Source organism: Opisthocomus hoazin, chromosome 5, assembly GCF_030867145.1.
Source record: "Opisthocomus hoazin isolate bOpiHoa1 chromosome 5, bOpiHoa1.hap1, whole genome shotgun sequence".
Lineage (NCBI taxonomy): Eukaryota > Metazoa > Chordata > Aves > Opisthocomiformes > Opisthocomidae > Opisthocomus > Opisthocomus hoazin.
Window position 1 is genome coordinate 12,544,804 of NC_134418.1, and position 72,089 is coordinate 12,616,892.

Below are 72,089 nucleotides of genomic sequence, written 5' to 3' on the forward strand. Positions count from 1 at the left end.
GGGTTTTTTTTAATGTCTGCTTCAGCTGTAGAAATTGGCCCACTTTCCTCATAGTGGAGATATCTTCTAGACCAAGTACTTTCTTTGCCATATCCACAAGATATCTGGGCAAAAAGAGTAAGCCTTAATTTCCCTAATTGCATGTTTGATGAGAGCATTGCACTCCAACTTAGTTCCTGAAGCATTAAGACTGCTACATTTACTTTTTCCAAAATGGACTATATTCTCAGAAATAGTGAGGATAAGCTGCAATCAACTGATATGATTTTCAGAGTTTTGAGTAAAATTTTGGACTTCATTTGCATGCACAGTTGCCTTGAGTGTGCATTGCACAGGCATGATCATGATTGTGCATTCAGATATGATCACTCAGCTATGGATGCATGTAATTGAGCATTCTTAAACACTAATTAAATGTTGGGGTTGAGTGGTTTTAGTAATTTTTTGTTTACACAACTTTCTTTGATGCTTGTACTAACATTTAAAATTGAAGTAGCTAAAGCCTTGTAGTCAAAAACTTGTTACTTTTGACTGCTAGGAAGCAGTGAGTAAGAAGGGGGGAAAAAGCTGTGCAATACAGAACAAATACTTGAGCTTTTACTTGTTTAAATCCATGTGGCGTTTTGTGCGTGTATTTCACAGGTACAGTGTCATGGTTGCATCTTCAGGGTGCTTTAAAAACACCCACTCCCTCTCCTGCCTCTGTGGTGTGTTTCTCTAGCAGAATTCTTCCCTGTTGGTCTTTGACGTACGCAATCATTCGAAAATGACATTTTCTGTGATTTTTCTTCCTTTTATTCCATGCTTTACTGGCAGCCAACATGTTCCCGCTTACCTTCTGTTTCAGAAAAAAAGAATAGATAAGAGAGGAGCAGGGATAAGAGAGAGGAAGGGTGAAGGAAGAAATAAGTAAGAAGGAAAAAGAAGAAAGAAGAAAGAAAAGGGACAAAAGTAGTTTTATAAATAATTATTAAGAACCAAGTGTAGGTGTATTTTTCTGAACGTAGGTCCACCTGGGATTGAATCTGGCAAGGGATGTCAAGGACAACAAGAAAAGCTTCTTCAAGTACATCACCAGCAAATGGAAGACTAGGGATAATGCGGGGCCGCTGCTGAATGAGGCGGGTGTCCTGGTGACGGAGGATGCAGAGAAGGCAGAGCGACTGAATGCCTTCTTTGCTTCAGCCTTTAGTGCCAAGGCAGGCCCTCAAGAATCTCAGGCCCTGGAGGTAAGAGACGAAGCCTGCAGAAAGGATGACTTTCTCTTGGTCGAGGAGGACTGTGAGAGATCGTTTAGGCAACCTGGACACCCACAGATCCATAGGTCCCGATGGAATGCACTCACAAGTGCTGAGGGAGCTGACCAACGTCATTGCTGAGCCACTCTCTGTCATCTTTGAGAGGTCCTGGAGGACAGGAGAGGTGCCTGAGGACTGGAGAAAGGCCAATGTCACTCCAATCTTCAAAAAGGGCAAGAAGGAGAACCCAGGGAACTACAGGCTGGTCAGACTTACTTCCATCCTGGGAAAGATGATGGAGCAACTCATTCTGGATGTCATCATCAAGCAAGTGGAGGAAAAGAAGGTTATCAGGAGTAGTCAACATGGATTCACCAAGGGGAAATCATGCCTGACCAATCTGATTGATAGCTTTCTACGATGGTGTGACTGGCTGGGTAGACGAGGGGAGAGCCGTGGATGTTGTCTACCTCAACTTCAGCAAGACTTTCAACATAGTTTCCCATAACATTCTCCTAGGGAAGCTCAGGAAGTGTGGGCTAGATGAGTGGTCAGTGAGGTGAATTGAGAACTGGCTGAATGGCAGAGCTCAGAGAGTTGTCATCAGCGGCACTGAGTCTAGTTGGAGGCCTGTAACTAGTGGTGTCCCCCAGGGGTCCCTTCCAACCTCTCCCATTCTGTGATTCTGTGATTCATTTTTTACATGAAGAAAACACGATTCCATAAATGACTCGATGGGACTCCAAGGCATGGAGTTGAATATTGGTGTCTCAATATTTTCTCTTGGAAAATTGACTTGAATAAATTCAGCACAATGCAATATTGCAACATTCATTTTCAATTATCATTCATATTTTCATTTGGCTGAAAATAGAAAATGATTCTGTAAAGCTGAATCCAAATACAAGGCGAATGTATTTATTGTATTCGCTTTACAGATGTATAGGTAAATCACTCTGAATGCCCACGTAACAAAGTGATTTGTTTAAATGGAAAAGTCTTTGTGTTTTTCTGTGAAACGTGATAATATGCCTCTGAACACATGACTATGCTGAAGAGATGTTTGAAGCACGCTAATACACCACATCTCCTGAACAGACGGTGCTCTTTTCTGTACTTACAAACATTGAATATTTCAGAGGTGTATGAAGCCCTAAATCAGGTTCTCTTTTAATAACACTAAAGAAGCTTTTAGCCACCAGTTAAGCCTTACTTGACAAAAGCAGAAAGCAACTATGAACTTTCTTCAGCAGCTAAGCTGTAAGTCTCCAGCTCCCAGAAACTGAAATATCAGTGATCATGAGTTGGTCCTACTGACTCTAACTCACATTGGGCACTACAGCAGAGGAGAGCACTAAGCCCAGCATTCAACCAGCCATCTACAACCTCAGCAGCCACAACCCTGTCAGCAAAGCCCTGTTCAAAGGCAATTGCCTTGTCAAGAAGCAGTATTAATTAGTCCTATGCAAAGTAATTCCAACACAGATCTACTTCTTTCAGGACCCAACTTAATATCTTCAAATGTTAGTTTATTTCAAACTTACTTGGACATCACACTGATCATTGTAGACATATTCTTTGGGCTTTGGAAATCCCAATCAAATAAATAACAGCATTTGCACCAACACTTAGATATCTGAACACCTTTAAAATCTGGCTCTGAGACTTTTGCCAGTTGCTCATGGTAGTTGGATCAGCTTCCATGCTAGCAGCTGTGTTAACCAGCTCCTAGGGGAGTGTGTATCAGCTGCTGTCAGGTCAGTGTGGTCCTGTTCCCAGAAGACACCCAGAGCAGTCTAAACTTTGTGCCAGCCTTCTTTCCCAGGCAAAAATCAATGTGAGTGATAATACGTTTCATTAATAAAGTTAACGCCCAGAGACTTCAAACTCAAATGGATAGAAAGTATATTTATTTCTTTCTGAAAGAGATCAAAAAGTGACTTGAGTTTTATGGTCAGACTTTTTTTTAAGATGCACATTGTTGACACGTTTTTGAGGACTACATTGAGGAACAATATAGCAAGATCAAAATTAACAGCAACAAGTAGTAAGGTTCCTAATGAAGTATATGAGGAAAGGAACAGATATCTTTGCAAAGAAAAGAATGTGAATTGTTTAGTGATTGTTACTTTGAGTATCAAATACAGAGTGAAGTAGGAACCACCGCTCTGAAGAAAAAGACTTTGAATAGTTCAGTTGCACTTCTAAATACCTTTTCTCTTTGAATGTCATGAAAAGACTATTTTGCTAATCCAAGTTAGTCAGGAGGAGTGTGAGATAGTTACTGGATTATGTAGAGGCAAGATGACCAAAAGCTAGTTCATTTTGACAAATACACAGACAGAAACAGGGAATACTGAACATACGTATTCTTCAGAAGACAATAAATGGACCTGGTTCATCACTCAGACTAGAAAGCTAAAAAACAGCTTGCTGGTGTTATCTTCTGTTTTGTTTAGTCTGCTCTGGAGTTTAATAGTCAAATAGCTACAACAATTAATCTTAGCAATAAAATGGAGGGAGCTTAAGCTTAAGTAAGAAAGAAAAGAAAATACCGAAAAAAAGCAGCAGAAAATGTTTAGATAAGTTCGAGTTGGCCCTGTGAGCAGAGATTACAATAGATGACCTCCAGAAGCTATTTGTAACCTAAATCATACTACACTTCTACAAATTGCATTTCCTGGCTCAGGCTGACATGGTGGAACTCACGCTGACATGTATAGGGAACCAAGTGGTGCAATCTCAGGTAGCTCACAAGTGTAGTGTTGAAGAATTATAGGGGGCAGATGAAAAGAGAAACCTTGGAAAGAGCATGTGGCATATCTCTTTTAAAAAAAAGTCTGGAGAGGGAAGGTAGAAGTGTCAGAAGTGTGGCCTAGTCAGCCTAACTCCAACACTCCTTGAAATACTGCAACAAAAATACTAATTTGCAAGCCCCTAAAAAGCCAGTGACAGCAACATCAATGTCTCAAGGCCAACTGATGTTCAATAATGCATTTTATTCTACACCTGATTCAAAACACTTGAAAGAAATGGATGTGATGTGCTGTATTTTTACTTAAAACACCATGAAAACCCTACCAATTCAAGATTTTTTCAAACCAGCAAGAGGAATGTCCTGCAGATCAGGGGTTCCCAGACTTAGTTTCCTAAGCTACTACACTGCCAGTAATGGCAAACAGTCCCTGACTCTCTGCTGGGCAGCATTCAGGTAAAAAGCAGACATTTTGCTCCCTAACAGTAAGGTTTTTAAAGTAGCTTGCATGCTCTACTGGAGGTACTTATATCGTGTTTTCTAAACTTCTGCCCTAGCTGAAATTGTTATAAGCTAACCTGAAAACCTTATGCCAAAAATTATTAAGTGTTCACTGTCAAACTAGCAGGATGTCCTGTGGCTTTCTGCAAAAATCCATCTTGCTTCTGGCATTTCTCAGTATTTCGATTAATGACTCATGCAAGAGTGGGAAGTGCTCTTTAGGAAATCTGTATACAATTTGAAGTCTAATGTGAGTTGCGAGCTTTCTGGATGTAGAATTAAAAGGAAAGAAATATGTTCATTAGTTAGAGTAGCAGGTCAAGTAAATAGGATGTAATTCAGCAAGGATAGGTGAAAAGGTAGGAGTAATCAGCTGCACAAACAGAAGATGGGAAACCACTGGATAAACTTTCAGTTTTAAAGAGGGTCAGACCTGCAAACTGAACGGGTTTAGTGTCACACAGGTGCACTGTACCTACCTCCTTCTGGCATGTACGAGCAGGTGGGTCTTCTGCAAGACGTGGAGCAATCCTCACCTTCCCTCCAGCTCTGACATGGCCTCAGCGGGAATCCTGCCTCTTGTCTGGAATACTGTAATTAGAGAGAGACAGGAGCAATTCAAGTGTCAATAAGAGAGCAACAACGATAATCAGAGCCTGAGGAAACATGGCTTGTCAGGGGCAGTTGAAAGAAATGGAGTTATTTAACTAGGAGAAGACTGAGAGGAAACATAAGAATCTTGGGACACATAAAAGGCTGCTGCAATTACTTTGAGAGCATTTCCTGGTGAGGGATGTATCTTCCAGGACTCTGTAGCACTGTATTTCTGGTAAGCAAAGCAAGTATTCACTTAATATAAGCCTGATTTTAGGTGCTGAGTGGATCCTTTCTCCACAACATAAATGCCTAAGCTGTTGGTACAGCAGTGTTTCTCATTACGGTTCACATCAAAAGTTGATTCTGCAGACTTGCAAAATACCGGTGTACATGCTCAGTTACAAGCGAGTAAGCAAACAGGCTGGCGAAAAGCAAAATTTTTCATTGAACGTAGCTGTGTGCGGAAAACATCTTTGCCTCACAATGTGACCCACTGACTGTAACTAAAAGAGGACACAGTCTACAAAATTCTAAAGGTTGGTTATGTGGCTATATAGTCAACTGATGGTAGTAGCTGTCTTTGCAGGCCTCCAATCCATTTCAGCTATGCACTTATTAAACTATATCAAGTGAAAACTGAGAAGGAGAAGAGGAGCAAAAGGAGAACGAGGAGACACATGGCAAGAATCCATCTAACACGTGAGATGGCACAGGCTGAGACCCATCTGCCTTTTTATGGCAGAGAAGCTCCAGGGCAAATGCTTTCCCTCAATACGTATGCCTGGTCAGCTGCATATCCCTCTTGCCTCCATAAACTTTGACAGGCTTTGAAACACTTAGTATGTAGAGACACATCCACATGTCAATGATTTAGCTGGGGGCCTGAAACCTACCCTGAGTGCTTGCAAGCACCTTCATGGTCCATCCGTACCTGTTCTTGACCTTCTCTTATTCTTACCTTCCCAGTATTTTCTCCTGCTCCTTTTGCTTCTCTCCTCCTTTCATGAAGACTAACTTTCATACAAACAGCCAAAAACCATCACACAGATACTCCTTGCTGGTGCTATGTGAGATGCTGGAGTAGAGACCCTCAATAAGCTCCAGAACGAGCGGAATTACTTAAAAAATGAACCCAATTACAAGTGGACTTCCTCTGTTGAAGGACTTGTGTATGTGTATATTTTAATGACAAGTTTTCTAGTGCTGGGGATGAAGGTAGTGAGGATGAAGAGCACTCCTGACAGCTGCATCTTTCTCGCTTTCCACTGCTGTGAAGTGGGAACTTCTCGTAACAATTGCATAGTGAAGAGAGTCCTTTCCCCATCCTGAGTTGTCTGCACTCTACTAAGATGTGTCCTGCCCCCCCTTTCAAATAATTCTGTGTAACTGAGCATCATTTGTTTGCGCTTCCTCTTGCCCAAGCATCAGAAAAAATAGCTTTGTCTCCCATCTCCTGCAAAGAAACCACTTGTGGTTTTATAGATGCTGTAGGCTTCTGGGGAGGAGAATAACATTTCCCAGCAAAACAAAGAACCTGGTCGCTGATTGAAGCATTTAAATTACAAGCGTTGTGAGAGGGAACAAAGTGTAAGCAGAAAAGAAAGTGGTCTTGCATTCAGCGTGCATTTTTCTGCAAATGCTCCTCTTAACCCCAGACTTGAATGGCAGCTGAGTAGCAGCCCTGTTTGCAGCTGAGAAGCAGCAGTGTTTATTTCCACAGGGAAAAGCTCTTGCTGTAGCTGAGGTCTCGTTTTAACTTCTGCAGAAACACTGTCAGTCAGTATGAAGACATTAACAACAGGATCAAAGAATCTGCAAAACCGTAAATATTGCTGTACTGGCTGAAAAACAAACGAAAAAGGCCTAACTACTTCTTTGAAGTTCTTGGAAAGTGAACCCAAGAGCTGTGAACCCGCCCAACGAGCTGTTCCCCTGAATGTCTGTATGCAGGCAGTTTGTTTCACTGGTGGTGCAGTATTATTCATCATGAAAGCTGATTACATTGCAGGCAGTACGGGACACACTATCACAAAACTGCACACACACGCAAAGTTTGGTATTTTCCCTCCACTTATTAGATCGCTTCCTACAAAACCCCACAAGCAGAAAGGCTCTTGTCTGGCAATCTTTCAAGCTGAAGTGGGAGTCTGTCCTTATAGAGACCTGCTACAAGAAAACACAAACAGAAATAATCTTGTAGAATGACATGAATGAATTTTGCATCTGTACTGTGACCCAGCAAATCCATGCCAAAGCAACTCTCAAACTATCTGAGTGGTATTTGATAAACACGTGGTGGGAGGGTAGTTTCTAAAAGGCCAGTCAGCAATTTTAACTGGACTTTTTTTCCCCCTACAGGAATAAGCCAGTTCAATAGTTTGCATATTTAGCAGGGACACACTGGTTTAATTTAGGCTTTCAAGGGAAACGTGCCTGCCCTTCCATCACTTTTCCTGCACTGCCAGTGGCAGAGCCTAGAAGATGCATTTCACAAGGCTGACAGACTCCCCGCAGTGCAGACAGATGTCTAACAATTCTAGAAGTCTGAGCTTGACTGGTAGCTGCAGAAACTACAGCTTCCATCAGTTCGCCTTGCAAGTACTTTGAGCTCAAATTCACTGGGGAACCTTCTTCATTTTGCTTTCTAAGTCAGAGAATATGCTTGACATGAAGTAAGAGCACTGGTCTTCATCCCATAAACTTTCAGAAATGAATATTCCAGTGCAAACAAAAACCATCTTCATTGCAACAGAAAAACCAAGTAGGTGACCCTAGGTTTAGACCTAGCCAACTTCTAAGTGCTGTTACATATCTATAGGCAACTGAGGACAAGTACATACCAGAACAGTTTGCTTCAGGAGGTAGCAGAATCTCTCCCTCAGGAAATTTTTTAAGAGCAGGGTAGACTCACATTTGTCAGTAATGGTCTAGGAAGAGTTGAGCTTGCTACAAGGCAGGGCATGGGCTACCTGACCCCTGCAAGCTCCTCTGAGCCCCATTGCTTTTATTCCAGGTGACTGGACAGAGCAGCATCTCATTCCGTTTTGGGTTTCTGGACACTGTTTATATCCTATGCATTTGAAGCTCTTGAGATCCAGGCAGCTTTTAAGCACATTAGTTCCAAAGCAAACCTTCAGAAAAGGGTGGACGGGTCGAGTGAGCAGTTTGCAGAGGAACAGCTGTGTGCAACTCTTCAGCAAATTCTTGCATTAGCAGTGGGACCACCCCTTGCTCTCTTGTTCAGTGGAATAAATCTGCTCTGCTTGCCAGAAATCTAGAAATAAGAAAAATGCAAGCAATTTAAATGGAGAGGTGGAATTGAGAAGTGAGAGGGGCTGCAGGGTCAGCTGTCTCAAAAAATGTATAAAAATCTGCCCTGCCAGCTATTAATAAGAGCAGGTCTGAGGAGGCTAAAGTATTTCGGTCTTTCACTCCCAGATATTAGTGACTGAGAAAGAGCTCGGTGGTATGTACCATGTTTAAATGATAAGCTAAAAAGCGTATGACTCCTTCTGAGGATGCAGCCTGCAGCATACTGACACTGAAGTCAGAGAGTCAGAACTGATCAAACAGGCTAAATATCAAAGCTGCTGCCTACAGCCACATGAACAGCTCCTCACACTCAGCATCACTTGAACCCTCTTTTTCTGGGGACCCTCAGATGCAAATTGAGAATAGGACATGGGCTGGATAAAGTCATCTAGCTGCCCATTGTCTGCCACCTTACTCATCTGCTACTTCTTTCATGTACAAACAAGTGCTCAGAAGGAAGAGACCCCATCCCAAGTTAGATGGGCATGTATTAGTGGGATGGGAGGATATGTGTATTAAAATATTCATGTCTGCCTGCAAAATGCTTATAATCTGACCATAGAAGAGGTCCAGTGAACTCAGTGGAGAAGCAGAAACCTAACCAGGAAGGACCTTTAATATTTAGTTGGAATTGGACCATTCCCTTTTCTTATTGTAAGAAAGCTCCTCATTCACTGTTAAAAGTAGTTGATTTTTTTACTGTTATAAACAGCAACCCATACTTCCTCCCTCAGCCAATTTTTACTAGTATGCCAATTTTTCACCCTTAGGGCCCAACTCTGATTATCTGCATACTGATGTTACATGGCTATGTAACAACATCGGCTCCAATGCAATAGCTCTCTATTCATTGTGGTGTAAGCAAGGTAAGAATCTGGCCCTCAAAGAAAGATTTAAACTTGACCTGGATGATTCATGCCTTTAAGATCTCAAAATGAGATTACTGCAAAGTGCTTTATAGTGAGCTGCCAAAAGGGCTAATCCATTCCCTGAAGCTAACGCACAATACAGCGACTTGATTGTTATCAGAGGTGGGCAGAGAGGGATCTGCCTACTCATTACTTGTCTGTCAGCATTTGCTGCTTTCTGGTGCCTAGAAAAGGTCTACAATTCTGCTTTTAGCTTTTAAAGCTATTAACAGGCTGGAAACTGATGTTGCCAAGGACATCTGTAAATGTGCCTTAGGGACTCATAAATGCTTTATAATATTGAATTGTTCCCGCTTTTGCTAGCCACAGGAATTTTATCAGCACGACAAGGGTAATTTCCAGTGACTCCTGTCAAACTGAAGATGAAAACAAAATGGTGGACTCTGCCATGCCTTTCACTTGAACCACCTCTGCAAACGGTACGGTATGGATAGGCAGGTCATGAACTGCTTTTCTGACCAGAAGCCTTTCCTCAGTCTTTCATGATCAGATTTAAATTAATTTGAACTTGAATCTTCCCATGTGAATTTTCTACTGTTGCGATATTTAAACCATTTCTATCGTATTAAAGTTCTCATATTTCATTTTTTTCTGATAAATGAGGATCAAAACCCAAGCTCACACAAGTTTGCATTGCACTCACATATGTGACTCCACACGGCCTTTGCAATACGGTCTGCAGAAACAACAAGTGCAGCAGAGGTGTATTTCTACCTGTAGCACAATTTGCCCAGAAATCCTTTCCTGTCAGTCCAGGAGTGCAGCAGTCAGCTCCTCTACCCCCGTGCAACAGCATAAGGCTAGATGTCACTGGGAAACACACAGAAAAAAAGATAAATTGAAGTATTTGTTGCAATACAGACCAGTACAGTGCCAGACACAGGAGACAGGAAGGTGGGAAGAGATTTGCAGATCTATTGTAGCACTCTGAATTTCCCCCACAGAGCACATGACGACTTTCTGGGAAGCTTAAATTAGTATGCATTTTGTCAGCCCATATTCTTGAATAATGCCTTTTTTAATACGGACAGCTAGATCCAAGGCAATCCCATCCATCAACACTATCAGCTGTGGCTATATTATACAGACTGCTGACTCTTGACTGCAGTTGCACAGCTCATGACTTTGGCATTACATGCCTAGTTTCAGGCTTCCAAGTTTGAAATGTTTGACAGCAGAAGATTGGTGAGATTTCTGTCATTAGCAGGATCTAGGAACAGTCATGAGTGACAACTCCTGGACGTATCTCCACTTCTACTGCACTCAACTGAGGCAATCAACTGACACCCCTTTAAAAGTGGCTCCAATCCTTACACTGACTGTCAATCTGCTTATAAAGGCTGACAATTGCAAGTGCTAATGGTTATTTTAGCCCTCAGTGGAAAGCATTAGCAGTGACCTGTATGTACAATGTATTTCCCTGATTAAAAGTCAGCAAAGAACCCACTTGCTTTTATCTCCATTTCTTGTATGCCTGAATTAGAAGAAGTAAGACTACGCTGTCACATCAGTAATAATGCTAAGCATGCAAACTTATCTTTCTTCCACATCCATTGCTGTTTTTCCTACTCCAGTGTTCAATATGTTGCATTTTATTGGTGAAGTACAAATCCTAAATTATTTTTATTTTCTCCACTTCTAACTAATTTTTACTCAAGGAATACCTTGCTCCTGTTATGAAATAAGGATATTGTGGCACAAACTGTGGAAGCCAGTAAGTAAAGCCACATAATCTACTTCCTTAGAAACAGTCATGGTTAAGTCTTCTTCAAAAAACAATTAAAAGGATGTTATTTAGTTTTTGTTTATGGGATCAGGTTTTGGATCATGCTATGGTCTTAAAAGAAAGACCCAACACCAATTTGTCATTGCCCTCTATTTGGCATTGATCACGCCACACCTAGCACTCTCTGTCCATCTTTGGGCTCTCAATACAAGAGGAAGCTCCACAAACTGGAGCGGGCTGTGCTGCAGGCAGCCTGGGGCCAGAGCATGATGTGTGAGGCAGGGCTGAGACAAATCACCCTCTTCAGCCTGGCCTGGAGCAGTCCTAGTTGCTGAGTTCAGCCATCTAATAAAGGGTTAAAAAGAAGACAGAGACAGACTCTTCCCAGAGATTCACAATAGCAAGACAGGAGGCAACTGTGACAAGGTGCAAATAGTGGAAACTCCAGCTAAATACATAGAGAGAAAACTCACAATGAAGGAGATTAAGTGTGGAAACAAGTTGTGAGAGAGGCTGTGGAATATCCATCCTTGGAAATATTCAAAACTCAGCTGGATGAAACAATGAGGCATCTGACCTAACTCTGAAGTTAGCCTTGCTCTGAGCAGGGTGTTGGAGTAGGAGCTCAGGTCCCTTCTGACCTAGATTACCGTATGACTCTGTATCTGACCTTTTTTGATTAATTGCTCTTTGAGAACACCGTATTGGATAAAAAGCAAGAAGTGACATAGGTCTTCCTTCTGGAAAGCAATTACCGTTAATGAAATTAATATCTTTCATGTAAGCAGCATGAATGGAGAACACAGATGTACACACACATATGCATGCACACACCATCACCCTACTGAAAATAGAAACAGGGAGAAAACCCAGTGTATTTTAAAAGCCAACATAAGACTTGTGTGATTTCATCAAATTCTAGCAAGAATGTAAAGGAGCTTGATCATAACTATCATAATTTTGATTTTTCAAATCCTCTGATGATCCTTGAGACTGAGATGGAGTCATGTCCCAAAAATGAGTTGAGAGAAAGAACTGTACAACTCTGAAGGTATATGAGGGATCGCTGAAGGCCTGAGGTTATCTCCAAAATGTTATTTTAAGGTGTTTCAGAACTTATAGGCCATATCACTTTACTTGTTCGCCTCTTCCTCCCTTCCCCTCCCATCCTTTACTGTGCATTCACCCGCGGAAGCTGTACCTGAGCTGATTTGCAGAAGTGTGCCAGTGTCTGTGTCTTGCAAAGCAGTGAATGCACGGCTCCCCAAAGAATGAATCACCTACAATAAGCTATGACTGGAACAGCACCGAGTTTAGGAGTCCCAGAAATAGCCAAGATCTTCCTAAGAAACAAAGAAAAATACAACCAAGAGGAATGGCAAAATACAGGGTTGTGAAAAGATCGTGACATCTCAGATCAATATTTTTGTTTTCTACAGATGCTCTCCTTGACCCTCCTCCAAAACAGTTTTGAGAATTCACTGCATAATAACTATCTCCAAGGCCTAGATGGCATTTAGAGTTTTTTAAATATTCCGTCTCTTACACAAGTGGTTTGCAGTTTCTCTTTCTTCATGCTCCAAATATTTCCCAATGGAAGTAACAGAATGGGAGGACTTGAGGAACTCTTGCAGAAGTCCATCGCATGGATGGAATTTTATTCTCTAACACCTTTCACATAAGACTCCATAAAAGGAGTTCAAAAATACATAAATATATAAGAAACATTGACTTGAAACAGAGAACCAAACATTTGCTGGACTGACAGAAATAGCACTTCTCAGTTGTTCTCTAAATTTAACTAGCAACAACTTTAAAAGCAAGCCACCATTCATAAAAAAACTTTTATGGTTTTCTCATGGCCTCTCCTGATGAAGCACACATTGATGGACTGAGCTGTGCTCTGCCCTTCAAAGACAACACACAAGACACAAGATTTTTCAGACAGTGCCGTGTGTCCCAGGCAGTGACAAAACAGCGTTGCTCTACTTTGTGATGTCTCAGAATCACTTGAACTGAAAGGTTTTTCGAGACGTGAAAAACTCTATTTTTACAGGAAAATCCTGTCTGCAGAAAGTGGGAGAATTTCAAGAGGGAAAGCACAGAGCCTGATACAGGCTCAATACCTGCTCAGAATCACTTGGACTTTCTCCTGCTCTTTTCCTAAAGCTCTTGAAAGGATTTCTCCAGGTTCCAAGATGTATTTCTACATCCCAGGCACACTTCTCAGATATCCTTCCACTCTGAAGCTATTTCTTGTATCAGGCTTGGGTTAAGCACATGTATGCAATTACTGATAGACTCTTAATCTTCTCATTTGCCAATCTTCAGAGAAAATATTTGCTTACCTTGTACTGGGGAGAAAGCCAGCACACTGAAATCCTCACAGCTATTCACGTGAGCAACTGCTTGCCAGCCTGAGCAAGGGGTTCATTGCAGGGACTCCCATCAGTCACCATAATCAGTCTCTTCAAGAGCAACCTGGTAGCAAACAATGTTTTTGCAGATCTGATTTCCTATTGAAATTCAGTGTGCTGCCATCTGTTTGCCAGATTTTTACAGCTATGCAAACATACTTTGTATCTAAAAAGCATTCATTTACTTTTCCACTGTCCTTGCACTTTAGTGTACTAAATATGACTTACGGGCACCTGGCATTTTTGCTTGATAGAGAAGATTTGGCAACAACTTTAGTTTGTGGGCTTAAAAAAAAAGCTCACAAAAACCCAACCTCTCTCTGTATGCCTTGTATTTAATCCAACATTCTTGGGGAGGAGATTTTTACATCTATAGAAGTGAAGGTAACTGTTTAATGACTACTGAAGGAGCTTTAGACTGTATCTTTCTTTTAGCTCCAGGGGACCATATATTTAACATAGCTTGGAAGAGGTACTTGAAGCTGTGCTGAAAGTTAACATTTTTGAACTTTTCCAACTCGCTGGATCTCCACTGGACCTCCGACACCTTATCTCCATTGACAAGAGCTAGGAGACACATGAGACAAATACAGCATGTAGAATGCAAGTTTAGAGCCCAGATTTTCTTCTGTCCATGGTGAAGCTATAATTATGCCTCTCTGATCAAAATAAAGCCTGCAGTAACCAGGCACCAATACTAGCATGAACAGCCTCCGGACTTCTCTAACACATCATTTGATAGCAATCTCCAACAGACCACTGATGATGCAGATCTCTCTTTTTGGAAGGGTGTAATAAAAACTGCTGTTCTAGCAGATTAACTTCTCCATACCAAGCCATGATCCAACTGCTTCCCAGCCACCTGTGTAAGTAAAATGAAGCTCCACTGTTGTAGTAATTTAGCTCTGAATATTTTCAGGCTGAAAAAACAGACCACCTCAACTAATGCAAAATTTACATAATGTTTATTTTTTCCAAACGAGCCTGTCCTGGCAGTGTTTGCTACCATAATGAACAACTGTATCTTCTCCAGTGTGAGGATCTAATAACATGCAAGCACAAGCATGCCCTTCTATTGTATTTCTACAGATAAAAGTTATCTCTATATTTTAATTAGGAAGCAACACTGTCTTCATCAAGAGAACGAGTAAGTTCTAATAGATGTTAAGTTAATAAACTCTGAGTAATTTTAAATTTAAAGTATTTGTTCTATGATAAAAGTGGTTGGGATTCACACCTTTGCAAGTAACTACAAAGACATGGACAACAGTTCTCACCTTTTCAAACATCACTAACAATTCCTGTTTGCTTGTGTATGGTAATCTGAGCAGAAAAGTGCAAAGAAAAGAATCTCACAATGGCTATGAACTGATTCATTCAATCCCCAAATGGCTTGAACATACACAGAATGTGTATACTGCAGTCCCCTTGTTGTATTTGCTCCCTAAGCATCAAGTTTGTATTGTGGAAATGTACTCACTTTCCACCATATGAAAAATCTGGTAAATATAATAAATACGGAGTTGAAGTGGGCTAGTTTTTTTCCTTAATTTCCATATCCTTTCGTATAGCAATAAAATGAAAGGAGTTTCATGCAGGATGACCCAAAGGCTACATGGCAATAAAGGCAATTAAAGTGAAATGGCAATCAAGACTTGAAGTTAGAAAGCAGGTATGTCAACGGCTTTGAGCTGCTCCTGAGGACAGAAACTTTCAGTAATGCTCTATTTGTACAATTTTGAGTATCATAACCATTTTCTCTGAAGAATTTACACAAACAAAACCGCAGTAATTACCTAAATATTCAAACAAATAAGGTGACTTCAAAAATCAAGTAAATCCTAAACATTTATTAATTACATTGTTGAACCACAAGTGCTGACAACAGAATCTGCTTTAGAAAGGTAAAATGTGAATTTAGCTAATCAATAGTCAAGCAAATCTCTAATTTGTTCCATAAATAGAAATGCATTCACCCACTTTGCAGAGTGCAAGGAAAAAGCGACATTCCCAGAAAGTGGGTAGGTTGAAATGCTGCTACTCCTGGTAACAAGAAGTTTGGAATTCTACCAGCTGGATGCATAAGATAACCTTGCATGACTTGATTTCTAGAGGTAGTAACTGACTGATTTCTTTCCCTGCAAACATTCATCCAAACACAATATTTTTACCAATTTTTCTACTGAAAAAAAATGAAAAAAAGAAACGCCAAGAACTTACTCTTTTGGGGGAAAAGAGAGGAACTACTGCAAGAATATGATGAAAGGCAGAGTGGAAATTTTAGAGGCAGATGAAATTATAGCTTTATTTTCTCGGGGGATTTTCCTCAATAACCGGTAAGTAAAAAGTTTCATTCTGGGCCTGACTCTCTGCTGCCTAACAGATAAACATTTACATTTGGACAAAATAAATGCAAAATGCCATCATTTAAATTTGATGTTATTTTAAAGCCTCACAGATGGAAGCAATTTCACAAAATACAAAGCAATTTGGAAACAAAAGCTGTTGTCTTACATCACCATGTGAGCATCCAGGCAGACTCACCTAAATGATGACGCTCAATTTAGCCAGACTACCCAATAGAGAGATGCCCTTTCACCTGAGAAAGCCCACCTCCACAGAGTATTTTAGTCAGATTTTAAAGGAACCAAAACCACAAAACAGGACTCCTTATGTCAGAGAAAGCAAAGTGCTTCCCTGTACTGGGTAGTTAACCCAGGATGAAGGGCCAGAAGGGAGAATTCACTTCAGGATCCCCGCCACAAACTGGAGAGCTTTGAAATGCAATCAGCTCTGGTCAGCTGCAGTGGAAGGAAACCGTCAGCTGCTGCCTGTGAATGTGCATGTGCACAGAGCGAAGATTTTTGTAGTAGCTGGTGAAATACGGCACCTTCCCTCTGCCTGTTTGAGGCTCGGCTAAGTTCTTTGTGCAGTAAAGCACCGAGGTTCATGTCGGCACATCTGCACTTTGTACTCGCCTGGCAATTTTCCAGCTCACTGCCCATCCCACTTGGAAGCCTGCCCAGAGTGTAGGATGCTAGCAAGCATCATTTGGGTCATATTGCTTGGCTTTGCTATAAACTGTTGGTTTTAAAGTCTACTGTATACCTGGCATGGTCTTGCAGGCTTATGCTGCTACTCAGGTTCACCATGGTTGTAATGGAAAAGAGTAGTCTTCTCCTAACCCACCCATATTTGACAGTTTTCCCTTCTTCTCAAGACTGTCATCCTGACAGACATCACCATTTGTCTTATCTAACCAGGACAGCTGAGCATCACGAGGCAATAACCAACACAACCCTCGTCTCCCTACCTCTGGCCCTTCCATGGCTCCTACTTTCCTTCTCATTCACACTTTCCCCTTCTTCACCTACCCCAAATCTTTCTCATTCTTCAGCTACAAAGTATACTTTCAGGAAGGGTGCAGCATAGCTGCCCACTGTAACGTGCCATCCTCAGACAAGCTGCCTGTCCTGCCACCAAACTACAGCCTCCATCCAATCACTGCAGACATCTGCCAAGGGCAAAGGTGGCTTATTGTGGCCTGGTACCAAGGCATGTGGGCAAACAAGGTAAAAAATTACCAACATGAGTGCTCCAAGGTTAAGATGAGGCTGAGGCTCACCATGAGAAGAGTAAAAGGGAAAAGATCACATTTGAAGCAATGGAAACTGAAAGCAATAACATTTCTTTTTTCATCTCTCATCATCTGCACAAGACCCACATCTATATTGGCTGGACCTGCAAGGCCACTTCATCTACCTATCACTTGGTATCCTAGAGAGGCAGAAGAGCCTGCCAAGCCCCCTTGCAGCCCTTCAAGCTGTCTCCCTTTTGGGACCAGCCAACTCAGTGTGGAGGGTGTTTTCACGGTGAGAAACAGAAGGACTGAAGCAAAAATTGGGAGTGGTCAGAGCTGAGCCTGTGCGTGGCTGGCAGATGGGGGAAGAAACAGGTGATGATGCTCCTGGAAAGTTCACCTTTTCATATCCATCTTGGGTGTTTTGCTTCAGCCATGCTCAAATGCTCTTCTGCTGGCGGCAGGGGCTTTGGAGAAACTCCTCCAACTGGGAGCAGCCACAACAAAAACGCTCCCCCTTTCAGGACTTCCAAACCACACCTCTGTGGTCCTCCTTCTGAACCCATGAGCCAAGGAGAGGTGGTTGCCCTACTGCTCTGGTCTGACAGACCCTCAAAGGCTCATAAAAGCCACATCCTGGCTGGATGGCCTGAGGTCCCTCTCCTCATGGCTGCGTGACATCCTGCTCCAGACAGAGACATTTTCCTCCTCTCCTCGTTTGTGACATTTTATCAACAACTAGCCCAGCCCTCAGTGGCTTGTACCATCACTTCTGGAAAAAATAAAGATTGCTTTGTTCAACTGCAGCGATATTTCTGTAAACTATTTATAAATTTGCATATGAGTACAAATGGCTGTAAATAGCCAGTGCCACAAACACAGCTGAGCTGCATCTCAGACTGAAAACAAGGGCTTTCCTCTAACCAGCAGCCTGGTCAGTGCTTTCAGTTTCCTAAGTGCCTTTATTTATGTTAGGCATATAATCAACCCACAGCCCCCAAATGCTTTTGTTTTGTTGGTATGCTAAAACATGCCTGATTTGCAGCACACCTCAAATTTCAGTGCAGTACAGAAGGATGAGTCAATAGATGTTCATTAACACAAATAAATTAATTAGCACAAGTAAATGCCTGTTTTCATTTGGATTAAAGTGGAGAACAAAAAGAAGTCAATCAAAACTGCTTTCGGAAAGGCACAGTACATTCAATTAGTCTTTACTGAAATCAGGTGCAATACGAGTCACACAACTTTGAAGATTCTTATTTTTTTCTGGAAAAAAAAATATCATGGAGGAAACCACTGGGACTGCTCTGCAAAGCAGTAACTCCCATATGAATATTCGCTTTGGCCTTTACTAGTCAAATAGTTTGACCATCTTCAGCTCTGAGTTTTTTTACCAAGGAACCCTGAACTTACTCTGGACCAACACGATATTAATTGTCACAATTACAGAAGGCAGGAGGGAGTGAAACAAATCCCAGGCAGTGAAAAGACACTTCCCAAGCTGACGTTGACTCTCATAATGAAGCCATATGTCATGTAGCAAAAGCACATGGAACAAAGCCATAGCGAGTCAAGCACACCATAAAGATTTAGCCTTTTTTTTTTTTACCCCACATAAAACAGAAGGCACCCCTGTCGCCTGACTTCAGTGGAGGGAAAGGGCATCCTGCCAGCGCCATAAAGTATCATCACTATCCCCGAGCTTCCCACATCCAGCATCAGGTGATAGTTTCTCCTCTCCCAGCGCAGATGTTGTATAGACCACTTATTTCTCCCAGCAGTATTGACTGAGAGCTTCCTACCTTGCTGCTCACATCCATCTTCCAAACACAGGTTACACTACGACCCCACAGCTGTGCTGAATTCGGTAATACTATTCTCTAACTGCTCAGGAATTTAACAGAAAACTTAACTTGGACAGCCAGAGAGATGCAATACCTGACACACAAAAAGGGTGCTAAGAGCAGCAACACCTACAACGTGGACACAGGGTGGTGGTGCAGAGGGGGAGAAATTTGCCTTTCACTGGGAGCACCAAGAAAAAGCCATCCTGAGAATTACTAAACTCTACAGCAGGCACACCCAAAAAGCAAACCCTCCACCACTGATCCAACTTCACTCTAGTCATTTGACCAAGACAATTTTAAGTAGTTAGTAGTAGCAGATAGGGAGGGAGCAAAATTTTACTGTGCTCCTCCACAACCCTGCAGTACATTCTTGCCCACATCTCTATCAAAATTACCTTTACAACCCTGAAGTTCAGAGGTTGCTACTGGTCACCCCAAGGCTGTTGTATAATCCTTAGCCTCATGAATGCAAAATCCTAAGTTACAATAAGATAACCTGGCCAAGAATTATGTGATCCATCTTGTTCCCCTCTTTTTAACTGTCTTCTCAGCCTAGCTGCAGATGTGATTGCTGATGCTGCTGTAAGTACAAAATACAGGTTACCAGGCACAGGATGAAGCCTCGAAAACATCTGTTTACTCACAGCTGAACTGGCCTTAGATAATGCCATGTCCCAGGAAAGGTGAAGAAAGTGAGACTGCCCACGTGAAAATAGCTGCCCCTCTTTCACAGCCCCATGTGCACAGTTCATTCATTATTTATTTTGAAAACACCATAGCCTCCACTAGAAGCTGTAGCCGAGAAGCCGTGTTTCAGCTGTCCTCCTTTCTGAATTTGGTATCAGGAAGAAACATTTTTAGACAAAAGGAAGAGTACATTAATATTTATCTGAGAGAAAACCAATAGACCAGATTCTTATTAATCAAAGTCACTGAAGCTACGCAGTTGAGAATGTGATCCAGTGTTTACAAACATACATTTTGCAGCCAGACTGTTTTTGTGCAGTTTCTCCTCCAGAAGTGATATTCCCATACTTCTTCATTTATTCTGCTAATGAGTTTAACTAGGTATTTAGTGACACTGTTTATAGAAAGAAAAATAAATGGTATTGCATTCTCAGCTTTATGTGAAAAGGAGCTGTCGTACTTCAGAGAAACACATAGAAATTGTCTGGCCACAGACAGCAGAGTCCTAAACTAATTAAATGTGCTGCTTATCTCATATTTGAAACTCAGGCTTCATCTTTCAAAATGAGAGTTTTGAGGGGGAAAGAGTATATAGCTGATAGATTGCAATATATGTAAGTGTTTCAATTAATCTTTGGATGTCTCCCAGAGAAACTGAAAAGGTTCTTGTGTTGTCTACGGAATACAGAAAGAGTAACCAGAAACTGTTATGATTTACCCTTCTGCAACACGACCTTGTTCAAGTTCTCTTTAAGAGATAAGACTTTCCTAAGGTCACCCAGCTCTTATTTACCTTATCTGTCCTATTCCTGGAAACTGCATCATATTGACTTTAAATACCAGTGTTTTTTAGACAGAAAATGGCTGATCATCTTTATCCTATGATGAGAACCAGGAGAAGCATGGTAAAAGACATTAGATTAAAGCCAAAGAAATAAATCTCCAACACTGTGTATTTAGCCAGTGTTAGGCAGAACCAAGGCCACAGTTCAAAAGCATGTAGAAAACCTAGATTAATAATGAAGTGAGAGTTTAAATAAGAATTAGAAAAGGAAAAATTTCTAAGAAAGTTGTGAAGAAACTGAGCAATACACAAATGGCCTTTTTCTGTTCTTTTATCTCCTACGACCTCCCTCTGGTATCTTGTACCGTCTATTGCCAGGAGTAAGTTACTATAGTAGACTCCAGGTTCTAATGGGGTGTTGAAATTCTAGTACTATTTGAGAATGACCAAGTGAGCCTTTTAAATTGCCTAAAATCTGAGCAGTGCTTAACACATGTTTCTGTTCCTCAGGGCCTCCATCACCACTGTAGATTGGCTCAAAACTCCTTACTGTCATGAGTGTGCCTTGTTTGTTCAGATTTGAGCACCTGGTTTTCATCCCCCCATGGCAGCCAACAGGAGAGCTAGTAGCAAATATGGAGGGCAAGTCCGGGGGTGGTCTTGGAAACAGGAATCAGGGCAAGAAACTGTAAAGCTGTCTTCAACCACAGCAAAAATTATTATTATTTTTATCTAATCCTGCGTAACACCTCAGTGACCTGCAGTCAAACAGTAACATTAGTTAAATGTATTGATGTATAGTCTGTTTTCTCCAACTTCACAACACTCTCTAGATATAAGGAACACAGGCAGGTATTATTTGAATGCATCGATTCAGCCACCTTGGGAGTTAAATTGGGCAGAAACTGTATGAAATAACCTACAGACTAAAACAAAAAATTAAATTCCTTACAGAAGCAACAACAGATCATAGATAAGTAGAAAACAACTGCTTAGACTAGACCTAAGCCAAGAGGCCAAGGTAAATAAATATATTTAAAGCTGTTAAATCTTTCACAACCAGAATGATACAGGACTTCAGCATGCAACGAAGATTTACCCAGCATCCTCAGCAGGGAACTGCTCTCCTAAATTGGGCCCATGAGTTACTACACAGAGCAAAGTGAGGTATCAGAGCTCACTTAATATCTTCGCTATGGGAAAAAAAAAAAAAAAAAAATCGAGCTGTATTTAGACAGTTAAATACATTTAGAACAAAGCAGTGCCATGATTACCATGAAATACTCCTGAATAGGGACTTGCATCTACATTTACATACTATGGAAATATCAGTGGTATCCAGGCATGCAAAATGAAAGCTACATACGAAAAAAGTGTGCCCTCACAAATGGCCACAAGTGGAGGACAAGAGCAAAAGGCATCACACTACAGCAGAACAAATATCCTCCTAAGAGATACCCTGGGGGAAGATCCATTTAGTTGCAAAAATACTCAAGAATGATGCTTAAGTGCTTATTAGTGAGACTCGCACTCCTGCTGCAGCATGTATCTACTTCTCAGTAGTTCGTGAAAAATCATGATGGAGTTATGGCCACCGGGAGAAGGTGCTTCAGTTAGAGGTTACATTTATAATGTAATTAAATATCTAATTTATTAAAAGGAATGCAAATCACATCAGCTTCTAAGTGGCAGCAGTGGTATTTAGAGCATGCCACGCAACAGCTTTGTTTTAATAATTAAACTATGTATGCCCCTCATAACTGCAGTTCCAAAATGACATGTTGCTTACTGCTCTCTTGAGAGTCTCGGTGAGCATAAATAATGAGAAATGGGACCTAAAGATCTGAGAGACACAATTGGGACAGTCACTATAAACTATTTCAACATTTTTTAATTTCTTCTTTTACTTTTTATATTAAGAACTCATTTAGCACAATTATTTAGCGGTTTTTTAATCCTTTTTACTAAAAAGCTTTAAAATAATTTCTTAGTATTGCAGCGGTTTGCAGCCATAACTTCAGTTTTAACAGCAGAGTTGGCTCTGAGCTCAGTACCTTTTGTGCCCACTCTTCAGTAACCCTCTGGTGTGCAAAGAAGCATCTGGTTGATAGCTATCATTCCCTTTGCAAGAAAAATTCAGATTATTTGTTGTAACAGTAAGCCCCATAATGTAACAACAGAAGATTAGAGACAAACAGCCCTGCAAATTTGCTAAAATACATAATCATTTGTACCAGTGTTAAACTGATATTCCATATAATCCATTATTAGCGAGACTGTTGCTTCACCATAGGAAGTTATATATGCACTAGATAGACGTGCTGGAAAAAAAAGGCCAAGCTACACCAAAATGTCCAATACTAAAAGAGAATTTACCTAAAACAAAAGGGCACCATGTATCTTCTTGGGCCAGCATTTACAGAAGCTGCTTATTTACTAGGGCCCTTTTTAAACAAGAACATTGGTCAATACATGAGTGGAAAAATTCTGAAACAGAAAGGAACAAGGAGCAGGGGCTGAGACCAGACCTCTCTCCTCCCAGCCCAGGAGCAAAGTCATGGCACTATGGCAGTTCGCAGAGACACTGCTTTGCTCCAGAGCTGATCCCTGCTGGAGCAGTTCTCACCTCAGATTTTCACCTTTTTTCCACATGTGTGGGAGTGAATCCTCCCATGATTGAAGGTGTGTGGCTCAGTGGCTGCCCACACAGCATCTGCTGAAGTCAGCTGGACCCTCGATTTTGTAGAGGTGACTCTCTCCTGACTTGCTACATTGTTAAAGCCAAATTTTTCAGTCTGCAGAACACAAAGTAAGACAGGAATCTTCCTTCGTGCTTTCTATTTTAATTTCCAACATATTTACCCTCTTGTCTTTTGTCACTTGATTACTAACAGATGATTTAATATGAACATAAATAACCCTCACCAAAACAGAATAGCAGGGGTTGGAAGGGACCTCTGTGGGTCATCTAGTCCAACCCCCCTGCCGAAGCAGGGTCACCTACAGTAGACTGCACAGGATCTTGTCCAGGCAGGTCTTGAATATCTCCAGAGAAGGAGACTCCACCACCTCCCTGGGCAGCCTGTTCCAGTGCTCCGTCAACCTCAGAGGGAAGAAGTTCTTCCTCATGTTCAGACGGAACTTCCTGTGCCTCAGTTTGTGCCCATTGCCCCTTGTCCTGTCACTGGGCACCACTGAAAAGAGCTTGGCCCCATCCTCCTGACACCCACCCTTCAGATATTTGTAGGCATTTATAAGGTCCCCTCGCAGCCTTCTCTTCTTCAGGCTGAACAAGCCCAGTTCCCTCAACCTCTCCTCGTAGTGGAGATGCTCCAGTCCCCTCACCATCCTTGTAGCCCTCCACTGGACTCTCTCCAGTAGCTCTTCATCCTTCTTGAACTGGGGAGCCCAGAACTGGACACAGTACTCCAGATGAGGCCTCACCAGGGCAAACAAAAGCAGATGGAAAGGTGTGCTGGTTAAAATATATTCTTCTCTGAACTCAGTAATCACATTTAAGGCAACTATTGAAATTCTCTTCTCTAGATAAAATGTAAATGGTCTATTTAGGCCGTGATAAGAAATAATTGACATCTGCCTTTTTGAAGTGCTCTGTCAACTGTATACATCATGTCTATTGAAATGGCAAGCTTTCCTCCAAGTCTGTAAATGCACAGAGACTAGATAAAGCAGGCTGGGTTTTTTAATTGATTTTCATTTGATTATTTATGATACCAAGAATGTTATTGTTTGGTATGCAATAAAGATCATATGTTACTTCTGTGTATCTGTTTACCTACCCACACACAGGAGTAATGTGCTTGCTTGCATATTTTGTTATATCTCCAGTACAATATTCTTCAGAGAGATAATATTTTCTCAACATTTTTTATGTGATATTTCATTTGGTTAGCTCTAAGTAGCCCACTCTCTACAGTATAATGTAGAGATCTAAACAGAGGATCACAGAACTAGTGTGGAAAAACAAGGATCCTTCATACTCAACACCCATCTGTACACTGAGTTTGGACCAAGTAATATTTAATACTCTGTCATTTCAAATGCATTTTTGCTTGCTTCATGACTCAGCACAGGAATAGACCTAGAAGTCTGATAACACAAAATGATGATGAGAGAATACTGGTTTGCTTTGGATGAACAGCAAATGAAGAGTGCTGTTGGACCTCTGGCTGGTGCCACACGATTCCCATACAGTAGTGCCCATAAACATTTTGAAACTCATTTTACCTTAGTTAGGATGTTGCTATTGTAATAGACAAATTTTCTGCTTTGGAATACACTAAATGGTACATGAATAGTTTTTTTTCCCCATCCATAAAGCACTTTAAGAGTCTTATCACATCTGTTTGCAGAACCACCTAGGCAGACCGCCTGTTGACTTCCAGCTGGAAAATAAATATTTGTCTTGGGATAGTGAGGCTTGAAAGAAAATCCCCAGTAGCATACTACCACCACAGCACTGAGTACATTCATCTTTATTTAATGGCCTGGCATCAATCTTGGAAATTAGTTCCTCTCCTGTTTTGATAAAACTCAAGCAAGTTGACACAAATTGTTTTATATATTCTCATACCTTGCACAAGCCGGTCTTTTAATTTGTACAAACATAATTGACACCCTGGAACTTTGTATTGACTAAACAAAACAAATATGCAAGGAATTTATGAACATAATGGAACCACAGAACAGACAGCTCTTTGGGAGAATGGTCACTTTCCCATCACAAACCTCAGACTTCTGTCAAAGACATGAATGAAACATCTATTTACAGGCAAATATTCAGGTCTAGCCAAATCACACATACCAGCCCAAACTACTACATAATTAAGTAAAATCCTCTAAACATTTCAAACAATCATGACGAGGGCTTTATCTATACCCACAAACTTGAGGACATTGTCTGGTCTCACAAGAAAAAGCCAGCTTGTTCGCAAGACATAAGCAAGTCTGAAAATGGACTCATAGCAATACAAGATACTGCAGAATATATAACACTGGGAATTTGCCAAGTAACTGATTTTTCCATAACCGAGAGGGAAAACTCAGTGCATGTAAGAGCTGCTAGCACTTGCTACATATTTTCATATTCCTCAGTGGCATTTAACAATCACAGCAAACAGGACGGTAACTTCTGCAGTGAAATAGGAGTCAAATGGCAAATAAAAGTACTAAATGCCACTCTTCAAAAAAAAAAAAAAATTTACAAGGCTTGCCACACGTTTGATTAGTTCTTTGCTGTCATGTGCCTCACTCCAAATAAAAACATATCACACTAAGGGGAACAGCATTACTGGGTTAGCCAAGGCTCTGGCACAAGGGGTGGATGCTCTGCCTCCCAGCAAACCGCAGCCACGAGCCTCTGCCTGCTCTCATCTTTCAGTCTGGAGCGTGAACACCCCTTCCAGCCATGGGGTCTCAAAAGGTTGCATTGCCTTCAAGTCCAATAGCTCTGCTACTGCTTTGGCTCCTAGAAGTACACCTTTACCACAATGAAAAGGAAAAATATCTGTCTGAAAAGTAGGACACAGAGCCAGGATATTAAGGAAATGAGACAGAACAGCAACTTATTTCCAAGAACATACAGTCCGCTGCTGAAAGCACTACCAGGAGGAGAAATTATTCTCCCTAAAGGATTGTTAGCAGTGAATCCTTCTTAGGGCTAACGGGCACCTAGAAAGGGTCACTTCCCTCACCTTAACACTCTAAATAAATTGTCCATCTCGTTCCCTAAACAGGGCTTGCAAATTGTCTCACTTCTACCTGAAAAGCATTGGCATTATTTGGAACTGTTCTTTGGAAATGGGCCTGAGCAAAGTGCTCCTGGGATCCACTAGAATATCAACGTTAGATAATAATATTGAAACTTTTGCGGCCAGTAGTCTGTCACCTCCAGCCCGCTCACATAGCACTGCCTGAAGCAGATACCATCGGTTGTTATGGGCTGGTAATATACCAAACACTTTAATTCCACACTTAAAGGATCCAAAAGAACAGGAATCATCTTCGTTAGTACAGTCAAATTTAAAGAATGTTTCCTTTTTCTGGTTCAGTGGAATCTTTGGCCTTGACATCAGTGAAGAAACTGTGCCCCCAAAGAGAAAAATGGCTGAGAAGGAGTATTTTTCCACCACCCTCTGATTTTAAATGACAGGTATGGATACATCTTAAGAGACTGAGTGCATGCTTACTGTGGTTTGCATCCAAAAGGCATTTGGGGTTTGCTTTTGAGCATTTTTTTTATTCTTTCTCATTATGTCAGTTGCCAGGTTTGGAAGTCAAGCCTTGTAAATCCCATAATTCCTGGAAATGAGTTTCAGCCCTCTGAACGCTGACTCACTGGCAGTTAAGAACATTTTCATAAGTACCTTGGTGACTTCTAGAGCCAGAAATTTCAGAAACAACCTTTTGTACAGTAGATTGTTGACAGGTAAAATTATGTGCCAGTTTAAGGTAGAACAGAGGACTTTTCACTACCCATCTAAATAGCACTGCACTGATTAATTTAATGGCTAGAAATGTGAACAGTGTATACCGTACTTATAAAGGCTAAATATATACTTAATAGAAAGCATCTCTACATCTGTCTTAAGCAGCTGATCCAATATTCCCATTTCCAGCACAGATTAGGAGCATTACTAAACCACCAAAAATCACAAGAACAACCGCCAAGACTGCTCAGGCACATGAATGGTGACTGGTGCCTTCCCTAAAGGTATCCTGGATGGATGGTGACCCTCAGTTTGAGGGAAATTTGGGGGGCAAGGTGTGTAAATATCATGGCTTTAGCTGAGGTCTGACTGCTAAACAGAAGAGCAGAGGGTTTGAAATTCCCTTCCCTTGGCTTACAGGTGTAAATTATACCTCATGGTCAAAGGCCTTCAATGAAGGGAAGGGGCTTGTCCCACGCAAGGTTCGCATCACCCACAGAGTTCAAGAAGACGCTCTAGGAGCCACAGCGATAGATCTCTTCTGGCTATGTACTGAACTAGAGTCCCTCTCTGCCTGCAGCCATGTTCAGCCCCACAGCTGTGAGAAGGTGGATGTCATTTGACATAACTACAACACTGCAGTGGATTGCCTGTTGCTGAGAGATTCTGCAGTAACGGATGTTGCTAGGAGCTGCTATGGACCCCAGGCTGGTGTTGGTCATCAGTGAGATACTGCATGTACTTTCCATTACTGTGTGCAGCTATATATTATAAAGGCTTTTCACACTTGCACTTTCCCCTCTCATCATTAAACGATTCTGCAGTGGGGAACAAAGTATATCTGAGACTGTGCTGGGTAATGATCCCGTTCATGACAGAGCGATAACATCTTTCAGCCTGAGTGCCACCTCCAGTCTTACCAAGTGTACAGCTCCTGTTGGGCTTTCACCCTGAGGACTGACGATCAGTGAAAGGAAGGGGCTTTTGCATGATGCTGGCTATTCTGATAAAATACTGATAATACACTGATGTGCTCAGCTAATAATTCTTCTGCTACCTCTCTCCCCACCCTCACTTCATAAAAACCCATCCCTGCTAATGCTGTGACATTTGTTTTGTCCATTTAGGAAGAATATTTTACTCATTCAAGAAACTGTTTTGATTGAACTGGTAGTTCATGTCAAGATTCTATTTTATTCAGTCTGAAGTTTGAAAAAGCCAATGACTCAGGTGAAAACCTGAACAGATGAACATGCAGATGGGTACAAGTGGCCTTTAGCTTTGCTCTTTCTGGCTAGATCACGTCACTGTGCCTGAGCTGATTCAGATGTTGCTCGCTCTCTCTCTCTCTCTCTTTCCACACTCCTTGCAAATCCTAGTAGTGACAGTGAAGAGACAGAGGTGATGACAGGGTACCAGAGGCCTGAAAGCAATTATTTCATTACCCTGCAATTCACAGCTTCATATTCCCCAGAATGGGAGCATCCTGATATGAGATATCCTATATTATGTGATATCCTATATTATAGAAATTTCCCTGTTATTATTTTAACCTATATTATAGTCATTATCCTGTTATAATTGTAATTTTTATCATATATCATATCCTATTATACAGGATTATAAGAACCATATTATATAGGATATCCTATCCTATAATATTAGATCTTACTGGCTTCAAGAAAATCACCCCCTTGCCTCCAGATTCTTTCCCTCAGACACCCTGTGTCGTGAGACATCCTCACCGCGCCATGCCCTGAGAACATACATGGCCCTTCCTGGTAACTCCCACATGTGCACTTACCCTCAAAATTCACATTTTCTTGGGGCTCGAGAAGGCTTTCCCCTAGGCAGCTCCTTCACTGAGGAATCCTAAGTCAAGGGGAACAAAACAGTTGAATGTTTGGATTAGATTAAGCAATTAGTTTCGGCTCAAATGAGAATTCAGGAAAAACTCTAGTAGCTTTTCAACATTTATTTTCAAAATCATTCTAACATGTAGCTTTATTAAGAAGTAATAAAAAGAATTTCCCCAAAATAAAACAAAGATTTTTTTCAGGGGAACTAAACTTCTACTTGGTCAGCCACAGATTTTCTCATTTTGAAAAGAAGAAAAAAAAAACCCTCCAACTTTAAGTTTTAAGCCAAAGTGAATTATTCTCCCAATTCTCTTTTAGTTTAGCCACAGAAATTAAAACCTTTTTTGTTTTCCTGTTGTGTTCTGTGCAGGAGGTAAAAGACCTAGATTTTTCTCCTTAGAACAAAATCCAAATCACATTCACATATGGATAGGCAAAAACTACCTAAATCTAAAAGTAGCTCAATCTGGACTGAGTAGAACAGAATTTTCCATTTATTCAGCTGAAGTAGGTGCAGTAATAAGGCTGCTCTAAAGCCTTAAGACAAATGAATGTACTTCAAAATTAAATGCTTTCTCAGTTTCTGCTGAATTACTTTAGAAAAAGCAGGGTAGCACTAAAATGCCATCATATAACAGAACTGCTTCATATTTTTGCTTTTACAAAGTAGCTGAATTCTTCTAGTCAAAAGGCATTTAATCAAAACAATATTGCTAGTTGCCAGGCACATAAATGCAGACGGTATGGTTAACAATTCAGCAAATGGCACAAAGCACTTACAAGCTAAATAATACACTGATTCCTTGGACTGTGTTTTTCAAGCTTATAGAAAAACAAAAACATAATGTGTAGAAGGACTAAAGCCACGCAGATGCAGAGGAGAGGCAGGTAGTCCTCTCTGCACCTCCAGGGACTCTTTTTGGATGGGTCAGAGGGAGATATTCCAGCAGAACCTCTGCTATTCACCATCAATCTGTGCCACATGTAAGGGCCTCACAGCCTGTAACCTTCCCAGTGCCCTCTCAAGATAGCAAAGAGCTCTTACGTCCTTTATAGAGAAATGGAGAAGATGGATAAGACATTGGCTATTGTAAGAAGGCAGCTGCACCCTGCGGATAGCAAAAAATATATTTCAGGAAAACACTGTTTTATATCCCAGCCCTTACAGCTCTGGCTGGGACATGTCTCTTGGGAGCGTTTCTCCTACCATAACACTTCAGTACGGAGTGGACTTTCAAAGGTACAAAAAAGAATTAACACCCAAACAACAGCCAGCGACTTTTAGTTGTGATTGTGTCTCTCACTGCTGTGGGGGCTTTGGAAATCTGAAGCAGTAAGAGAAGGCAGAGAACTCGCTGGTATCAAGGTACAACCTGCTCTTAGAGCTTCTATTGCTTAAGTACTTGTGCATCTAGATTCTTACCCGTAACTGCAAGGTAGGAGTTTCTAAATTCATTCCCAACCACTTGAGAATTCCTTCAGGATGGCAAAGAACCTTATGTCATTAAAGGACTTCACAGATCCATAGGCTGTGACGAGAGAGGGGTTTTGCTAGCGATACTGCATTTTAAAAGTGCATTATCATCTAAAACATTTCTTTGCACCACTTTCACAGGGAATTCTTGCTATGGCAATGAATGGAGTGAGGTTATACAAGCTTTTTAAGTTCTCCCTTTCATTTCTCCATTTAACTTGCTGACAAGGTAATGTGGTCTTTGCTGGCTCCCTGTAAAACGGTGCTGCCAAAGAGTGGGGTGAGAGGAAGTTTCACCAACAAAAACGTTCTCCTCTCCAAAGGGTGAGGGCTCTTTCTCACCCTCTGGGATTCCTGCCCAACATTCACATGTCTTTTGCTGCAAGCATCAGTTTTCCAAAGGAAAACACAGTAAGTGCTGTGCTTTTCTGGCCAGGACTAGGAATGCTTTATAGTTAGACAGAGCATACATAGCTCCACCAGTCTGGCTTTGCAGAGACCCTTCTCAAAACACTGCAAAAGGCAAAACCCAGCATGCAGGCGAGAGCTCAAGAGCCGTGGGACTTTCTCCCAGATGACCACTTGTTCTGAAAGCTGAAGCAAGAATGTTTATCTCTGTCAGCTAGATCAAATTAATAAAGTAAGTCTTTCCGGGATTTCAGCCATAAGACCCAAATGTAATGATTACACCAAATCATTCCCCATACTGGTTTGATGGTTTCATTTCTAAGAGTAAAAAATGACCAGATATGTGGGCTTGCCCTCCTCCAAAACAAATTTAATGGCTGAAGTTTTCCCTGCATACATTATCCCTGCATTTATTTCCTGATGATCCATTATTTTCAACTACCAGCTACTCTAGATTTCTCCCTCAGATAAAGCAGACTCCTCCAGCAGCATTTAAAATGGGATTTAAACAAACTTCAAATTAGACAAAGCACAGCAGGAACTGAGCATCTAAAAGCTACTTCAGTGCTCAGTATTGATTTCAGAGCCCAAACCGTTCCTCCCTGGTCAGCACAATTCTGCATGCAGAGGCATCAACACAAATATCAGGCACTCAAGGCTCTCTGCTTTATGTTTTCAAATAAAAATAGTTTGTGAACCCACATCTTTAGTTATTATTCTATCCCGTTGCCTTTCAAAGCTTCCCATATAGAGTCTGTTTCTCTTTAAAGCAATACATGATTTAAAAAAAAAAAAAAATCTATTAACAGTCAAATTCAAGGAAATTGAAATAAATTTTGGATGACACTTTCAATATTCAAACACTCCATTAAGAAATGCAAAATCATGATACCCAAAGCACCTGCAACTCTATCATACCAGCTGTTGATAAGTCCCCTTGCACAGAGTTAAGATTTAGAGTTATTACAGGAAACTTCGCAGTCTGTGTTTCGCTGTTATTGACTTCAATATCAGTTTTCAGCTGGTGCCTGTGAAGATTTCATCCATCACATCTCTTAAGAACAATATCCCAGGGCAGAGGTACGGATTGTTTCGCCGTGGGTCCAAGCTCATTTGCAGCCCACAGTACAGAGCCCCGTAGGAAGAGCTGTGCTGGCTCTGGACTCTGGTTGGAAACCGAATTTCCAGCCCAAAAGCAGCAGAGCTGCCTCACCAGGCTGACACCCCTCAGCTGCTTCAAGGACCAGTGGAGGACCCACAGGCAGTTTCACTGGCTTCTCAGTCATCAGACTTCAGTCAGGTATTTCTGCAGATCACCACATGAGGATGCAGTATTAAGGTATATTTAATCTCATCTAAACTTAAGGTATTAGGAAAAAAACAAAAAACTATAGCATTTTCCTTCCCATACCTTGACTGACAGCCTGGTGGAAGAAAGGATGTTAACTTGATTCCTCCGCATGAATCTCTCTATTCCTAAGACTTACAAAGTTAATGTTGTATTCCCATATAAAGTTGAATTTTGATCAAGTAAGTGCCTAACCAAAGAGAAATATCCCGTCCTCCCACCCGGTGGCTCCCTGGCAATGTGGGAAACGGAAACTAAAGCACATTGACTCAGGCGCCCAGGGATCGAGGCTGAGCAGCGGGGAATGGACAAACTGTGTCTGGCTCAAATGGGAAGTGAACAAACTCCAGTTACCCATATTTACCTGTAGCTACACCATTCCTGTCCACCTGATTTTCAGGAAAGTGCCAACTGTGCTGTGGCAGCAGTGCCTCGCTCTGCCGGTACACCCCTTTCAACCAGACCTGGATTTACTGAGCAGTAAGTGATATTCCCTTTCCCATCAGCATTGATGACGGCACTGCTGAGCGTGCTCCTGGCCACGCAGCCGATCAGGACAGCCTGCGCTCGGTCATCGCCTCTTCCCTGTCACTTAAGTCACTGCCTGATTTCTACTGCCTTTGCACGCTGTGTTTCACCAGTCCAACGTTCAGTGGAAAAAAGCCCCAACACAAAACCCACCAAGAGTTAAAATGAAAACAATGCTGTATTGGGCATTTCACATGCAGGTCTGTTTGCTTCAAAGACCCCCCGCCCTGCATTTCTCAGTTCTTTAATTTCACTTTCAGTAAAGTTCCCATTTCACTTCCAACCTTTCATTGTTATTTCCTTCCCAACATTTTATGGCTTCAAGAAAGCAGAAATCTCAATTATTTTCTCAGGTCTATTTGTGAACATTACGTCCCAACTTGAACTCCCTTTTTGCAGTATGGACACTGATAATACTGGAGTTGTCCCTCACAACATCACCATAGAAATATAATTAATTTGCTCAAAATAATACTTCCTCAAATATCTTTCTGAGAAAAGCTGAGAACATTTTTCCTGTTGAAAAAAGATTATATTTTCAGCTGGTTTTATGTTTGCATGAAAATTGAAGACCTTGCTCAGCTGTCACTGAAAACAGTTTCAACTCCTGCTAAACTGAAGGCACTGGAATTACCCTGGCATGCGATTTTCCACAAGCATGATGCTAATTCAACAAAACACATCTACGTTTCACAAAGCTACAGTATTATCACTGCAGACGGATTGCATTAAAATATTTGTGCACTTTTATTTGCATTCGCTCCCCATTAATTTCGGAAGGCAGGAGCAGAATGCCGAGAATGGCACCACTAAGAGGGGCTCACTCAGTGGACGAGAAACTGCCTGGCAGGTTACTCCCACCTCCCAGGGGAGAGCACAGCTGCCCAGGGAGCCAAGGCACACTCACCTGCAATTTTACTTTTTTTTCTTTTTTGTTTTTTTTCCTTTAATGAAAATAAAACAAAAAAAACCAAAGCAAAAAAGCTCACTTTGCAGTTATCTGTGACACAGCAAAGAAATAAATGAACTCGGCACTGGGGAAGGGCAACACTGGAGAGAGCATCCCTGAGCAGGATGTTGAGAACAAGCAGTTTCATCTTCAGTGCCTTGCAAAGCACTTCCTGTAACTCCAAGAAAAACTCTTGTCTTGTTTTTCCACTTGTACTGGTAATGGAATATCTTATCCATCAGGCAAGGCTGGTATCAGCGATACTAAGAAGTTTCCTATGTCATTCTGCCCAGTATTTAAAAGCTCCCTGTACTGCTCCAGCCCACAGTGGGCAAGTTCAGGGAAACTTTTCCATCCACTATGCAGCAGCATATAACGGCAGTGGACAGAAAAGCTGTTACTGACTACCAGCGCCCTGAGCTGGCACAATGCTCTGTGGCCAAGGCTCCATCCTACCAAACTACACGCCCAAGTCATTTTGGAAGTGATCATTTTGAATTGGCATATTATATCTCATTGCATTTGGCAGGCAAAACTTGGTGCTGCAAAAAAGAGTTAACTTCGTATAACAGGAAAGCAACTTCTGAGCAGCAAGATGCATTTTACCGGTTAAATTATGAAGTTATTGTATAGTCTTATTTTACAGCTAAGATAGATGTAACACTAGAGAATGATGTGCTGTAACGAAGAATATTCCAGCAACAGTCTAAAAAGCAAATTTTCTTCAGGTGTATTTTATCTGCAGAGACTTCTGTAAGCTTATAGAGAATCCTAATATTTCGGGTGGAAAAGGCCCAGAAGTCTGGCAGTTCTGCATAATATGCTTATTTAAAAAACAGTGGGACTATAAGGTCCTTTGAGATTCTGACTGAAAGGCTTATGAATCCTAAAATATGCACATTTTAATTTGGTATGTTCTTTTAGCATTTCTGTTAAAAATTTTCATGAAGTAAATTGCATGCTAATTATTTTAATTGTAGCTGAAATAATTGAAAGCTGAAATTTCAACAACCCTTACAATTATTCACATTTTTAACAGATCTGTTTTTTGCTTTTCACAGGATCTCAAAATACAGACAAATAATATTGTTGTACAATTTAATTCACCAAGCTCCAATGACAAATGAGACCCAATTTGAAGAAATAAATTAGTACATACAGAAGTTTGACAAGCCTCCGGCAACATTAAAAAATTCTTGTTATAAAACCAGGCTCTTCGCATAGCGGTAGGATGAGAGACATGAGGCATGTCAGAAAGAAGGAGAAACTTTTTCCCATGAGGACCATTCCACAGCAGGACAGGCTAGGCAAAGCTGTGGGCAGCCTGGGCTGGTTTCACAGCTGATGCTGCTTTAAGCAGCAGTTTTCTCACCCTCAGGAGACATTGTCACACACAATTTCCAGAACCTATTTGGATATGCATCTGTGCACTAATTTACTGCGTTTTCAACCCGACCTCGAAAATCCATTGGTGGGTTGGAGCCTTCCACTGACTTCCCCAGGCCTTGGTTCATGCCCTTAGACATCCTTCAAGCCATGATCTGCACAACACTCCTGCTTACGCTTCAACTTCATGCCTGTAAGTTGTTTCGGTTCAGTTAGTGAGAAAACATGTGTATGGTTAACAAGAAGTTTGCTGTACAAGGGCTTTGGGTTGGACTAGAGGTTGTCTTTGTTTTGGGAGTTGGTACAGCACTGAGCATGTGTTTGGCACTAAATACAATATAGTATTATAATTAGTTTGTACACCTATTTCTTAAGTACGAGGGGAGATATTAGACAAATGCATTTTCAGAAATGTCTTTGCTGGTTCCACTTAAAACAAGAGAGCAAGGAAGCTCTTTTCCCTGAGAGGTTTTGATGAAGTTTCCCATGGGCAGAACTAGATTTGCCTTAAGCACGGGCAGCATCACTTCAGAGGGCTGCATCTCACTCATTCCCCTGAATGACAGCTTGAGACAGCCGGCTGTGAGGACCAAAGCGCACTGTAGTTAGTAAACCCAATGCAGAGCTTGTGGAAGTGGATACAGAGAATTCTTGAACTCTGCAAAACATGAGTATTTAGGATTTTACCCAGTGAAATGTGGAACTGATTAGGGCATTACACATAACTGCAAGCTGTTCAAGTTTTGGCAATCATACAAAAAAGTGGTAATGACAATTGCATGGCAGATACTTGCTTTTGCCTGAGGTCAAACGCCTTTTTCTTTTGAGACATCTTGCTTTAATCTACTGAAAGCTGCATGGGCTCTGCCAGCCTCCGTGTGGCTTTGCTGTTGATGATGGCATTCTGTAATGGAGGGGTACCGAAGCAGAGGCATTTGCCTTGTGATTTCCCTGTTGCATTATCAACGCATATGACACTTGGACTGATGCACTTTGCACCGACAGGCAGCTGTAGCAGGACCCTGACCTGAAACCCAGGTAAAGAAAGCCAAAGACCTTGGCAGCGCAACCAGAAGAGTCAGAGGTGCATTCCGTGGTTTCCAGCATCCAATATCATTGTCTCCAGCACGCACCCAATAATGGGCAGAGGGGGCTGTGAGCAATGTTTTTCATTTTTCATGAAATTACAACAGGTTTTATATTTCAGAATTTGGACACTGAAAGGTGATCCCTTAACCGTTGCTTCTGATAATACCATGACAAAACACACCACACTGACACAAGACATAATAGTTATGGATTTGTCTGCATAAGCCTGCAGAGGCTTACAGAATCACAGAATAGTAGGGGTTGGAAGGGACCTCTGTGGGTCATCTAGTCCAACCCCCCTGCCAAAGCAGGGTCACCTACAGCAGGCTGCAGAGGACCTTGTCCAGGGGGGTCTTGAATATCTCCAAAGAAGGAGACTCCACAGCCTCCCTGGGCAGCCTGTGCCAGTGCTCCGTCAACCTCAGAGGGAAGAAGTTCTTCCTCATGTTCAGACAGAACTTCCTGTGCCTCAGTTTGTGCCCATTTCCCCTTGTCCTGTCACTGGGCACCACGGAAAAGAGCTTGGCCCCATCTTCCTGACACCCACCCTTCAGATATTTATAAGCATTTATTAGGTCCCCTCTCAGCCTTCTCTTCTTCAGGCTGAACAAGCCCAGCTCCCTCAGCCTCTCCTCATAGGAGAGATGCTCCAGTCCCCTCATCATCCTTGTAGCCCTCCACTGGACTCTCTCCAGTAGCTCCTCATCTTTCTTGAACTGGGGAGCCCAGAACTGGACACAGTACTCTAGATGAGGCCTCACCAGGGCAGTGTAGAGGGGAAGGAGAACCTCCCTCGACCTGCTGGCCACACTCTTCTTGATGCACCCCAGGATCCCTTTGGCTTTCTTGGCAGCCAGGGCACACTGCTGGCTCATGGTTAACCTGTCGTCCACCAGGACACCCAGGTCCCTCTCCGCAGAGCTGCTCTCCAGCAGGTCCACCCCAAGCCTGTACTGATGCATGAGGTTGTTCCTCCCCAGGTGCAGGACCCTGCATTTGCCTTTGTTGAACCTCATCAGGTTCCTCTCTGCCCAACTTTCCAGCCTGTCCAGGTCACGCTGAATGGCAGCACAGCCTTCTGGTGTATCTACCACTCCTCCCAGTTTGGTGTCATCAGCAAGCTTGCTGAGGGTACATTCTAACTCTTCATCCAGGTCGTTGATGAAGAAGTTAAACAAGACTGGGCCCAGTACTGACCCCTGGGGGACACCACTAGTTACCGGCCTCCAACTAGACTCAGCGCCGCTGATGACAATCCTCTGAGTTCTGCCATTCAGCCAGTTCTCTATCCACTTCACCGACCAGTCATCCAGCCCACACTTCCTCAGCTTCCCCAGGAGGATATCATGGGAGACTGTGTCAAAAGCCTTGCTGAAGTCAAGGTAGACAACATCCACTGATCCCCCTTCGTCTACCCAGCCATTCATATCATCGTAGAAAGCTATCAGATTGGTCAGGCATGATTTCCCCTTGATGAATCCATGCTGACTACTCCTGATAACCTTCTTTTCTTCCACTTGTTTGATGATGGCCTCCAGGATAACCTGCTCCATCACCTTTCCCGGGATGGAGGTGAGGCTGACTGGCCTGTAGTTCCCTGGGTCCTCTTTCTTGCCCTTTTTGAAGATTGGAGTGACATTGGCCTTTCTCCAGTCCTCGGGCACCTCTCCTGTCCTCCAGGACCTCTCAAAGATGATGGAGAGTGGCTCAGCAATGACATCCGCCAGCTCCCTCAGCACTCGTGGGTGCATTCCGTCGGGGCCCATGGATTTGTGGACATCCAGATCGCTTAAGCGATCCCTCACACAGTCCTCCTCGACCAAGGGAAAGTCGTCCTCTCTGTAGGCTTCTTCTCTTACCTCCAGGGCCTTGGATTCCTGAGGGCCTGCCTTGGCACTGAAGACTGAAGCAAAGAAGGCATTCAGTAGCTCTGCCTTCTCCGCATCCTCTGTCACCAGGACACCCGCCTCATTCAGCAGCGGCCCCACATTGTCCCTAGCCTTCCTTTTGCTGCTGATGTAGTTGAAGAAGCCCTTCTTGTTGTTTTTGACATCCCTTGCCAGCTTCAATTCCAGGTGGGCCTTGGCCTTCCTCATCGCATCCCTGCATGCTCTGACCACATTCCTGTACTCTTCCCAAGTGGCCTGCCCCTCTTTCCACATTCCATGGACCTTTCTCTTCTGCCTGATCTCTGGTAGAAGCTCCTTTTTTAACCATGCAGGTCTCCTGCCTCCTTTGCTCGATTTCTTTCTCAGGGGGATGCATTGCTCCTGTGCATGGAAGAAGTGTTGTTTAAAGAGTGACCAGCACTCATGGACCCCCCTGCCTTCGAGAGCCCTGGCCCACGGGATTCCTCCCAGTAGCTCCTTGAAGAGGGCAAAGTCAGCCCTCCTGAGGTCCAGGGTTTTGGTCCTGCTTATCGCCCTGCTTCCTCCACTTAGGTTGAGTCAGCAGTGAGTGCCTTACTACCCAGGCTTCCCCTGCTGCTCCCCACTGCGTTCCCAGTTGCCAGATCTGGCAGCAGAGGCTGAAGGTGGATGTCAGTGCACAAATCCAGCCTACAGCCTGGTGATCAGGCAGAGCCGTAATTCTCCTCAGGAGAAGATTTCTGTACTCCAGAGTCATCAAGCAAAACTTGAACAGCCCTAACTCCATCACCAGAAGCTACACAGACTAGAAAAGCATTGCTATTCTTTGTATTCTGAGTGGGTGAAAGAAGGCACTTGTATTAGTCTCTGCAGATCTTAGTTTTGTTCTTGAGGTACATAAATCATACGACTATATATTTTGCTCACAAGAGTAAATACTCATGTCGCTCCCCCAACAAACAAAATAAGTAGGCCCAGAGTAGCACTAAGTCTATATTTCCTTGTTCCACATAGGAAGACTGGTGAACAAAAGCCCTTCTGTCATTGGAGAGAAACGTTCAGCCAGAGCCCTGCGGGTTGGAGGAGCAATTTTGAAGAAATTGGTTCTACTCTCTCATCCTCATCTCCCTAAAAATACATGAAATTGTTCCTCCTGTTAAATTATCATTTGCTGGTACCTGGCAGACTCCTAATTGATTAGAGAAAACTAATTCAGTGCAATGAATTATTTGCAAGTGAAGTATCTGAAATATCTACTTTATTAATATTTTTGATTTAAAATTATTATTTTATTCAGATGTCTCATAAGAGCTCGTTATAGTCCAGAAAAGTAACTTAAAGGAAGGCTGAATAAAGCCAATCCCTGGTGCAAAAGCAGTTCAGCAAGTTGTCATGCCAAGGATGAACTTGTCCTAGGGTGACTCTGCTTATTTTATTGGCACTGCACCAAGTTAAACTTTTCCAGACAGTTCAGAGTTATTCCCAGCTGGGGAACAGAAAGTCATCAGGATTTGGAAGCAGCTTTTTTTTTTTTTCCTGCTGAACTATCTTGACCTTTCCTAGGAAGTTCAGAATTTGCCAGTTAGCAAAATTTCAGTCAGACCTCCACCACCGATCTCTGTGCGAATTCAGACTTCGCTTCCTTCCCTCCCGAGCCATGACCCTTTCTGCTGGCAGAAGCCAAATCCCGCCCTCCTTCACACCTTCCAACTTTTCATCCAGCTGAAGACACCTTTTAGAAGGGAAGTGGAAAACAAAGCTTTTGTGTGAAACCCTTTTATCCAGTATCCAAATTCTCTTCTATTTGCAGCCCAAATTAATGCTCACATGTAAGATTGTCCAACTCATAAGAACATAGTGAAACATAGCTCAGTACTTCTAGTTTTTGTAAGAAATCTCTTCAAAACACAGGAGTTTAACTAAATTCTATCTACTTATGCTTCTCCATCAACACTTCCCTCTAACCAGCCACTCTAACCTTTAGTCAGGGTGGTATAAACGGTTTTCAGCACGTTCCTGAAATGCAAGACAATTCAAAGGATACCTGCGCCCTTCCAAATACCTCCTCAGTTCCCAGAGGAATGAACAGCCAGGGTCTGCAAAGCCATGCTGGAGGGGTTTACCATCACACAGGGTCACGCACAAGACACTCAGTCTGGCAAAATGCAAGGCTAGACACATGATCATAAAAGAACAAAGAACTACAGAGGCAAAGGAAGACCAGATCAAATTATTGAAACTCCACCTCAAACTTAGTCCTGCTCAATGACTGACACCAGACAGCTCTGCAGGAGGACGGGTCCCTGCACTTGGCTGTAGACAACTGTCCTTTCACACCAGTCACCACCCACTGTTTGTACCCCAGCTTGGTCAAGATGCAAACATCCTGAAACCTGCTATACATTTTTCCCTTCTCCTTGATTAAGAGATATCACTGAATAAAGATCCAATGCTGCAAACATGGAAGTGAGATGCATTTCACTCCCTTCTTTCCTAATCAGAAATTCTGGTTTCACTTAAAATCTTGAAGTATCTGCAGTATGAACATCCCCCACTCCTCCCTTCATGCAATTTTCTCTCTTGACTTCTTACCTTGACTTTAGTTTTTATCTTGTTTTTTTCACCAGCCATTTCAATCTAGCTTTTTCCCACCTGTTGCAATACATTGTAAATAACTTATCTTGAGAAACAAGAACTAAGAAACAACTCATTAACACAACAGACCCTGACTTATCCCCAGTATTTTGGAGCTCAAGTATCATACAGCAACAAAAGAAATAATCAAATCAGGGATGGGTGATTGGACTGAGTCATACTATCCCTACACCATGTGGTTTGTAAGGTTCATATATCTTATATTATTTCCTATTTACAGCCCTTAGTAGTGACTCACAAAGCATGGGAGCCCTAAGCTGCCTGAAGCCTTCACTACTAAGAGCCGAGCACAGCACTATTCTGTCTAACCCGAGGCAAGCGCGATATCCAACCTCTCACACCAAGGGCTGAAAATAGCAACCTTCAGCTCCAAAATGCAATGGGATTTTGTAGTCTGACCTGCTCCATGTAGGAGGAGCAAGACGGGCAATGAATATACTGCAGTCTTGGCATGGCTTCTTTCCCACCTGTTTATGAGCATCTTATGGACACTGTACCTGGGCAGGACTAATCCCTCCATGATGGACAGTCTTTTATCTTGCTTCCTTTCCATCAGATGATGCCTCATTAGACATCCTCTTTTAAAAAAGAAAACAAACCCAACCAAACAGCCCACATAACTCATCCTGTTTTCCCCCAGCTCTCAGATTTGCAAGTTTTTCCTTGAGTCAAGGTCAGTTCTTTGGACTTTGTGTACATATGTGTATGTATATATGATACATTTTGGGTTTTCGTACCTAAGAGCCCCAAAGATAACTCTCTCAGTATCAATTACTGCAACGTCCTTTTCCTCGGCCAAAGCAAATGTGATCTTCCCAGCCCAGATCTACCTGGAGAGATGAAACAGATTTCATCCTGCCAATTTCTGTGACTATGTGACATCTTTCCACTGGCCTCTGCTGACTCAAACACAGGAGCATCTGTGTTTACTCCAAAAGGCCCTTCCCTCCTGCCACACCACATCCTATCACCTCAGGCTGTAGCAGGGACTGCACCCCACACCCCCAGATCAACTGATGATGCCAACCTAGTTTTCCAAAGTGGATGTTCAAACAAGACCTTTCATGTTTCTCTTCATTTTGATACACTTCCTCCAGGCTTCTGTGTCACCCTCCTCTTAGTCCATCTGAACACTCTCCTTTGCCATGGTACCAACAAAAGCACTTGACAACGACAGGCATGTCCTGTCAAGTACATGCCCCTCCTTCTGCACTGACCTTGGGGTCTGCAGAGTTGTTGCTGTCATTCTCAGTCCTCTCTCCAGCTGCAATTGCGCAGTTTGTTTTTTACCCATTCTTAACTATGTTATGCCAGAGGTGCTACCACCATCACTGATGAGCTCAGCCTTGGCCAGCGGCAGGTGTGTCCTGGAACTGGCTGGCATTGGCTCAGTGAGACACAGGGGAAGGCTTCTGGCATCTTCTCACAGAAGCCACCCCTGTAACCCCTCCACAGGTGTGGTGGGGGGGAGCTGGTTTTAGTTTTGTTTGGTTTTATGGGGTTTTGGGGTTTTTTGTTTTGTTTTGTTTTTTGGGGTTTTTTTTGTTTGCTTGTTTGTTTTGGGTTTTTTTGTTTGTTTGTTGTTTTTGTTTTGGTTTTGTTTGTTTGTTTGTTGTTTTTGTTTTTGGAGGGGTGGAGGAGGCCAGACTGAGCCTCTGTATTTCCTGATTAAAAAGCCTCCTCTACAGGGATAAGAAAGATTTTGAAATCGAGTCTAGTGAAAGAAATTCCTAGTTCAACCGCTGGAATTATGGCAGCACTGAGAAGTTTGTCAAAATGAAATACAGCCTCAGCTCGGTCCTTTACCACTCCTTGTGGTCAGCAACCCCCACACAAAACAGACACAAAACACCACTATTCAGACTTGCTAATATTTAGTACTTACATCATATAAGTGCAAGTTATAGCACACAAAGTTGTGTAACGGTCACCCCCAATGATACTGTATTGTGATTTTTATAAGGCCATAGTTTCACAGGACACTGGTTTCGGTAACAAACAAACAAAAAAAATCAATGTAAATAGCTCCCACTTGGGTTTTCCCATGGGACTTGGCATTCAAGCTGCAATGTCCCTCCTTGTTTGTGATTAACCAGAAAAACCACAGCCTCAGCCAGATATTAACCACTGTTTCTCACCGAACCAGCACACTGAAAATCCATAGCTCAGCTGCAGTTTCTCCATGTTCCGTTCACCTCAACCAGATGCATCAGAATAGCCTGTCTATTTGAAAAAATATCAAAGTGTGCTCAACCACATCAAGAGAGCAAAAGGCATTTAGTGGGAAACACCTAAACTGGAAGTGACATTAGCATTCCGTGGTGATTTTCGCTAACTAGTGTAGTTATCCTGGCAGCCTAGAATCTATTGCGTGGGCAGAACATTATCTCTCCAAGAATGACTAAATCCTAGTGATGGAGTGCAAGGAGACAGCACAGAGGAAAATGCTCTTTTTATATCCTGGAGAAAATCTAAGATAGATAAACTAGTTTCAATTGAAAATATTGTCATCCTTAATTTTTCATGTCTTTTATGTAAGAGAAAACAGGGCTTAGGGTTTTTTGTTGTTGTTGTTGTTTTTGTTTTGTGGTTTTTTTTTTTTTAGGAGATAATGTTTTGTTTTGTGAAGATTTTTACATTAAAGAAATATCCTGAGCAAAACTATGTTTTCAGAAAACCTACATACTCAGCACCAAGACAGTATTTCCAATGCTTACAGGGGCTCCAGTTCATCTTCTCTCTCTGAGAACAGAACATGAACTTTCTTATCAGTGCCTAGGCATTCCCATTATGCTTCTCTCCAAAGAGCACTAAGATATCTTCAATTTTCCCCCCAAATATTAGCATGTGATGTTTCTCTTTTGCAAAAAAATAAAAATTTTCCACTGTCAAGAAGTAAGCAGCACAATTTTAAGCAATCTCTAGCTCACAGTCAATGTTTGTTGTAGGTACACAGACAGCATAAAAGCCAGACACCAGGTCTGGTGCTGTCACCATTTAGTGAACAGAGAAACCAGCTGCAGAACACCAAACACCCAGCTGCAGTGCGCAGCTCTGTAGGGACCGGTATAGTAACAGTTTCTGTGCAGGAATATCAACAGCACGGTGTGGTCCCAAGGTAAGGTCTTACATACTTTTAAAAAACTAATAGAAACAGATTGATAAATTAATTGGTGCTAGCTTGACACCACTGACACTTTTTTGTTTTCTGTCAAAATTTTGCAATTTTCTTGATTATACGATTAAGCTATAAGTGAAGATTTGATTATAGTAACTCCACTTGGCTGCTGGTGATGAAATCCAGCTGAACTCTTCTAATTTAACTAATATTGTGCAGACCTAGAAAACACACACATAATTATATCAAGCTGGAATAAGTGAACATGCTAATAAACTGCATGACTCAGCATCACAGTTTGTGGTATATGTAAGTGTGGCATAAAGCTACCAGGCATTGAGGCCTGGGCAGTGAAATTCGTAGTCTTGTCTCCAAGGTATTCTCATTTGGTTCGTAACACTTTCTAGAAGTTTTCCTCCATGTTTTCGGTTCATGCCCCTGAATTCAATCATAGCACTAAATGCTGTTAAAACACACACTAGTGTGGGTCACAGCACCAATGCATTGATGTGACTCATAGTGCAGTTTCCTCTCCGCCTCTGCCTTCTTATGGAGGGCTGCAGAAACCAAAGTCACGAGAATTGGAGAATGTTCTTGGAGGTGTTTAAGACAGGTATGGAGGAAAGTCATCAAAGTACAGGTGCCAAATTGCAGTCCTTGACTTCAGGTCTTCCCATCAAAACAAAGCCTGCACGAAGGTGCACTACAGGCAAGAAGAGCAGGCAATGGTGGGAACAGCTGGCTGCATGGATGGCTGTTAAATGGAACAGAGTAATGAAGGCTTTCTATTCAAAATGGAATAGGAACTAAGGAAATGAATTAAATGCTTGCCTTTGGTCTCCTTAGTAATATCTCAATACAACAAGTTTGGAAGAGGAAAAAAGCATACCTTAGAACATGGAGCAGAAGCCATAAAAGTTTAAAAACTCATCAGTAATCAGACACTTTTCAAACGCAACATTTCAAAAAGGAGAGAAATACGCCCAGAGCTCAGGGCTGCCTGTGGTCTTTGTCCATCCATAGATCCAGACCCCAGCAGACGATGTCATTTAGAAGCCTAGGAAATTCTTCTCTTCCCCAGTAAAATGTTGAGGTGGCACAAAGTCTGTTTCAGGAAACCTGTGACCAGTTTGCAGTCCTTGTCAGACATAGGACCATTACTTTGTAGTATCTGTGGGTGAAAGACTTACTTTGAAAGAGGAGCTTCCCCCTCTTATTTCAATTATTTGTATTGTCCCACTTTAATTATTTGTACCAAGAAAACTTCCATTCACAGCCATGAGCCTCCTTCCTGGTCCTCAGCATACACAGACAGTCACTGCCCCAGAGAGCTGCAGTGACGGTGGCAAATGCAGGGCAGGGGGACAGATCAACATTTTTCTCAGCTTACAGGTGAAAACCTGAGACAGGCAACTAATGAAACACCTGTATCTATGGCAGGAAAGTTCTACCATAAATACGTTTCTTCAGATTTTCCACCACAACCGCACAGCTAAACTGTGTAGTTTAATTCCACTTCAGGTTGTACAATTCCTGTATAGGAAGGACCAGGCTCAAACACCGCCTAAAAAATGGAGTGTGCAATACTCTTCCAATTATCATGCCATGCAGGTTACACTCAAATTCAACAGAAGCCTTAGGAGTTTTAAGGCTCCATTACCCATTTCACCTCTCTGACAGTCTGATTTAAACAGCTGTCTGCTGCTGATTTCCCACATACCTTCCTACCAGCTGATCACAGATACCTGCAAGTAATATGTGCACATAAAACACCTGCAATCAGTAGCTGTTCATCCTGAATGCAAATAGGAGATGTTTCCAAGCAGACAACAATCTTCTATGATATGGAAGAGTTTCATTTGGCTTTAGTAAACCAGAGCCATGTTTTAAAACTGGGGAAGTAAAGGGGCAGAGCACTAAGGAAGGAGAGCACCTCTGAAAGAAAATGCAGTTCTGGAAGGTAATTACTGGAGAAAACCAAGTTTTTCATCAGACTTTAAATCTGGCAGTATTTTGGGAGATTAAGTATATTTCCCTTCAGTGACTCAAAAACCTGTTCTTGCAATCAGCAATCTATATTCCTGCAAATTGGCACCAACTGAGAAGCACAGAGATGCTGAAACAGAGTTATTTTCACCAGTGTTGGAGCACTGAACTTCCCCAGCTCTTCCAAAACTTCCCCTAGCACATCAGGGATGCCAGGAACCCATTTGTGCTGACTCCAGACAACAGGGTGGATGAAAGAGGTTACTCCCCATCTTGTTTAAATTACTATTTCAGACATACCTGAGAAATGAATGTACTAAGGGAGAAAGTAAAGAGTTTTAAACCAATAGAATTGCTTTTAAGGAAAGGTCACTGGACACTTGTCTGGAGCAAAATGCTCCTTGAAGTGAAGCATCAAACCATAGGAAGGCAGAGATTTATTTACACCACAGAGGATTGGACATGTATATTGACATAAACACTTCACTGAATTATCTCAAGTGAATTGAGTGATTAAGTGCCACATGCAAACCTGTAAACCAGTCTATGAGATACAAGGAATTGACATGACATGTTTTTACCTGATGTCTACTGACTACTGATTTTTACACCTTCCACTGAAACAGCGGATACCAGCCTCCATCTGACAGTTAGATTAGATGTCCCTTGGGTTCAATCTGCTGGGTAATTCCTGTGCAAAGGAAAATGTTATTTAGCAAAACTAAGATGGAATAAGAGTCAGGGAATCATGACTAAACCCCAGGAAGTGTTGAGATATATATATTGATCATTTACACTAGCAAAAAGAAAAAACAAATTTAAGTTTAGCTGATACCATAACCCATCTTTCTTCTCAAGTAAAGATTTATTTTATTACTTGGTAGATATCTGCAGTTAAGAGTGGAAATAAAACAAAAAAATAAAACCACACCCTTTCAGGTATTAAAATATTTCTTTCACTCGTCACTGTGGGATTAGACAGTGCTGTGGAATCCCAGAGAGGAGGTAGAACTGATAGACACTGTACAGGAGGCTAGCAGGGCCCTAATTCTTGCCTGGCACTTTCTCTAGTGGCTCACTCTGAAGCATATAGCGTAGGTTAATGCTTTTTGGTGAGTTAGTTTCAAAACCCACTTTAATCAGTCACTGATAGATATGTATGGGACAATTCTCTTGGACCTGTGATAACATACACTTGAGGCTAAGATGCAAAAAATATTCTTGGCTGGATGGCCAGAAGCAAACAGGCAACTGGATGCACTGAAGAATCATGCAGAAAATTTTAACCTCGTTTGTAAAATGAGCATCTCCAGTTGTAAGAGGAAGATGGCTAAGGCTAGGCAGTTTTTTAAAGACCCTTGAAGTTGAGAAAATCATTGAGGAACATATTTGCAACAGTCCAACTGGAAAAGGGCTACAGACGACATCACTAAACAGACAAGATATGTCAGCCCTCAATATCAGCTAGCACAAGCATCTTTTCAGGCATCAGAGCGCCATGAAAAGCCAGGAACTGCAGGGAGCAGCGTCAAATTCCCTGCAATCTGCTCAGTTGCACCCCACATCACCTAAACACTGTTTAGAAGTGCAGTGCTGCACATCTGGATGCAGCACAGAGCAACACAACTGTCTTCACGTGTTGCACTGCTGAAGATGCAGTGGTTAAGCTTGCTCCCAGGAAGGTGTTTGGACAGAAAACACATACAGAAGAACTTATAACTTTTCACAGAACAATTGCTTTCAAATGCAAAAAGATGTTCTGTAGCCCTTGGGAGAGTTTCAGCAACCTTATTTTGAGGAGAATGGATGGTAGCAATTTGTTCTTTTGTACTCCCACCAACTTCAGACAGAGTTCAAAACAAAGCCTCAACACCCAGACAAGTCACCCTCGTGGACTGGCAGCTAAAGAAAAAAAAAAAACTAAATAAGTGGTCTGTATTTCAGAAATCAGGATTTCAGCAGAAACTGCCGAGTGCTTTTCAAAGCATTAAGTACATCTGCTTTTTAAAACTAGTTATTACTGCAGATTGTCATCATTAACCAAGGCAACTCAGACTCACACCTGACCAAAGTGCTGCAGCCTTGCCCACTTAACAAGGCAGCAAGTTCTATCCCTTAATTAAAATGCAGAAGAGAGCCAGGTTTCTCTGTGCTGCATTCATGTTTTTGTTGATTGCAGAAGATGCTGCTGAGTGCACAGCGCTCTTACGAAGTCAGGACATTTATTTTTGGTTCGTAAATATTAATTTAAGACACTATCTCAAACATTCAAAAATCTTGGCTCTATTATTATTCATTGCACAATGGTATCTTAATTGGAAATAGATAATTACCAGAATATCAATTCTATTCTACCATCTTGGAATCAATATGAGTTTATCTGCACACAAAGAAGCACTGCTAGTTCTTCGCTGTATCTTTAAACTGGCAAATGTCTCACTATACTGCATGTAAACATTATGTAAAAATACACATCTTACACCTAGATGTCCACTGTATTGTACAGAGATGTTTTCTTAGGGCTACAAGGATGCTGAGGGGACTGGAACATCTCTCCTATGAGGAGAGGCTGAGGGAGCTGGGCTTGTTCAGCCTGAAGAAGAGAAGGCTGCGAGGGGACCTAACATATACTTACAAATATCTGAAGGGTGGGTGTCAGGAGAATGAGGCCAAGCTCTTTTCAGTAGTGCCCAGTGACAGGACAAGGGGCAATGGGCACAACCTGAAGCACAGGAAGTTCCATCTGAACATGAGGAAGAATTTCTTCCCTCTGAGGGTGACGGAGCACTGGAACTGGCTGCCCAGGGAGGTGGTGGAGTCTCCTTCTCTGGAGATATTCAAGACCCACCTGGACAAAGTCCTCTACAGCCTACTGCAGGTGACCCTACTTCGACAGGAGGGTTGGACTAGATGACCCACAGAGGTCCCTTCCAACCCCTACCATTATGTGATTCTGTGAATTTTCCCCAGCTGCAGCCTTTTATAAAATCAAAGACAGAGGCTCTAATTAGTTTCAAATGAGAATGAAAGTTCTGTCAGGCTTGACAAGAGCATTTTGCAGAAACCTGGTGAAACCTGAAGGTGACTGATAATATGCTAACAACATACTGTTTCAGTGGGATCACTTGATTTTTGAAGAACCAAATTATCCTTGTAAGAAAGCCCGGTTTTGACAAAACCAAAGCAGAAAAATCAACATAAAGTTGAGTAACTTCTATCAGGGACTTCCTGCTAAACCATTCTTCCAAGACCTGCAGTGCAGGAGGAATTAACAGAGCATGGGGTGTTTCTCAAAGTATCCAAATGTTTGCCAAAGGAATGGACCTAAGACAGCTGTCCTGCAACACTGATCCAAAACATCCCATTAGCATTGTTTCAGGGTGGAAGGAAAAATGATCCTTTCCTTCCCCCCCCTCCCCTGAAGCAGGTTACCTTTGTGAATCTCCACCTACCCTAGAACTTTCAGGATTGTTGTTCTCCTTTAAAGTCATGTGACTTAAAACATGGAAGTACAGACAGCAACGGCTTCATGAAGATGGCTGAGGTTTTGCCCCCCAGTGCTGTAGTTTCTATCCTCTAAGAAATACCTTTTTCCTCTTGAAACCAGGTGTAAAAACATTTCAATATTCAGTGGGCCAAGGTCTACAGCAGCTATGGCTGATGCCTTCTCCTGATATTTCTAGCAAGTTCCTGGTGTTACCATACTGAATAGCAGATTATTTGTACAAAAGGAGCAGCCTCTGGAGGGACAATGAAGAAAAAGACAGTGAACTCCCCTGTCCCACATGATTAAGACTGTCTCCCCGAGAGACAGAGAAGGATCACTTCAAATCTTTGCAGCAGGACTAATGAAGACTGATGTCTTGCAGCTACAGTACAGCTCCCCAGCTCTGCACCCATCCCTCCCTCCTCCCCTGCAGTAACCTCAGCTCCCCTCCGCGTCCTCAGCTGCCTCTGCGGGGATGGCTAAGGCTCACACTGGGTGCCTCCGGAGCCAGAGGCATGGGGGTCAGCCAGCCGGCCGCTGCCAACATCAACCTCCTCCATGAGCATGAAGCCAAGAGCCTCAGGGGTGCACGGGGAGGGGTGTCAGACAGACCTGGAATCCACAAACTTTTGACACTCCCAACTTTCTATCAGATCTGATTAGAACTAATCAATGAGTTTGGAGTATTATTGCTGAGAGACAGATACTTCTGAGACAGCACATGAGTAACATTATTTTCCTTATAAAAAGTCAAGGGGGGAAAACTAACCACTTATATATACCTTAATAAAAAGCCATGCTTTTGGAAGCTAGGAGGACCAGGCTGTCTGTGTAAGATTTCTGAGCAAAAGTTCAGGCATTGACCTTATTCTTCCTCTGCAATAGTCACTTTCTAGCAAAGGGCTTACAGGTCTCAGTTCTGCCGAGTTCTGCATGAGCTACACTTCAAATGCTGGACTCTTGCTTAGATTTGAAAAACACATTTCAGCAGGTCATTCACATATGGCAGAGGCATAAAAATAAAAACCTATGCAGGCAGCAATTTATTCCCATATTGAAGTATTCCTTGAGGAGAGGCAGCCATTGCTTTCATAACAAGTCAGACTCAGTGCAAGTAAAGACGTGGACAAAATATCTCCAGCTTCACTTTTAATTCCAAGTTTTCCTCTGTTTTTGCAATGAAAAAAGTAAAAAGCCCTACCAAGCCTGGAAGCAGAGCTGTACCGTAACTTCACACATGGAAAGAAAAATCAGTTGGCTGTGTTCAAAAGTTCCTTCACAGCTGACATATGGACAATAACTTTTTAAGTCAAATAGTGATGCTAGAGAGGATACTTTGGGCAAAGCGCTAAGATTTTGGTTTTAGTAGTGAAGGTATAAAGGACTCTGTTCCAGAGCAGCACCTTGAGAAAGTGCAACTCAGGGCATGTAGTTTGCTCCCACTTTGATGCCCCTGAGCTGTGCTGTGAGGGTGACTTTGAGAAGCACCAGGACCCCAGTTTGTACGTGGGGAGCTGCCAAAATGCCAGGTGCAGTTGATAATGCCAAGAGGTGATCCTGCAGGGAAGCAGGTAGGGATGATGGCCACAGGACCCTGCAGCCAGAGGCAGAACTAAGCTGGTAAAACCCTGGGTTTCAAGGCTTTCCTGGCACCCCTCACCGGCCCTACAGAGTCACCCAGCAGTCCTCCCAGTCACAGGCAAACCCCATGTTACAATGAATGTGCTTTAAAGCAACCTCATGCTACCCAGATAACAAATCAGACTGATTTCGAGCTATAGATTTTAAGTCTCAGTAACAGGTCTCCTATTTAGTCCCATAATAGGTTCCTGATCTAGTAAATACTTATATGGCCAATGGCTCAGTCACAGATCCACTAACCAAACTGTAAACAAGCCCACTGGACTAAATCACATGTTAATGTAGAAATGACCCAGGAGTTCTGGAATCAGCCCTGGGAGTCACCATGAAAATGAGATTTCAAATCCTACTCGAGTAGAAGTGCATTGCAGTGGAGTGAAACAGAGTTGCTCTCATGGGTGTTAAGGAAACAAAGAAAAAGGTAGGAAATAACTTGCAGGTAGAGTTTTAAGATAAAAAAATCTATCCAAATAAATTAAGGAGATGTACTTCTTGCAATTTTGTGGCTCATAACCCAGACCCAAGACTTAAATTGGAATCTTAACTTCTAAAGGTAGCCTGGAAACACACATTCAATAAAGTGTACTGAAGTCCCGACTAATTCTCAAGAGTCTAAACAGTTTGGAAATATGGTCTCTTCTGCATTGGGAATGCTCTATCATTTGTCTAGACTAGTTAATAAGGTTCCTTTAAAATAACTAAATCTAATTTTTAAATTAATAAGCACAAATATCTTCACAAAGCATTATAAATTCATTAAAGTATTAAATACAACTTCTCTAGAGATTACCAAGCTATTGAAGTGCCAATATGTGAATATTATTAAAAAATGTATACGAAATCTCATTTGCTGTTTGGTTTTAGAAGAAAAGACTTAAGATTTCCAATTAAATAATCCTCATGTGACTTCTTGTGAGGAAAAAGAGAATAGTCTCATAATACCTATTTTCAGATGTGGGAAAAGATAAGCTATTTTATATGCAAATATGACTGATTTCATTTAATTGTTCCTTAGGGAAGCAGAAGATTTCTATGCAAACCTCTTACCAACTGGTAGTGACTTCAACCTCCTAATTTTTTTCCTCTCAGAACATTGGTTAATAGCCGCAAATTCCTAACGAAAGGGAGAGCAGTCCTGCAGGGCGCTGTATTAAACACCTCCATTTCCCAGAGAAGTCAGCAGAAGCTGAGGGTGGTGGGACTCGGCCCTCGAAGTTGTTCACTGCTCCATTGCAGAGAGAAGTGCCTAACACCTCAGAAGTCCAGCAAAGCAAAAGCAAGTTCCCCAAAACAGTGCTGTAAGAAGTGTTTCTTAGCCTAGCATTAGAAAATTCATTTTAAACAAGCACACAGTTACCGAAATGGTCATGTTAACATATCTATATGTAGCATCCTTTCCTGATATTTAAGTTCTATGCTGATCCCATTGCAAGCGGCAGAAATGCATAACTCATGGGTACAGCCAGGCACTCAGGCAAGACAAATAACCCATCATCAGGCAGCTTAAATTTCATCTCTAGCTTTTAACCTGTGAGAACAGTCTACAGGGTGTCTTGTATGGGGAGGCATTTTAAAATTACATTGTCACAAACACAAAAAACATACCGTCTATTTGCAGAGAGCCTGCTCTCAAGCTAGCACACAGCTGGGTTTTGGGCTGCATCACAAAGAGCTTTTTCAGTGCTCTGTCATCCTGTTGAACACCTCTGTGAATCTCTCAGAGCAATACATTCTTGTCTCTACTTAGTTAATATATCCATTTAAAAACTTATATACAAATCCACATCTCCTAATTTAACTAATCATTTCATGCAGTCTAAACCCTTCACTAACCCCCAAAAAAGGCAGACTTACAGTATACTCTTAACATAAGCCTTAAACATTAGTTTAGAGAAGGGAGACATCCGAGTAGTCTAGCACAGTCAGAGCTAGGGACACCCACTCAGCATTTTGACCCACTTGCCACAGAGCTTTGCAGTTGTTTGCCGTGAGTCAGCAGATGAGTGAGTACAGAGACAGTCAATTGTTGAGGCTTTTTTTTTTTTTTAACTCCCGGATTTGCGCAATGGCTTCCAGATCTCAGCGCAGAGCATTTAAGGAGCATGTTGCACTCATCAGTCCTGTGGCTTTAATGGCCTTTTCCTCTTCAGGTGCAAATTATGCTCTTCTGAAGAGGTGATTTCATTTGCATTCAAGATGATCAGAGGCCATCCCAGGCACATCCAGGCTCTCGCCTGTTCCCACGCACCCTTCAACCACCACTCACTCCATGTTGTCTTGCAAGTCAATGGGGTTCGAGTATGACTCACAGCCTAATGGAGTAATTCTAGCCTCAAGAAAACCCTGATGAGTGTTTGGGGGTGTAGTGAATTTAACACTCGAGAAACCAAAGTAGTACTCCAGCTGCCTAGTCCATCCCTCCAATCATGCAAACATATATTTTTTGACGCCTTCTGGACAGAACTCCTAGGACATGTGCCAGGGTGTACAAAATGTTATTCAATACTTCATTATAAACTCAAGATCTTTTTGAAAATAAACTTTTCCTTAAAGAGGCCATAACAGAACAGCTAATTAGGAGACATTTTTTCTTTTGATTGTTACCCAGGGTAGCCTGAAAGAAGGGTGCTTTCTTGATATAAAAAAAATATACTGCAACTAATCAAGTGTTGTCTGAACAATAGGCTACATCAGGAACCTCCTTTCATTTTTTTTTTTTTTTAAATCTAAGAAATCACTTGACAAGCGAGAGAGAGGGAACACAACTCAGGAAGTCAACACCCCCGACTCAATCATGAAACATGTATAGCCGGAACATTAGCTGCACCAATGGTCAAATATCAGAATTGTGTTATATAATTTATTGTTCAAAATGATATTAAGATATGATTCAAAATTTTGTAGTAATTACAAGGTCTGCTACGTCAGATACACAACAATTGTCTCAAGCTCCTTCTTTATGACTTGAACATCACATTGCTGTTCTCTGCCCAACCCAAAACCAGTATAGTACTCTATACAGTGATTGTCAGATTAAAGCCTTTGTCAACAAAAGCCATTATCATGTCATTAAACATGTTGCTGATTAAGAGATGAAAGCTGCTGTCAAGCTGGAAGTGGAAGAAATGAAACACTTGTGTGTCCGTCTCAGGCTTTATCACTGATTTCAGGGGTGATTTTGCATGGTTTGTCAGCTTTCCCATCTATATGCAGAGAGTTTGGAAACCGGCAGAAGGCCTTAAATAAAGTTTAAAGTTCCTATGAATAGAACTGAGCATGCAAGAAGTACGGATGTAATGAAACAGTAGAAATTATGTCAGTTAGTTTTCAGCAAAACAGATTAAGGAACAAAAGTGTAGCAATTAAGTAGCTAAAATTGAAAGAAACAATTGAATCCTAGAGATAAGAAAATACCTATGTGTAACCTCAGCCTTCTGCTTCAAGCTGCTTTCCTGACTCCTTGGCTTTCTTCTGAAGTAGTAGCTGTCAGGACATCGTCCCCTGAAGAAGGTCCTTGCTAAGCAGACAGTAATTATAACCTACTCGCATTCCAGAGCTGTCCAGTTTAACATGCCAGGTTACGTTTCACTTTAATTTGTGTACACTAACTCATAAACACAATTTTCTCAAAATGGTTTTGTATGTTTTTAGTTTTGCACAGTGTTGCCAGTTCATTGGCTCAGGGTAGTCAAAAACAATAAACAGTCTAAAAATCCACATGACCCAGTTACTGAACCAAGGCAGAAAAATCTTCAAGCTGACACATCAACCTGGTCTGAAAACTGATGGTCATACACATCAACTCATGTAGTTTTGTGGCAACTATAGGAATGAGTTGTCACTAGAGCTAAATATGAATTGCTTGTAAAGCACTTTAGAAATCAATAAAACACTCATCAACTCAATAGATATAAGGTTTTTCTAACTGTTCTTTCAGAAGTATCTTATAATAAAACACAAGTCTTACAACTAAGCCCAAGCACTTTGATATTGCTAGATCAATATCAAATAAGTCCCTCTTAGTCTGAGCCCACTACATTTGAAAAGCTATTTTGCTCTAGGTATACCAAAGTAGTCAGTCAGTTCTTAACAACTGCAAGCTTATTTCTGCCATTTGATCGTACCCCATTAGTAGTACTCACTCAGTTATTTGACTTCTCACCACTTCTGGGTCATCACTGCAGAGACAGGAGTGCGAGCAGTAGGGATTTTGTCTAGAGTGCTAAGAGTCTCCACAGGATATTCAGGAGCAGCAGGAAATGGGGCTAGAGACAAGGCTACAACACAGGTCTAAGGTCCATCCAGTAGGTAGACCCAAAAAGCAGGACTAAAGGTAGACACACCTATATTATAACTCAGGTCAGGGCCAGGTGTGAGCTTAAATGAGGTTTCTGGCCCCATGGTCAGTGGGTAAGGAGAGGTCCCAGGTGAGGCTGGTCAGGGCAATTAAGGCCCATTCATGCTCTCAGGGCCCTAGCAGTTAAAAACCAAAGGACGAGGAGACAGACTAGCTGCAGAGCTCAGAGGTTTGTGGAGAGTTTCATATAGCTGGATAGTAAACCTAGGATGAAAGCTGAAATGTAACACATGGAGATCCCAAATAAGAGAGCAGGATTGAAACCCAGATAGCAGAGATGTCAAAATCCGTGAAAGAAAAAGAAGACTGCAAATCAAAAAAAAGGTTTTAAGAAAACCAGCAGTACAGCTAAAAAAATGAACAGTTTGATATGCAAACTCCCTTCGAGGGAGTAAGCAGGATTAGCAGTGTAATGCAGAGCTAAAGCTGAAATACTCAGTAGAAGCTCTTATAGGAGTCAATCTGGGCTCTGAAATCATGCTCTTCCCCCCAGGTCTTCAGGTTTCTTAACTCTTTTTTTGTTGTTGGGAATCTCATAGAGTGTCATATTCTCTCTCCAAAGATGGTCACTAGATAAACTACCATATCACCACTCTCAGGTGACAGGAAGCAAAGTAATAGTTGCAGACTGCATTTTCTGATGACTGAGGTGAAGGTGAACATGAATTCATGCTTCTAAATTTTCTTTTTTTTTGAACAAACAATGCCCTCTATCAAAATAGCACAATACAAATTATTCAATGCTTATGAAATTCCAAAATTAAGTTGCTGTGCCACTTACTCTGATTCTCTTCATCCCATGAGTTCATGCTTTATGATACACGGATAATTAACATGATGCCATGAGACAACTTTTTACCCAAATCATGCTTCATCAAGCACAAAGATGGGACTTCCCTGCTGACTCCTATGAATTGCTCTGCTCGTTTCTTAGATGGTGGAAGGTGTATGGTGAAAAAAGCAAGAGGAAAATTATTCTTTTGACCAAAATGCAGCTATGGGAAAGCCAGGAAAGTAAATTTGTGCATTGCAGTAGGTTTTGTATAAATGCTGAGAAAGTCAGTCATACATACATTTGCCTTAAGTTTGTCTTCACATTTTGTGCCTAAAAACTCCTCCTCCATAAGATTGGAAATAAGGATATGATATTACTGCAGGAGATGTACAAGTAAATAATGTTTTTCCAAAATGCTTCTTTTACTTCCCAACGCAGATTCAGTCATTAATAGTGAGGAACAATTGAAGCTTACTGACTGAGCACTACCTGTCTTCTACCTTGATTCAAGCCGGAACCCAGGGGAAAAGCATCTTTGTGTATTGTGTGTGGGTAAAAAAACATAAAAGAAAGCTTATTCCCCCAGACCGGAATTGAGATTGCACAGGTGATTTTGTTCTCAATGTTTTCTACTACGTAGTGTTTGACTCCACTATCTGCATAGTATTACTTTGACCATTTCTCTGAGTGTATGATGTACCTAAAGTTAATGTGCTCTTCTAGATACTTAAGGCAGGATTAATGTAACTCCATCTGAGGCTAGTGAGCCCTTCCAATATGCTTATTAAAGTTCACAAGACGTCTTATTTGAATAAAAGTTTTATGAACAAGAGAATGCTATTTAGGCCTCACATTGTATAACAGTTACCCTCTTCAAAATACTTTTAGAAATGTATCTAGCTATGGAACATTTTTAGAGTAACTTGCTGCTTCTAAGAACACTAAGAATTTTTTTAAAATTGTAAATGGAGTTTGAATTCAACAAACCTGCTCATTTTAAAAGGTCCAGTAAGAAATAGAAGTCTATAAGACCAAGTGCTAAATTTTACTTTTTGTCTTGCAAAGACTTCCCATTGATTTCTGACGAGTCTGAGTAGTCTGTCAAACTAATATACACTTCCTGTGTAGGCTTCATTAATCTACACAGACTATGTCGTCTATCAATATTAAAAGTACCTTAACAAGGAGAGAGGGCAGACACTGAGAAGGGTCATGTCTTACCCATTGCTGTGCAGCAGGTCAACATCAAGAAATGATTATGGCATGAAACAGATCATTTGTACAGGGAGGCTATTCCTAAATCCATTAATTTAGGGGCTAAGAATGAAATGCAATTTTTATGTTACTTATCCTTATCTCTACTTGGTTTAATTTTACTTTCCTCCCTCTATCTATTTTTCTCTTCTCTCCTCAGTAGTTGTCATTTCTGGCTGGAAATTCATATCCGCAGGTGATACAGCTTTTGTCATTTTCTCTCTTTATTTCCTCCCTTTCCCCTTTCCTTCTCAATACTACCCAGCTTTCCATTTCAATACTTTTCAGCTTTCATTTTTGTTTGTTTTTTCCCCCTCCTTTCCAGCTTCCTCCCTCCCACATGTATTTTTCCCTTCTCAAACTCAATTTCTTCAAAAATAACCACTTTTTGAAAAAAATAACAACTCATAAAATACAGATTATTTAATTGTGTTTTTAAAACCACATGATTGATTTCTAATTTCTGGTCTAGTTTTTGGGTTGTGGTAAATCAGCAACTTCTTTTTATCATGTTGGAATTCTCTGAATTCAGATTTTTCTTTGGCTCATTCCTGATCTTTCCAGATTTTTCCAGAAAAAATGAACTCGATTTTAGCACAAAGTTAACTTTTTTTGGCCAATGTTGCTCTTGGCTGAACATCTGCAGAAGTAAAAAGATTTTGCCTTTGCATAGTGACATAGTCCCAGCCCCAGGTATCCTGGAATGGAAGTGTAACATGATAAACCTCGCATTAAAAGCAGTTTGTCTGTAGAAAGAGTTGTTGTGAATCCGCACAGACTTACAAAGGGGAGAAGAAAGTGGCAGCGTGTTACAGACACCTGCATGTTAATTCATCAGACTTAATGAAGAGCGACTTCTTTATTCCTGAGAGCTGTCATCAGAAAGGAAAGGGAAAAAAAAAAAGAAATCCATGCAGTGTTGTGCTTTTTCTTATTAGTAATTGCCCTGAAAACTTTCACAGGGAAAATGGAGCCTCCTGAAACCAAATCATAAAGGTGTGCACCCAGTTACTGAACATGGCAGGGGAATAGTGTGATTACTGCCTTGCTGGACTGAAAATACATGAGATAACGAAAAAAAGGGGGAAAGGAGGGAAGTAAAGTAAGGGTTCTGAGGATAGGGTGCGGCTAGTCATCCCCTTTTTTTATTATTTTCATAACGAGTTTGTCTTCCTGCTGTCAAAACGAGGAAGGTAAGGGCTGGCTCTCCTACTGAACCAGCAACCAAGTCATTCAACAAACAATACAACTAAAACCCAAGCATTTTTCACTGTGTTTATTTCACCTTATTTCTTGCACAAAGCAGAACTGATTGGCTGGTTTTGACTACACAGAGTGTATGTATATATTTATAGTATATCTGTACCTGAAAAATATATTCCAAAGAACTTCAACTCTCATCAAACTATAGCAGGGAGCTATAATAGTACTGTGTATGCATCTGGGAAGAAAGGTGGTATTATTTTGGTGGTGGTGGTGGTTTATGAGAAGATATAGGATGTGTTCTTCGACTAAAATATGAAAAAAATCCACAACTACATATCATTACTTAAATAGAAACCAGTAAATTTTCATTTTTAGTTGATGTTGCCAAAGTTTGACTCTAGAGATTCTGTTTGATGAGATCTATTTTAAATAAACCTTTTTGTATATCCCATTTCTATGCAAAATTAATTTCACTGAGCTAGGCGACAGCTTGGCTTTCTGCACTCACTCTCACAATAGACGGATGAGTGACAGGATCTCTCCAGAGCTGCTCATGTCCTCTCTTACAGTGTAGTTGTTGTAGCTGCTTTGATCCAAGTGGGCAGCCAGAGTCTGGGGCCTTCCGGAGGTGTTTCTATCACAAAATGATACTGATTACTTGTGGGTCATCTCTTTGATGTAATTTTCTTTGTTTAGAAAGCATGCATGTATGTATGCTTCTGGTTCCCTGAATGAAGGAGAAAAGCACAAGGTTTCCTCCTTCCTCACAGTTTTCTTGTGATCTTTCTGAGGGCCAGGAGATGCGGGAAGGAAGCAGGGGAGGAGAGGAGGGAAAGCCTTTTGGTCTTGCTTTGGTCAAGCTTCATCAGTGAGATAGCAACCTACGGCCACTCACAACCTGCCGCAACCCTGTCAGCCCCCAGAGTAGTCTGAACTTCTTCTCTGAGAGTAGCAAATGGCCAGACTGCACAAACAAAGTCATTGCTCCATATAAGCTGTGATTTGTGCCCCCTTATCCTTCTGCAAATAACAGGTACAACATGATGGCTTAAAACCCAAGGCAGACGGTGCATTTCCCTACCATGCATGTGCCCAGTGAAATGGGTCCAGATGAGCGTCACTCCTTTGATGAAAAAATCAGTAAAATGTGGCTATCTGTGGGAGTCTGGGCTAGAAGAAGCTCTCACATGGAGCATTAGTGCAAGGCATAAAGCTGAAAAAATTGTTCTCCACACCTGTAAGTAAAGTGGAGGCAAAAGTCCTTGAAAAGATTGTGTAATTGTTTAAGTTGCTACTTTATGGAACTTGAATATAAGGCACTTAAAACACTGTGAAAACAAGCAGTGTTGTGATCCTCCAGCCAACACTCTAGTGTTAATATGTAAAATGCTTCCCCAGCAGACCTGAGTTCTCCTTTAAGATGACATTTTAGGAAAGATTTTTTAACAAATATTCTCTCTGATGCTACATGCTTCTCACTTTCAGGCTGGACTAGAGAGGGATCACACACTTGTTACTTTGCTTTCCCTCCAGAGAGCTCGGCAGTGTTTCATAAATCCAGATGACCGGTACAGGTTTTAGGGAAGATGTAATTTGCCATGGGGAATACGTGCTGGTCACTACTTCCGTTCTTAGATGAGACGGAAAACTCCCCAAATGCAGCAAACAAAAAAGATGTTTGTGAGGCTGTTTCGGGCTATGTGGGATGATCTGTCATCTCCTCAGGTTCTTGTAAATCACTGTAGAGTAAAATCTTCAAATTTGTCAAAAGTAGCTTTAAACCCACTGACTTCTTAGCTTTTTAAAAGTGGCTTATGCAGAGGCTTAAGCTGTTGAATCCTGTAATCACCCTTTAAATGTTTTTCTGATCTATCTTCCTTGAATGAATAGACAGCTCTCTGTTTACCAAAAGTAAAAAGGTGCCTGACTTTGGCCACAAAGCATTGCTGAAATGTTGTCTGTGGAGAGTAAAATTTGGAACTGACTTGAGGAACTGAGAAGATTTGTAGGGCCAGTAATGGGTAAATGCTCTGACCTTTATAACATACATGATTACATTTGAAACTAAGCATGGAGGGAAAATGCTCTTGTTTCAGGAAAGAATCAGTGAACACTTGAATTATTTTTCCTTCTTCCAGAATGGGGGCCAGAAACAGGAATTTTCCCAAGCAGTTCCTTTGCAGCAGATTATATTTTTATATTAAATGTTCTTTCCTGGGCTGAAAATCAAACATCCTTCCTCCTACCCTTATTTAATACAATGGCCATAGAAGATTAATTTAAAAACAGAAATATTCAGTCAGCTGGTACAAGGCTGTATGCGGGTGGAGGGACAAAGATACGATACATGAAAGCATGATTGTTTTGTTTCCAAGTTTATGTCATATGACAGCTCCAACATAAGGACATCATGCTTTTCACTGGCATCACAGAAACACCATGAAGACCCTACACGGATGGTGATTTCTTCATGAGACCAAACTTGACCCAGTCAAGTCTGTGATACACAGGGACACCCGCTGCAGCGGCTTGCACCAGCACAAGCTCCGGGCCGCAGGTGAGCCGGGCGGCTGTCCCTCAGCAGCTCGTACCCACTCCACACCACAGTCAAGCTGCACTGGCTTCCAGGAGGCTATTGCACCTGTCAGGTGTTTGCGTTGCTGCGATGGCTGGGTTTCAAGCTTTCCCTAAACGCCGCGAAAACACATCAGCTGGTCCCAGGAAAAGTCCTATCTCTGTATAGTTTTGAATAAAGATGGTTAGATTTCTGAAAACAAATAAAAACAAAATGAAAAGAGAAATAACACTGAGTAATCTGGGAGATGTTTTTCTGACTGGACCTTATTAATGATAGTTTCCTGCTGTGGTTATTTGCCTACATTTACTGAGCACAGCAGAGCTGTTTTCCTTGCTCTGGTTTTGTCTTACAAAACTCCAGAGTATAGAGTTGTCACTCTTGCTTGCTGGGAATGAAAGTTTGGTGTGACGGAATTTAACTATAAGTAAGGTGGCTTTATTAATGCTTATGGTTTGACTCTAATAGGCAGGTGTAGGATAAGCATTTTTGTTTTGTAGTAATTTAAAATTTTTCTTTTACACCTTTCCTTTTCCACTGCATCAGTAATTCCTCTTGTGCTCTTTACCTGTCATACAACCATGGAGCTCCACAGAGGGATGGGGAAGGCTCTGTTCAAAAAAAGTCAATGTATTTGGGGCAGGACTCCGCAAAATAACGGGGAGCTTGTTTTTCTAAAGCTGATTTATGCCAACAAGGAGATCCTCATACAGTGTGAAGCAGCACTGTGTTGATCTCAACAGAGTTACTTTGATGGGGGTTAAAAATCTGGTCCCAAGTGTGTGTGAATCTCTCCTTGTGCTGGTGCAATTGTCACCACTGTGCCTGAGGGGGGAACATTTTACCTCTGTCTTCTCTCTTCACATCCCAGCAATCCTACAATGCATTGTTTACCTCTCTACTTTTGTTGAAGGCTATCCATGCTGATGCGACAAGCTGGATTTGGGGCTGGGTGTTGCTACCTGTGTGAGCTTTGATGCCACAGGCTTGGCGGCAGCGAAAACACAGTGGCACTGGCACTGCTGCAGCCTTGCTGCCTGCACCAGAGCTCCAGGGCTCACCCAGTTTGTCCAGCTCACCCCACACTGCCATCACATGTGCTGCTGGCACCTAGGCTGAAATCACCTCCAAGCTTGGGTTTGCCCCTGCGTGCCAGAAGCGTGCTTTCCTCCCTGCAGCACAGCACGCCAAGGAGGTAGGAGTTACTCTGAGTTGTGTTTCCCTGCCAGCAGTGGCTTATCACATTATATTGAGCTGGCTTGCTTCTTACACAGGGCGGCAGGAAAACCCTTTCCACATGCTGCTACTTCTGATTGGTTTATCGTTTTAAAATACATGGTCCATTCGACTAGCACTCCTTCTGTGTCTGTAGGTTAGACATAGCTCCCTCTGGGTCAGCTTTACATCTTCAGCTGTAAATGTAGGTCAGCTGGCTGCTGTGCAGTGTGTTCCTTACACCTTAAAGCACAGGTCCTCACATGCAACTTCACAGTACATTGCATTTGCCCATCTTTTAAAAAAGCTCATATTGCTAGAGTAGCAAGTGGTTCAGCTGCTCATGACATTAGTAGTCCTACCAGCATGGCAGGAAAAAAAATTTCAGTCTAGGTATTGTACAGTTATAATGAGGGCATTTTCTGTTGTTTCACTTGAGGGTTTTCCTGTCATTTTTTTTGGTAGAGACACTAATTTCAGCACCATCAATGAAATTAATTATTATTGAGTGCGACAGTTCATGTCCGTAAATCAAAGTGAGATCTTCAGCTTTCCTGCTGCGCTCATTCTGTCTCTTCTGATGCTAAACCTAAGTTTTCTTCATTCCTGTATCCTCAAGAGTCCATCAAAGATCTGAAGTCTAGATGTGAAAGGGATTCTCACAAGGATCCAGTTGGGTTCAGTTACTCTACTGAAGGATCTGCTGATTCCTTTATCATATACATTTGCGACATTGCTCAGATCAGGTAGAAACTGGTTTACATATACATGCCTGCAGATTTTAATCTTAGATATCATGCTTAATATGCAGTGAATTTTTTTTTGCCCCAGTTCCTACGAAATTGAGACTTATGCGTTCCTGATGTAAAAGGAAAAGTCCCAAAAGGTTTTAAAATAAATACAGTACAAGCCAGCCAATGGGTTCACAAATCAGAAAATTTATTTTAAGACAAGTTTTGCAGAGAGAAGTTCATTGGTGGTGAGCTCCCTATGTACGTCTCTGCAGGGACCCTCCAGCTGCCCATAGGATCATGACGGGGTACAGAGAGCGTGGGTACTGGTTTAGCCAAGGCTATGTGTGTTTCCGTAGTCCTTAGGTAAATGTCCATGTAGAAAGTCATGACATTCTCCAGCTTAGTGGCAGATGATGGAGGGAACAGGACAATACCAGGAACTCCTTTATTCCAGTCAAGGACTGAGGCTTAAATAAACACAAGAATCAACAGACGTGGTATCCAACCCCATGTAGCCATGGTCAGCCCTTGCCTCCTTGCACAGGGGTCCACCAGCATCACATCAAGGCTGTACATCCCTCATCTCCCTGACAGCAAGGACACACCCATCCTGGGCCCACCTTATCACCAATCCCACTGTGCCTCGGGCCACCACCAGTGCTCAGTCTGCTGTGACATGGCCAGTACGTCACAAGGGCTGTTGCCCGTAGCTCACGTAGCATCCAGCTCTCAGGCACCCAGGGAAAACGGATGTGGAGGTCCCTTTCTCCAGGGTTCTCCATGGACCTTCCATCTCCCAGTAAGATCGAGACAGTATAGGCTGGGGCCATCTTATTTGTCCTGTAGTACTTTGACAGTTCTCCTTCTGAGTGGTTAAGGAAGGAGAGGACAGGTGTGTGCCATGATTTATTAACATCCCTGTCAGTGTCCAGCTGTAACAAAAGAATCAACAAATAGAGAAGCCTCCCCTATCAGCATGAGCAGCCTCTACCTCCCTGCACGGGGCTCCCCCAGCCTCACCTGAAGGCTGTCCATCTCACATCTCCCTGACAGCTAGGAGACACCCATCTTGGGCCAGTCATGTCACCAAACCTACTGTGGCTTGGGCCACTGCCAGTGTTCTGCCTGTTGTGCCATTGTGGCCACCTCATTGCTAGGGCTGTTCCCTGGAGCTCATGTGGCACTGGTCAGAGCTCTGACCAGTATGACATGGCCAGTATGTCACAAGGGATCATAACTAGAGCTCCTTTACAGGACCCAGCCCTCAGCTACCCTGGAAACAGGGTGTGGATCTTCCTTTGCCCAGGGCTGGGGGCGAATTTCCATCTCCCTGTGAGATCATAATAGGGTATAGGTTTGGGTTATCTTTGTCCTGTGGCATCTTGATAGCTCTCCAGCTGAGATGCCAATAAGGGAGATGCTAGGAGCGTGTCATGGTTTAGTCAAACGCATTTCCAGTTATCTATAGAAAGAAGATGCCCTCTCCCTCAGCCCTTGCTCGGGTCTCCTGGATGCCTGCCAGACTGGGCTGGTGCAGCCCTTTTGTACCCCTCCAGGGCTATGTCAATGACTCCTCTGTTACATGACCACCACCAACATTGTGACCGCTGTGACACAGCCATAACATCACCAGGGCTGGTTACCAGAGTTAGTGCTGCATCGCTGTGGCATGACTTTAATCTTCCACCATTCAAACAAAAAGAAACAATTAAATAAAAAATAATAATTTTAAAAACTCAACAAATGGTAATGCTGGGGAGGGAAATCAAGTAGCTGTAGCAGTAACTTAAAGAACAGCTCAGGAAAGATTAGAGAGTTAAAGGCAGCAGGTCCCAGCCGCTGCCCAATTTATATATTTGTGCAACATTTGCTGATGAAATTTGTGGGTTTGAGGGCTAAATCTGAGAAGAAAAATACTTGTTGAGTTGACTGATGGTAACATTTCACACCTTTGGAATTACGGACATGTCCAATGCCAAACCCTGCATCCACAGGTGGCTGACAGTGCTGAGGACGTGTCAGCAGGAGCTGCAAGATTTGTATCTTTCTTTTCCTGAAATGAACGGAAGATTTTGTGAGAGACTGTCCTGCACTACACACTTCGTTTGGACACTAGGATGAAGTACTTTTTAATTATCTTCCATCTACTTGGCTCACCACAGCTAAGGACCCTCTGTCACAGACGTTCCCTCCGAACATCAGGAAAGAGGTTTTTGCTGTGAGGGTGACCGAGCACTGGCATAGGCTACCCAGAGAGGTTGTGGAGTATCCATCCTTGGAGATATTCAAAAACTGTCTGGGCAAGGTCCTGGGCAACCAGCTCTAGGTGGCCCTGCTTGAGCAGGGAGGTTGAATGGGTTGGACAAGATGACCTCCAGAGGTTCCTTCCAACCTCAACTATTCTGTGATTCTGAGATGGCTGATGTACAAACAGCACTTCTAAAAACAGGCAGACATTTAAGCAGAGTGACTAAGAAAATTGCAAGATATTTTTTCAAGTGACTTAGTAACCAGTTGTCACGGCATAAGCTGTGGTCAGGAATAAGTTTTATATTTATCATTGAAATTACCCAAACTGTTCTCTTGAGATTTTTGTCTCTTACTGGAATGAAAATGTGAGCAAGATTTCAGCGCTGGAAACCACAAAATACTTCACAGATACAACTTGAATTCAAAGAGAAATAGTCTTGGGTTTGATCTCTGGCCACTGAAAATATGCACGTTAACACCAGTCACTAAGGTTTGGGGCTAAATTCTAGTAAGGAAAAACATGTAATTTAGCAACAGAAGTCAATTAGCAACAAAACCGTGTATAAAACAAAAGTTTGTGTCTAAGCGTAAAAAAAATATGGATGACAAAAATGCCTAGAATGTTTATATTTACCAGGGAAGTAAATACAGAGCAGTGGAAAAGTCTGCAAGTAGTAAACCATATTCATAGCCAAGGCCACCCTTTTACCCATCGGAACTAAAAAGAGACAGACTCTGGAGAGAAGGAATTTCCAGAACTAACTACTGCAAAAAAACATTGTCTGAAAAGCTTCAGTCAGGACGTAGAAAATGAAGACCATTAGACTAGCTGGAGTACTGGTCTGATCCAACATGTTAGTATTTACTCATCGCAAGACATAAGAGATACCTTTTTTTAATGACTTTATTCTGCTCTGTTTTCTCCCTGTAAACTTTAATCTATTAGGAACTATTTGAACTGGAGAAGACAGCAACCTGATGATTTATACTGAGTGATGTTTTTGTGAAATCCATAGTTTATCTAGAACCTGGAGAATATCTTTTAGAAAGAGACGCTTATTAAGTTATAGGGAGAGATAAATCCTTAGATGAGTTTCTTCAAAGCTTAAACGCTCTCCTGATGAAAAATGCATACATTATTTCTAGTCTGAATGCATTTATCTTTTCTAGATCTGGCTGTCAGATACTGTTATACCTTTTCTTCTAAAATAGAAAGCCTTATTGTATCAGAACTCTTTTTTTTCTCTATGGATAATTCTAGGCTGTGATCACACTAACCTTCCCTGTGCTCAACTGCTACCTGAGCTCTTGTAGCCTCTCACTGCAAGGATTCATTCCTCAGACAGCAATACTGAGCTACCCTGGAGTACTTACAAACAGTTTCACAAATGGCAAAGTATTTATAAAGAGTGTTTTGGATATTACTTTTCCCCTTTTAGAGATTTTCTTTTCCTCCTGCCACTATCCACACCTCCAATTCCTGTATCCCGGTTGCCCAGGCAACCTCTGCTAGCTGAGCCCTGGGTGCACTGCTGGGTTTTCAGTTCTCCACCACAGAAGGAAGCTGATATGAAAGACGGAGGAACAGGTAATGAGCTTAAGCGGGTTAGGAAAGACCAGTTAGGTGACTGACGGCAGTAATGGGAGTTTTATTTAAAGGTTAACAGTGCTAATAAGTGCATTTATGCAGATAATTAAAAAAATCCTATGACTTGCAGGAAATAGTAGGGGGAGATTTTACATCAGTGCATTTCTAGTGTCAGCTGAAGTGTAATAGCTAAAAGACATGAGTGACATTTGCTAAGTATGTAACTTAAACTGAAACTGATACAGCTTGTGCTTCTTTATGTATGCACATCCTTGCATTTGGAAAGTATGAGTAGAAACTACCACCCAGGCAAAATAAGAGCCTTTAAGATGTTCCGAAAGTACATTATATTGAGGCCTGACTTTTAAATGAAAAATCATTAACAATCTCTTCCAAAACCACTTCAGGTAAATAATAGAGCTTCATTTGCTATATGGAACTGATGTTTTCGTTAATGATGCTTAGATGTGTTGCTTTACAGCTACAGACATCTGCTTGCTCTTAAAAAGGTCAGGACAGGCAACTCACTCCAACAGAGGGAAAGTTTTAACATTTCAAAAGCCCTAAAAGGATGTTCTCACACTAAAACATTCTTATGATGAGGACTTCAGTGTTTCTTAAGCAGGCAGCTTTCTTTTGGCCCAAAACAGAGTTGAATTACCTGCAAACAGCTCATTTCCAAGGAGTTCGACTCGACCCTCAATCCAAAAGGAGACTAGGTCAGTTTGTATCTGTGTGTCACCGTTCCGAGGGTGCTGGCAATCCCTGTGAGCTTCTAGGTGTTGTAGGCTCTTGGTATGTAGGTAGAACATAGTCTTTGAATTACAAGTTCAAAAGCTTTTGACATTTTGCACCTCCCACGGATTGATGTGGGCATGGTACTTCAAAGTACAATGGGTGACTTATTCAAACATGGTAACCTAGCAAAAATATAAATCTCAAAGATGTTAAAATAATTTAAAAATCATTAAAAAATATAATAGAAGACAAAACATTCACATTCTTGAAAGAAAGTTATACTGAACATCAATGTTTATATAATGTAAAAGAACCCCTACCATCACTCAAAGCAGAGAAAAAGGGTATCTGCACACGGCACCTTATTACCACTTGAATTGACACATTCCTCTTACAAAATAGTTCCATTTTCTCAGTACAAACTTCAAGCTATCTGGAAGGAGCTAGCAGACCCAGGAGGTTTTGAAGGATAAAGCATTAAGAATATTCCAGCTAAGGTTCAGGAAAACAAGCACCTTCTCAGACAGCTGGGTTTTTATCTGGAGCTGAATCTCTAAAATGCCTGACCGCCAAAACGATGCTCTGCAATTATTCCCTGTTTTCTGGAAAAGTTACTGTACTGTTACAGCTACCACTGCCAAATCATACAGTAGTAAGGATTTCTGCTATAACAACTGACCCAGACTATATCCAGGAATTATCAGAGGAAACGCTCAAGAAGGAAGGAAGGAGTTGGAGAATGACACAGACTAGTAAAAAATGCAGAAGCTGTTGAAACAAACCATGGAAGATAGCTATAGACATTATTGCAGCATTGTCATCCTTAAGAGTATGTGAAGTGGCAGAGATTGAGGTCAAAAATAGTCTCCCTCCTCACCCAAATAATGACTAGACAGAAGAGGGGCAAGAAAGACAAAGCAGTAGCGGGAACAAAAATGCAGCAAAAGAGAGTTTTCAACGAACATTCTTATTTCAGCTATCCCAGGCTTAAAGCACAGACAGCTTCAGGCTTTCTTCAAAGAGAGAGAGAGGAACATGCTGTCGTGCTCACATCTGGTTTAGGAACCACTCCTGGGAGAGCTCACCCCACTTCCAGCTCCCCCAGGCACTCTCCCTCTTGTCCTCCCCAACCTCAATATTCAGCAAATCCCTCAGCGTGACTTTGTCTCCAGACCTGACCGTCACTGAAGACACTCTCAAAGGCTAACCTCTGCCTGGAAAGGCTGTTCAGGTTCCTGTTGCAGCTGATGAAAGGCCTGAGCGCCTTTTCCTCAAGGACCCTAACTGAAAGTGCTCTGAATTGCTCCCACTGCAGAGGGAATTGTTTGCCTCTCCCAGGACCACAGCGACACTCGCTTCTGTCCGAAGGTGTCGGGTCCTGGCTCTGTTCCTACACGCCCACCACTTTGACTTCCTCCCTGCGCTCACGGCAAAGCTGCTGATCCAGGTCAGACTGTCTCCCCCATTTCCACTGCATTTTTATTTGATACCCCATCTGGAAGAAATACGATGGGGCATCTTTTGCGAACCTTTTCCCAGGGAGAATTCTCCCATAGGAATGCTGTTTTGGGGAGGACTTCTTCAAGATTAATCTTTCACTGCTAGTTTCTTTTGGTTAAAATTTCTTTATGATGAAACTACTTTCATTGCAGTTCTCAGAAGGCAGCACAATTACATACTGTCCTGACTTCCATGAGGAAATGACAGACTGAACTTCTGAAAGTTTCAATTGAAACTAATTAAAAAAAAAAAGATAAAACGTAATTAGAAATGGTCATTAATGTGTGACTTGTGAAGTTAATCTATTATATGGATGCTTGTCTTGCTCAAACATGCTGAACCAAATAAAAGTTAGCTGAATGGTTTAGACCTTCTTGTTATAACAGCTTAGACTATAAACCTTAGAAAAGTCACAAGTTGAAATGAATTTAATTAACTAATAATAAAGAATGATTTTTCATGGTTTTCATCAAAAAACTTTCGGTCCCAAATTTGGAGGCTGCAGGGAGGAAAGGTTTTTCTTTCCACTCTCCTGTTTCTCTTTCAGCTATCTCTGTTGAAGGAGAGAAATGTAAAAGGTTATTCAGAGAGGGGACAGGCAAAAACAAAATGTAAAATGAATCCTGGAGACTTAAATATTCTGTATTCTGGTTTTAATTTTAATTTTCAGTGAAAATTGATTATAAGTGGAAAGAGTTGCACACATTTCTAAAGCATTTTAAAAGTTTTGAATGAAATTCTAGTCCATTAATTTTCCTCTGATTAGCAAGTGTTAAAAGAGTGGTTTGGATATATTTACTTAGTATTTAATTCTTAATTGTCCCTTTCTAAATTTTCAACACTTGTTTGCTGATGACAGTTTTCTAAGACTTCAGAATGCTGATTATTGATTCATTGATTGGTTGATTAAAACTGGATTCTAAAATATTTCCTTTAAAAATTCTTTAATTATACTGTGAAATTATTCAGATCCCAAGTAAGGCATGCATTTGCCCAAACTTGTCCTTTATTGAAGTGTTTTCCCTACAGCAGGCTGCACAGGACCTTGTCCAGGTGGGTCTTGAATAACTCCAGAGAAGGAGGCTCCACAACCTCCCTGGGCAGCCTGTCCCAGGGCTCCATCACCCTCAGAGGGAAAAAGTTCTTCCTCATGTTCAGATGGAATTTCTTATGCTTCAGTTTGTGCCCATTGCCCCTTGTCCTGTCGCTGGGAACCACTGAAAAGAGTTTAACCCCATCCTCCTGACACCCACCCTTGAGATATTTATAAGCATTTATTAGGTCTCCTCTCAGCCTTCTCTTCTTCAGGCTGAACAAGCCCAAAGACACAATTGCTATGTTAACATACATATTCATTACATTCCCAAAAACTGTTTCTCATATTCATGGTTTTTCTGAGAACTCAATAGCATATGTTAATGTATTTTGCGCATGTTTGTGGTGGTCTTCGGGGGTCTTTAGATGAAGGCTTATACTCTTCATCACGGTGTCCACAGGTTGACCTTTGCTTCTGTGCAAACTCAGTTCTAAGATCACGTACACCACGTCCGTCAAGGTTGCTTCATTACAGTCTTATGGCCACTTTGTAGCCTCCTTATATTCATGGTCCTGCGCATCTGTTCTCCCAAGGTAGAGCTGTCTAAGTGGAATTATTCAGGAGTCTCTTATCTTACAACCTTCTCAATTATTCACAGAGAACCAAGACTTGCTTTGGTTTTAATTAATCTGTTGTGCAATGATTCTGAGACTGAAAGTGAGAACTTTGGTTTGCATCTGCTACATCTGCTACATTCGCTACATTCACAGGTATCACTCCCCAGTTGTTAAACTATTTTTGGTGGTTACAGAAGTGCTCTCTACAAAGCAGCTGATCTCTGGGTTTCCCATGCAGGTCCTCCTCTCTGCTCCCAAGCTTTGTCTGTTAAGAAAAGGAGGAGCTCCTCTGGCCTCCCGAGCAACTGGAGGTCCAGTGGGAGAAGTCACTCTGCTGCTGCAGGATAGTGCATGTCTGGAGATCCTCGAAGAATGGCCTTGGTCATGGGATTCACGTATTCACAGTATGTGGCGTGCCCAGAAAGAAATATTTTTGCAAAGCCAGTCAGAAATATGAGCCTTAAACCTCTGGAATAGCTCAGATGGGAGGAGAGAACACAAGTAGTGTGGTGAGAAAGGGACTGGGAAAAAAAAAGAACACAAATAAGACTTCCATTTATGTTTCTGTTTTGGGGCTGCCAGAAAGCTTTTGAAGCATTTTGAGGCATACTAGAAGCAGCCCTAGTTGGTCAGCAGAGTGCGGGTGATGGGATCAAGCTTCCAGACAGAGTTATCGCATGGCTATCAGGAGCACATCGTAAATATTTATGTATGTGCCAGTCTAGAAAGAGTGGCATTTCCAGGTAAAAAAATGCAATAAGCATATTCTTATGAAACAGCTGCAGCAATAACCTTTCCTAGCCACCACTGTGCTCGTGAATTCATTTTTTTTCTTTCAGGAATTTTTATATGACTTTCAATGTTTTGTCCTGTTGTTTGTAAAGGAAAATTGACAGCTATACAACTATAAACTGGGGAAAGCGGCTCTGAATTTCCACCTTAAAAAAGATAAAGGATATCTAGAAACACCTCAAGGCATGTTCCCGTGGGGATGTTATTTAAAGACCCAAATTTTTTGTCCTTTCGTCTCAAGATAGAACATCTCCTGTACAGTTAAAATGTCACAGATACTTCTATGATAACTGTTGATTGGGATTAACAAATATAGCAAACTACTCTGTTAATCTTGATTTTTTCCTCTTCCCTTTATAATAATAATAATATATTTTGTCTTTTATTTTCATTAAATATTCTTTTTTTCCCTTCCGGCAGATAAAACAGTAACACATTCCCCAGACAAAGCGTGTAGGTGTGTTGCCAAGGACAACAGTTTCAGACATAAATTACTTTTGAACTGCAAAGCCTTTTATTGCTCTTTATTGAAGGCCATCTGTATCTTATTATGTTAATTTAAGGCTTTCAACTAACCCTTCTGAACATAGCAATTTGGTGTGTTAGCAAATGTCCATATTAGAGTCATTTTTCACGAGGCAGTGACATTAAGCTACAGACTGCAAACAGGTATGCCCCAGCACAAGTTAAGGCTTAAAACAAATTTTATAAAGTAGAGGAAAACATTCTTGAAAAAATAATTTCTAAAACATAACTGAAAGGGAATTAAAGCAACCCGATAAAAAAGTCACAACTTATCAATTAAATGCATACAAAAGAAATAAAGCACAG